Raw genomic sequence first — 72,089 nt, forward strand, 5'->3', positions numbered from 1 at the left:
ATAAATGGAATCCAAACAAGAATTCTATGCCATGCTATTACCAAAAAACACATGAAAAAATAATTAATAATAAATTGTAAAAAAATAATTTATTACTACATGTACCCTAGTTAAAGACAATTACTTTATTTGATACAAATTTTTGTTTTTGTTTTAATAATAGTATAAATATAAATATAAATATGTACACTTGTTTAACTTTTTGGAAGAAAAAGAATTATAACACAAAAAGGGAATTCCCCATTTATCCTTATTATTCAAAAAATTAAAATAATACTTTCCGGTGAAAAAAAAATAAAAATGAAATATTTAAGTATTTTCTTTCCACCACTGTTTAAAAAAATACTACTAATAAAAAGACTATCACATATCATTATTTTCTTTTAAGAATTAATAATTGTTTTAATTTATTTTCCCTCCTTCTATTCTCTCCATCCCTCCTCGCTCCAACGTTGTCACAGAACTCTTCTCAGCAAAACCCTAGTACTCTTTTTCCTTCTCTTTCCTCCACTCTTCCGTCTACTACTTCTTCTCCAACAGACCCCCCAAAACCCAAATTTCAAAGAACCATCCGTCAAAATGTCGATGTCGAAGAGCTCTAAGATGCTTCAGCACATCAACTACCGCATGCGAGTCACAATCCAGGACGATCGCCAACTCGTCGGCAAGTTCATGGCCTTCGATCGCCACATGAATCTCGTCCTAGGTGACTGCGAAGAGTTCCGCAAACTACCCCCAACCAAGGGGAGCAACAAGAGCAACGAAGATCGACTGGACCGCCGAACCCTAGGCCTCGTCCTCCTCAGGGGCGAAGAGGTCATTTCAATGACCGTCGAGGGCCCTCCCCCTCCCGACGACTCTCGTGCCAAGGCCGTTGCTGCCACCGGTGGTCCTGGCGTTGCCCGTCCCGCTGGCCGTGGAATCCCTACTGCGCCGCTTGTCCAGGCCCAGCCCGGTCTCTCGGGACCGGTTCGCGGTGTTGGTGGCCCTGCACCGGGCATGATGCAGCCCCAAATCTCGCGCCCGCCTATGCCCCAGCTCTCTGCTCCGCCAATGACGTACCAGAATGCCCCACCACCGGTGATTCGGCCACCTGGGCAGGTGCAGGCGTATCCGGGCCAGCCGGGGCCTCCACCGATGATGCGAGGTCCACCTCAGTTTGCTCCGAGACCGGGTACTGGTCCGCCTGGACAGTTCCAAATGCCACCTCAGTTTGGACAGCGGCCGATGGTTCCGCCTCCGCAGATGATGAGAGGACCGCCGCCTCCGCAGCGTCCAGGAATGCCTGGCCCACCACCTCGTCCGGGTATGCCACCTCCCCCTGGTGGTGGTGGTGTTCCTGTTTTTGGCCCGCCTCGTCCGGGTATGCAGCCTCCGCCAAACCATCAGCAACAGCAGCAGCAGTGATCAGGTGCGTGATTATTGATTTGCCTAAAATGTTTATTTTTTATTTTTTTTTCATGTATTATAGTTTTAGTAAGTCACTTCTGGCTACTTGCTGAATCTTATATTCTACAAATGTTGCATGAAAGTACTCACTGATGTTTGCAAAGAAACACTGATTGCACTAACACTCAATACTCTTGGAACCCTAACACAAATAATAAGTAGCATAGGCGAGGCATATCCTTGAAAAGGAAGACATGGGTAAGATATAAACATGCAACATTTTGTTAGAGAGATGGCTTGTAATGGAATAGAATGGAAAAAGAGAATTCGTGTGGCTGACCCCATTTATATGAGATTAAGGCAAGGAGGATGATAAATTTTCTATATCTTTTACGAAGCCTGGAAAATATTGCATTTTATGTAGTACTCTGGCTATATTTTTGTCTTTGCATTGTATTCCTGTCATATACTAAAAGAGTAAAAGGTGTTCATAATAGTTCATCACATAGTTCACTCTTGTTGGCCGATTCCCATGGTCATAACACACGTGTCCAAACTCCAAACTTCTTAGATTCCAAAAATCCGAACTCCTGCAACTGAAGTTTGAGAGAAATTATGGTCAAAATTCTCAATCTAAACTAAAGCAGTTTAGAAAATCAGCATCAACAATACTTAATCTGATCTTTCAACTATACATAAGGATGAGTCATAATTCTTCTTTCTTGGGCTTCTTCAATTAGGGTGACGGTACTCTCAATTTTTCCTTTCCATTAGCTGGTTAATGCTAGATTGAGCTAGGCTGAATGCCACTGCTGTGTCTCCATTTTTATCGAAACTATTGAAGGGGTTAGTTAGGAGGAAGCTTGTTTTCTTTATTTGGCATACTTCTGTCCCGTAAATTGACCAAACAGAAAGTTGTCAAATTTTCCTCAGACCCTTTGCTGTGATTTTTCTGCTTGACACGCAACCACATAAATGACTTTGCCATTATGCACTTGGTTCTGATCATATTCGTGTAGCAGAACTTCCAAGACTAGTTGTCATCGTTGCGGTCTGATTGGATTATAAAATTGAGTTATGGTAGCTAATTTTGTTAGTTAATTACACTTTGAGTGCATTTACTTATCAAAAAAAAAAAAATTACACTTCGAGTGCATTTGATGGATAAACTCTGACTAAGCATGTGAAAAGTACACTTCTAATTACTAATAATTTTTCTAATGACATATAAAAGCTAAGTTAAAAAGATAAAAGGCAATTCGATGACAAAGAAGACAGAGGGGAGGAAGAACGAGAAGAAGACGATCATGATGAATTTAGCTTTAGAAACTCTGCTTCATCTCCGACTCTCTCTTCAACAATTTTTGCAGGAATGCTAAAAACAGCATTCTTCCATCTTTATTGTTCATATTGTACATCCTCAGTTTCATGACACACTGTCGGTTCTCCGTTAATTTATACTTGACGAGTACATGTTGCCCAGGTATTGACCCAAAGAGTGGGGGTGAATTGGGTCTTTATGCAGAATTATCTAAGGATCCTAAAGTTAGAGTTCTATGGTTGATGGAACCTAAGTGAACATCTAAGACTGAACTTATAAGGTTGGAGTCTAGGTTGATCTTATGAACCTAATTGGCAGTCTAGAGGTGAACTCCTAAGGATGGTCCTGGCTAACTAGGATGGTTGGTTGTTTGGCTTGGTATGAAGGATGGATGTTAAGGCTCAAGTTGGTTCTAGATTATTTAACTTGGTTTGGTTTCTACCTCTTCCTTGAATTAGTTTTTTGTTTATAGTTTGTGGCTTGATTAGTGAGGTGTGATGGTTGTGATGAAATGCTGCCTATGATGCAAACACACCACACACATATATAATCTAAGGAATAGTACTAAACATACTTGCATATGTAATCTAAACACACACACACACATACACTAGATATACTAATATCAGCAAGCACTTGAGCTCAATTGAACAAACATGGTAATGCTAACTTGGTTTGGTTTCTACCTCTTCGTTGAATTAGTTTCTTGTTTATAGTTTGTGGCTTGATTAGTGAAGTGTGATGGTTGTGATGAAATGCTGCCTATGATGCAAACACACCACATACATATATAATGTAAGGCATAGTACTAAACATACTTGCATCTGTAATCCACACACACATATATATACTAGATATACTGATATCAGCAAGCACTTGAGCTCAATTGAACAAACATGGTAATGCTACTTTTATAGCCTAGCATATATTTATCCTAACATGCATGTAAATTAAATATATAAACTAAGCATGCGTCTAAGCTCATCTAACCTTAACTATCATACATTCATGCATTCAAAATAAATTAACATGAGTGGACATTAAGTAAAGGAGTTGAGGGATAGAAAAGTTGACATAGGGATTTTTAACGAGGTTTGGCAAACCTCCTACATTCTCACCTCAAGCAGGCCACTTGAGGATTTCATTCCAATTCTCATTGGTGCTCTTCATTGCAGGCGAAGAGTAAAACTGCATCACTTTTGCGAGATCATTGGGAACTCTCTCTTTTACGGACTCAAAAGTAACCCCCTCTTTGTTTCAGGTCAAGAGGAAACCACAACCCTCTCACATATAGGCCAAGAATAAGCCTCTATCCTCTCACTCGAAGGTTGAGAGTTTCTCTCACATGAAGGTCGAGAGCATACCTCTGCCCTCTCACCTAAAGGATGAGAGTGAATTGTGTGTACAAAGAAATATCTCTCTATAGATATATTTGTACAATTTCAGTCCATATACCTAGAATTAATACATAAAATATTCAAGTTGAAAGCTCATCTCTAGGATTTGAAAACCTATGATAGATAGGAGTGGTAAAGCTCATTAGTGGTGCTACTCATGAAAGATACTCAAGTTAAAAGCTCCACGGTAGCTTCTACAAATGGTAGATGAAGAAATGTGTGCTCCATAGTAGAATATGAACATAGATATACAAATATATTGTTCTTACACTCGTGTGATGTATATAAGTGTGTGAGAGTGATTCTTCACACTTTTCTCAATTTCAAGCCCTCTCTTGGTGTTGCTCACCTAAGAATATCATCTCAAGGTGCATTTATAGCCCCATTCAAAGATGTGGGATGAGTTTTCTAAACGTATCCGATTCAAGGTTCGGAGCGGGAGTCACGTCAGGTTTTGGGAGGACCGTTGGTGTGGGGATTTTGTGCTAGCTCGTAGATTCCCACGGCTCTTCAAGATCTCCTCACATTCTCATGCCCCGGTTTCCGATTGTTTTCGTCTCGATAACGAGAGGTTGACTTAGGACGTGCAGTTCTGTAGAGAGTTCCATGATTGGTAGCTTATGGAGGTTGCTGATTTTTTAGCCTTGCTCTACAGTCGGTGGAGGGTGTGGGGATGGATGAGATGGTGTGGGTGGGCGAGCCAAGAGGGGTCTTTGAGGTTAGGGATTTCTACCACAGCTTGACGGTGACCCCGGGTCCTTTCCCTTGGAAGGCGATTTGGAGTTCGAAAGCTCCTTTGAAGGTGGCTTTCTTTGCTTGGTGTGCTGCCCTCGGTAGCATCATCACCCTTGACAACCTTAGAAGAGAAGGCAAATTGTGGTCAACTGGTGTTGTACATGTAAGAAGTCGGAGGAAACAGTGGATCACCTTCTTCTTCATTGCCCTTTGGCGTTTTGTGTATTCTCCTGTGAGCGCTCCCCTCTTGAGCGCCTTTATGAAATCTTACTTGTCAAAAAAAAATTGAAAAAGATATAGCTGTTAGGCACAAATGGTATGCTTTGGGATTGTTGAACTAGCTGTTAGAATCTGAATTCTGTATCGAACTGTCAACTTTGCCCATAGAGTAGTTGACTTGTTTGGCTAGAACAATTTGTTGATTTAAGTAGATAAGTCGACTGTCGCAATTATCCTTTGTGTGTGTTTAAACTCACTAGACAGTTTCAGTCAACTAATCCAAGAGTTTTTTTTTTTTGATTAGTAACTAATCCAAGAGAATTAGTTAGCTGACTTCACGAGTTAGCCTTTGGCAAATCTCTACTTTGTATGGGTCACCAACATAATGTCAAATGTTGACTGATGTTTAAAACTCTAGCAAGAGATGCCACTAGAATGTATGAGTCAACTTAAATTCACATAAGCAGACTGATGTTTAAAGCTCTAGCAAGAGATGCCACTCAAATGTATGAGTTGATTTAAACTCACTTGAGCAGCTGATTGAATTGGCCGGATATAATATGATACTCTTCTTTGATAAATAATACAATATGATATACTCCATCTTGAGTTCAGTAAAGGCACAATTACATTCCAACTTTCTTTAGGACTTTTAAGGATTTATATGATAAGTTAGAGTCCTAATCCTTTCCAGTCTCGAGACCATTATCATGTTTATGAATCAATTTAATCCAAGATCCTTGACTCTACTACTTGTGAACATGAGTATTAAAGATATTCCAATTTGGAGATCGTCTCAGTATCACTTGAAGCTTTTCAAGATTGAAACACTTAAGTTCAAAGCCTCGTATTAAACTTAGAGACCAACCCAAATAATATGAATTAGGCACATGGTCCTGGTTCATGTTTCTCAATCGCTGGGTTGTTCCAAGGGTTATAAAGCTTGAACTAACTCAACCTCAGCAAAGGCCTCTTGATGATATGAATGAGGTTCAAGGCCAATTGCTTATGTTGTAGGGACATTCAAGTGATATGAATGATATGCAAGGTCCTATGGTCCTAAGGTCAAGAGTTAAGCTTTCAATTGAGTTACTTCAAGACTAACTTCCATTGGGGCTTTGAAATTTCATGTTATTAGTTCTCCTTTTAGTTGGGGGTTGGGGAGAAATTGTAAATCTTTTAGAGGAGATTGTTGATTTTTTGGGTTCCTTGAGTCCTTAGGACCTCTTTCTTTTGGCTTCGGCCTTTGTGTAGCTTTTGGGATGCGTTCCCTGTTGAACGCTTAATAATATATTCTTACTTATCAAAAAAAGAAAAAAAAGACTAACTTTACATTAAATTCTAGTTACTCACCCAAGCCGATCTACCCATATCTTGATCTTGAATGATGTGCATGGGTTGAGATGTTCATGACTTGCTTATCTTGATTTTAATACCTCTTGTTCTTGTGTAGAAGTCTTTATCTTGACTTCATGTCATTTGGCTTTAGAGGTCTTTTGTCTTATGTCTTTAATATCTTTGAGCTTTAAGCATATCTTGTTTAAGTGTTGGATCCTTCTTGGTCTTTGCCATCGTTCCATTAGTTCATCTTGAGTTTTCATATATGTGTTTATCCTTCTTAGCACAAACTCAAGTAGATAATAAATACAAAACTTAACAAAACACTTTCAATGATTTGTCATCATCAAAATGTTTTTGATTACCCTTAGGTATAAAACCTTTAGGTCAACAATACAATATATTCCAAATTCAATTCATCTTGTCTGTTTTGATTACCTTTACTCATGCCACAAGCCATTGGACCTACGTTGGCTACCTTTCCTCTTCTATCATTTTGTTTGAAGGAGGAATGGGAGGTCTTATCCACTACTAGTTTCAACAATATTAGAGGACTGACGCGCCAAAACGTCACTTGGCTGCCGAGCAAGTATTTGCCATTCAATGGTGCAACATCCCTCTTATGGTGCCTTTTAATTTGACCACCTGGGCAATCTTAGGATGGGCTTCATTTCCCTGGGAGAAACATAATGTTTTACTTCTTACCTTGACTCATCCTCCTTTTCCATGGCTTTTTATTGATGATTGATGCCCTCTATCTTCTTTCCCTGGAATGTGCTGCATGTAAAGCTACGAGTGGAGCCACTTTGTGCTGCCACTTCTTGTATCATAGATGGAGCCTTAGATCTACCATCCACTTTCCTTACTACCTTTTGGTTGCATATAGAATGATCATTCCTATCCCCTGGTTTAGTTAGACCAGTTTACCTATTGGAATGGAATGTACTTCAAAACTATATATTCCATGTTACCGCTGTTTATAAGAGGATTTTGGTGAATGAGAGTTGAATTGACCAATGGGAGGAATTGTGGATTGGAGATACAGGGGAGAGAGAAAGATGAAGAAGAGTTGTTAGGAAAAGGATATCAAGATAACTAGGGGAAAAAAAAGGATATCAAGATTAGTTTGTTTATAGAAGAGATGATGATAGAAATGATAGAAAGAAGAGATAATGATAGAAAGACAGTGGTGGGAGATAGGCAGATATATAGCTCATCTGGGTGGGGTGACAATATATATATATATATATATATATAATATTATATTTACAAGTAGGTAGGGTGACAATTTTTGACCCAACATCATTCCACCTGTAAAATTAATGTTTTGGCTTGAATATATAAACCATTCACTGAAGTAGGTCAGTTTTTTGGTTGCCTGCCTTCAATTGAAAAACTTGACAAGTTATTATTCTTATAACTAGATTAAATATTAATATTATGGTCTTTTATTTTTTTATCAGTTATTATTTTTACTTTATGCATTAATTTAACTAATTTTATGATGACAACAGAGCTTTAATAGCAAGTGAACGGAAAAGCGCAATTTGAGCATTTCGGACACAGAAGATAAGTTGGTTTTTTAATTCATAAAATTTGAGAATTACATTGCAAAAGAAGCCAACACATGATAGAAACATGTAATATATAGTAAGCATAAACTAAAGCAAAGTAGTTTTTTTTTTTTTTTGGATAAGTGAGAATGCATCGAAAGTAAAAATATAAGACATGTAAGCCAAAATTACATCAAAACACCTTAAAACTACTCTGCTGCTCCACCATCTTTATCATCTTCATCACCCTCATTGTGCTCTTCATTCTTCTAGTAGTCCGTTACTTGTTAGATGTCCCAATAAGTGTCAACATGAATGGATTCCAAAATGTCGATGCAATCTCAAAGCTTGGAGAGAGAGTTTTATACAACTCTTCACAATCATGGGAATTTTGGGATCCCTATGACTTTCTGGTCTACTGGAAGAAGGTTGAGATGGAGGTGAAGAGTTCAGAAGAAGGATTTTGACTCTAATTGACTTTCTCAACCTTGAGATCAATGATTTTCATTGGAGCATGCATCTTTGCATTTAGAGGGAGGTTGTCACCATGACGCTTCATCTTTGCATTAAGGTTGACATTTAGGGCCTTAATAATTTGTTTCAATATAGTTGCCAAAGGTTAATAGAGTCCATGGAAAGTGATAAAGCAACTCCATGTGGTGACGGGGTATGGTTTCTTTTGTAGGTATGCAACATCAAATTCTTTGCGCGGTGATGTTAGGACCACAAAGTGGATAATGGAATTTTTTGGTGAAAGCAGGATGACTACTAAGGATTTCGAACATGAGTTTGACTATCATCATCATCATCCTTGCCTTTATCCCATATGGATGGGGACAGTCACATGAATTCTCTTTTTCCATTCTTTCCTAATTCCTAATATGCACCACGTCTTCTCTTAAATTTAAGTTTTGTAAGTCGATAAGTTTGACTATCTACAAGAGTATTGTTGTGGGAAGTATGACTTCCTTTCGTGTTCTTAGGATTCTAAAGATACGTAGAGGACCAAATTGGAAGGTGATTATGTTGTCCGTACTTAATAGCTAACACTATGATGTCAACAGAAAGTTATTCAAGGCTAGACTCACAGATGTTGGTGTAGAAGAGTCGCATATAGTCTGCTGCCTCTTCTTTGATTAAAGAAACATTGGTTCATTTCCCCTCCTCTAAATTATTTTGGAATGAATACCCTCCCACATGGGATTGAGACAAATCTTTCTCTCTCACATATGATGGACGGTGGCGATTGGTTTCCATATACCTTCTGAGGCATGAAGCATTGACAACATAACACTGGACATTCAGGTGAAGCTATTGGAGTTGAAGATGAGGTAGCTCTGTGAGATGGTCTAGCTGAATTTAAACTTCAGGATTATTCATTGCATGTTTGTGAGTACCTCCGGCCATCAAGAATGCTATGATTACAAAGAAGATTGAGTCGTTAGTCTTAAAGGCACAAGGATTAGGTTTAGCAGATGATGATACAACTTTTGATTCAGCTCGAGTGTAATCTCTCCTATTTATAACAAAGATTGTTTCAAAAAATTATTTAAGGAGGATGAATATGTGTATACTAATCATGCTGAAGGTGTACCTGTACAGAACTCTTTGGAATTGTATATTACACTTACCACGTGACCTCTACCCATGCACTCTCAAGGCGTATCGGTGCACATTTTCCTGCTGAGCAATTTCACTTGCTTTAACCCCAATTTGAAAATCTAATGCACAATATGACTTAATAAGCTCAACTGAGTTTCATCTTCTGTTTTTTCTGGTTTCTTGTAAAGTAGTCTTTTAACTCTTTGTAATCTCTTGGAACACAAAAGAAAATATTTTTTGACGGAAACAAATATGAGAACTACATTTCAATATCTAACCACATCATAACATAACAATCAATTATTTTAAAATTTCAAAACATACTTCAAGATAATTAATCTTAAAAAACATAAATGAATCACGCATATGATTCTGAACTAGTGTACCAATTTTAAAACTAGTGTATAAAACCAGTGTACCGATGCATCAAGCTCACTGTCCTAATTGTTAGTGCCTTCTAAAATTATCTTTTAAACCAACTTGAGCTTTTCACTAATAAAAATGTAAGAACCCTTTTAAAATAACTTTTAGTTTTCTAACACATTCTGTGTCCTAGGGCCAGCAAAACAGTTACCAACTCGCTCGTGATTAATTGGATTTGGGTCATTAATTTTAAAATTCTGGTTGAAAATGGGTTCATTTAAACATAATCGGATAAATATCGGGTTGAATCTGGGTACCAATACTCAACCCATCTAATCCGTTCATTTTAAAGTAAACCCTAATCTCTCTATGCCTATCTTCTCTCTTCATCCTCTGCAGCGCCTCTCTAACCCTAACGGGCCTAACTACTATTCATTTTCTCTCTTCATCCTCTCCCTTCTTTAGCGCCTCTCTTTCTCTCTGTCTTCTCTCTATCCGCAAAAGGTACATCTCTCGACATCGATCAAGCCCGATTTGGCCAACCAACATGACATCGACTCATGCCGATGCTTGACTCAAAGCTATTGAGACTAGGAGTTAGAGTTAGGTTTCGGGGAGGACGGAGGAGGCGAGGATGATCTTGGTAGTGTAGCATGAGATCTTGAGAAGCTTGTCGATGCCGTCACGCTTTGCGAGGTAGGCTTTGAGGTGGTCCAGGAAATCTATTGTATTCATTGTTGTTGAACTTGGATTGGGTTTTACGAAGAAGAGGTTTGAACCTTTGGCTTCCATGGAGTTAGTTAGTTAGAGAGAGAGAGAGAGAGAGACACCATATTGTTGGATATAGCAAACATGATTTCATTTTGAATAGAGAGAATCGATTAAGACAAGGTAGATGAGATGACAACAACATATTTGAGTGAGCGACGCTGTATTATTGGCTGCAGCAAACGGTTAGGTCTGCAACAAACGGGTCAAATAGTGAGAAACGGGTCAATCGATGCCAAATTGGATTTGTAGTCTAATTTCAAAAAATAATATTGGTTCCGGAAGGATTCTTAGATCAAGGAGGTTTTGTTGTTTTAAACTACCTTGTATTCAACGCAGTTCAATATTAATTAATATAACTTTCAATTTTTTTTAGTAATTTAAGATGGAATTAGCCTAAAGAAATCTTAAAATTATTTTTTTTCCTCCTAAAAAAAAAAGTGGGTCATTACTGGTTGACCCAAACCATATTTAACCTGCTACAAACAGGTTGAATTTGGGTCACAACCACTATTTGACCTGCCCATTTACCACCTCTACTGTGTCCTAAGTTGTGTGGTTCTATTTTTGGTGAGCTTGGGTCAATTTGGTTGACTTCAATCCTTAACTTTGACTTGAAAGACAAAAATACAACGCCAAGCATTTTGGATAGAAATTGGCCAACATATATTGTACTAAAATACTCAATAGTTTGAACATGACAAACACAATCACACCTGTCTTGAGCAAATTTTCAGCCAACTGCACAGCTGCATCCGCTGCAATTAGATCAGCGATATTAGCTCTTGCTTTCATGGCAAAATTCAAAAGCTTTTTGAATGTCTGCTAATCCTAAATCAGATTCTGAACAGCTAGAAAACTCGCTCATCCTATATTCTGGCTGAGCTTCTAAACCAATCATCTGGTATGCCTTGACATTATCTGGTTTAGGAATACTCTTGCAAGCTTTCGGATCCATGGTTTCTATGAGAAACTTGACAATTTTCCAGAGAGAGAAACATAGCCTAAAAATAGAAGCTCCCAATTCCTTAGGTTTTGGCAGTGATTCTGTAAACTATATGGATCTGGTATGCTTTTGTTCTTGGTAATTAATTGACCATTTGTGGATTAATTTAAGAGAGTGAGTATTGTCAAATATGTAGACTTAATTGAGGGAAAATTGCTGTCGAGAATCTTATCCAAAAAGACAAGAGTTGGAATGTTAGAAGCAATTATAATGCTATTAGAAAATGCTATGAGAATCTTATCTGTGAAGTATTTTCATTTGTTTCCTTAGAACGGAAAAAGAATCTGTTAGTTCAATGACGAAGAACTTAGTATCCATTATTGCAGAACTAAGAATTTTAGTTTGGCCACATGGACGACTGATCCTTTCTCAGGTTTCATTATAAATTATAATGTGAAAAACTCATGGCTCGATACTGACCATTTACTGCAGTACCCATGTTCATCTTCTATTTGGGCCTGAGATTGGTTAAGTGAGGGAAGATGGTAAAACGAGACTCATAGATAGTGAATAAACACAATATATAGTGCCTGTTACTGTAGCTTTTAAAACCATAGTTACAGGTATCGTTTAGTTTAGTTTTAGGAATGATTGTCATTCCAGATGATGGGACCTAGGGGAGCCTAGAATCTTATAGGACCTTTGAATCTAGAAATATGGGAATAATAAATTTGCAAAATAGTACTGTGAAACTAGGGAAAAATATGCAAGAGAACCAATCAATTCTTATATAATGCCATGATTACTAACGTACCCATGTGGATTGTTGTATGTTTTTAGTGAAATAATTAGTGTTCGTGAATCAAGCTTTCGATTTTTATTGTTATTTTTTATTTTGTTCGGCAAGTAACAAGTATTTCATTTGAAAATATTTAGTGACTAATTGTATATTTTACAATGACTTACGTATGAATATAATTACTGTATTGACTTCCTGTAATATAGGATTCTTCATAGATTACTTTTATGATTGTACGATGCGCTCTGACACAATCTTGTACTGTGGCAGGGCTATTTTTCGAGTTTTGGTGGTGCTGGAAGCCTGGAAGATAAGATATTCAGCAGAAATACCGTCTTCTTCGGGTCAAAATTTGCCAATGGTTTGTATTAATGAGAAATTCTCCTTTATTAGGCATCAGATATATTTTGGCAGAGCAGGTTCCCAAGTGAATTTAAATGCAAGTCAAATAACCATGACATTTAAGTTCTTGATGAAAACTGAAGTGCCTTTACTTTGCCGGTGACCTTAGAGGTTGGTCCAATGGATGAATGGATTGCTTTCAATTATCATATATATATATATATATATATATATATATATATATTCTTGACTAAACTGCAGTTATTTGACTTATTTCTCTTTGGGTGTACATGTGTGTGTTCGATAAATTAGCTGCAACTTTCATAATGTGTTTGTTTTGGCAGCGTCAAATTGGGATTTTGAAATTGGAATGGGTGTAGTAGTGCATTGTAGCCATTGTACAGGCGCCCACAGGGACGGCTAAGATGTGCCTATGCACTGGACACATTGTATATTTTCTCCATGAGAGGACTCTTATGATACAAGTTGAAAACCGGTTGCACGACTATGTGTATCTATGCCTCCAAAGTTCAAAGGCCTAGAGAGACAAAATCAAATGTAAAATCAGTCTTTAAAAATGTGTTTTTGGTATTGAATGGATCGATTATCTTAGTTCACAGTCTCCCCTAATATAAAGTTTATGCAAACATGAAATCTGATCCAAATTATTGAAATTCATGTCAAATAAATTTATCTCCGTCCAATGCACTATTGTGATAAAAAGGGACGCATAAAATATCAGTGTCATGAGTGTACTAATGATTTTGCTATGAAGAAAGAAAAAGAGCCTACAAAAAGAGACGAGAGAATTTTAAAAAACATAAAAATAAGTAAACCCTAGGTAAAGAAATTTTGAAGCTAAATAAATTTAAAAGCTTTAATAATATGTCAACTCGAAGATGGAATAAATCTAATTCCTATGATATATTCAATAGCTCAATCTAGGGAGAAACAAAAATTTGTTGAAATCCAAAATTATCTACTTTTAAAATCAAGCCACCTTCAGGACGAGTATGTGCTATCAGGCCTTGGAGCCTTGCCTTTTTTTTGTTTTATTTCTTTTATTGTTCAATGTACATATGAGGGTATGTTTTTGTTTTTTTTTTTAAATAAAATTAAAAACCATTTTTCCTGGTAGATTCTATATATATACTATATTTTTTTTTACATGGCACAACAATTTTCCTCGTAGATCATATGGTAAATTTGGCACAGAAATTTATTATTATTATTTTTTTTTCAGAAAAAAAAAAATTTTGGCACAGAATTTAGCAACATGGGTTGCTTCTCACAGAATTGGATTTTACCAGAAGTCCCGAGCAACTAAACAAGAAATCATGATTCAAGCCAAAAAAAATAAAAAATACAAGAAATCATGATTTCTCCTAAACAAACATAAATTGCATAATTCTGTTTCCAGGAATGTTTTCACAATTTCTTTCCATTTGTGAAGGCATATTACAAAAACAACTTGAAAAAAACAAAAAAAACACTACTAGGTTGCCCAATTCTGTTTCCAGAAATGGTCTGTTATATACACATGCAGAAACTAGTAAATGATTTCTCCCTCTTCCTCCTCACATTCCTCAGTTTCGTTCCTAGTACTACCTTCTAAACTAGTAAAATGAGCCACTTCTTTAACATAAGAACCATGTTCATTAGTGGCATTGTCGTTGTTGTCGTCACCACCACCACCACCATTGTTGTCATCATCATCATTTACATCCTCATGTGCTTCAATCTTTGTGTAGTTACTTCCTTCAGAAACACCACTTCCCATATTCGGACATTTCTCGTCAACCACATCACTGTTACACCCAGTCTGTTTAACTACTACCAAGGGGGATCTCAGAGGCTCCTTAGGCCATTTATTGAAGAAAGAATTCATCACCGTAAACCTCAAAACCTGCAGCAAGCGGGTTTTCTCTCTCCTGATATCTGCACATAGAAGCCTCTGCAAAAGAGTTGGCTGCCTGGTGCTCAGAGTAGATGGTGTAGATGAATTGTTATCCGCTGACTTTTGCTTCTTGGGAAACCGGTTGTTTTGATCATGCACATTACATGAATCGTGGTCTGCTAACAGTTGCTTCTTGGCAAGCCGGTCATTTTGCCGGAATCTTCCTCTTTTGTTGAACTTGTTTTGGAACCTCTCCTTCTTAGTCATTGCCCTTTGATTTGCTTCCCTTCCATTCACTTGTTTCTCTGAATCTGAAAGATAGTATGACGGTATTTCTGCAACTTCGCAACCCAACTCGACCTGTTTTGCTAAAATTTCCTTCAGTTGCTACAGAATTGTTTAGTTTGTTACCATAATAGCAAATAAACAAATAACACAACTCAGCAGTGAAAATAGCAAAATTGTCAAAAAGAAAACATGGAAAACAGGAATTTTACGTTAGGCAGTTTACAATTTCCAGAGAAGTGTAAGTTCGGTCTACATGCCATTAGAAAAGCAAATTTCACTACGATGCACCACTATTGTCTTGGGCAGGAAAAATTATAAGAAAGAATCCAGTGACTGGCACATACAGTTCATATTGAACTCTGCCAAGACAGTGTCACTAGTTAGTTATCAAACCTAGAAAATTTGTTCCCTCTTCGTGAACGTTTCTTTGGTTGCAACATGTGAATGACGTCACTTGCGCGCGCACACAAAAAAAAAAAAAGAAAAAAAGAAAAAAAAAGGTGAGAATGATGACAAAAAACATATCCAGCAGGCACAGTTGATAACTCTTTAGTCTGTGTTTGGTTCTCAGAAACTGTGAAGAAAAGTGGGAAGGAAATGAAAAACAAAGAGAAACGAAAATTTTCCTTTCCGAACAGGTTTCCCGTGTTTATTTACTATTTCGTGAGGAAATGTGGGTTCTCCAAAGTAATAAAAATCCACTTCTATTTTTCCCTTCATATTTTATTTTCCTCACAGTTTCCCCACTACAACCAAATAAGAGAAAATGAAATTACCTATAATTTCTTTTCCTTTCCCTCATGGTTTCACCCTCCAAATGGCCTTCATCAACTCAAACCCATAAGAGCTTCACCTTTACTGAGGTCCACCCAATTCTCTCATGTCCAAATTTTCTCTCAACAACCCTTTCCACACACTATCCCGCTCACGTACGTACTTCCACAACCATTTGGTATCACTTTAGGGGTTTTAGTTTGTTTCTTATAAAGGCCCTTATTTAATAGAATTATGCAGACTTGATTTAAAGAATTTGTCTTTTAAAAGATCTGTGTCTTTTCCCACCCATATTCTTGCTCTCTCACCCATTTTCGTCTATTTTCTATTCCCCTCCTCTCTTCTCTTCTCATCTCATATTATTCTATCTTTTCATCCCATAAAACTTTCTTGTTCAACACTCTCCCTAATGACCATAGTAATCCTTGAGAACCCAAACACTTCCATATCTGACCGCATTAACGTCCTCTTGATACACCAACTCCTTCCCATCTAGTCCTCACCCTCGCCATATCCCCAAAAGTTAACCCCTCGTTGCATCTTTTATTGACCCTATACTACATCAAAGGATTCCTTCTGCAGCACCAACTGCCCCGATCAATAAATCTTCCACCCACAGACTCCTAGATCTTTGTGATCACTTCCATCTTCTTCTCCTACAAACACGCCACATTATCACATGACTCGAACAAAACTGACTTCAAGTAGACTCTCTTGTATGGATAACTAAATTTCCCAAAAATTCCATGATATTCCTTGTAGTTTCACAATGATTGGGAGAAGGAAATTAACAGCTCCCTTCCCTTCGCCCCCCACTCTTCTTCTACACCATTGTCTTGCCCCCTCCCATCAGAGTTAACTGAAGAGACAAAGCTTTTTAGCTTCCTAATCCTTCTTGAACTGGAACCCTCACATTTTCAGTCCCTTCAGATTGCAGTCTCCATCTCCTTTAAACAGCAGCAATGAGCTTTGGAGTCTCCCCTCAAAGCCTTCACAGGACAGATTTATGTACAATTTTTATAATATAGTAGACATAAAAGCAATCAATCTGTAAAGCACAAGTTGATCAATAATATATTTACTTTGAATGGGTCCATTGCTTCTCATTTTAGATTTTTTCTCCATAAATCTTAAAAAATTATGGGCAGGATTTCTTCTTCAACGTGCAAAAATTAGAGGAGATATGATATCAGGGTGATTATGCTACCTGCACATACCAACCTATACAAGGGGCTGCTTTCTTTCTTCCGAGTTGGTCAGCATACAGCCCCTTGTATAATTAAGCATTCCACACCACAACCTTAGTTACCCACCTGACAACCGAGCGAAGCGCTTTCTTGTCTTACTTAGCGACGCTGTCTGAGTTACAGGCATTTCCCGTTGACTTACTGGATTGGTGACTCTACATACTGACCAGAGTGAGTGTTCTCTCCTCTCTCTATACCAACCCTAGAACTCCTGACCTAAGGGTTGATCACACAAATCAACTCCTAAGCCAAAAAGACCAGAAGAGCACCAGAATCTACAGTTGTACATCATAGGCTAACCGTAGGAGAATTTCATGTGGGATGGGCGGCTACTACTTCTTTTGGCAATTTCAGGCCCCTACTTCTTCCTTAACAAGGTTAGGAGCCATGCAAGAATGAAGCTATGCGCCAATGAGCAATTAAGACACGCACAAGGTGCCATGCCCAGGGCATTCAAGATCAAAGTTTGCAGCTCTCCATGAAATCCCTATATTTCCAAAGCGAAGCGATCTTGTTCCAATAATGAAGAAGGTTTTGATTTGGCACATCTGTCTTTATAATTCCCCATGACTTCATTCCATTTTCTATTGGTAACGGTCAATTGACAAATGTAGGTTTCTGTCAATTCCAACCAAATTGATTGCTTGGTTTAATGACCTATGGGGAAGTTATGTTTCCTTGTGCAGGGGTTCTTGTGCTTCTCTTCATTTGCTCCCAATAATGACTACAAAGGCATACATAGAAGGCAGATGAGAGCGCTCGATGAACAATGATCGAAATTGAAGCATATTTTTTTATAAAGGCAGAATTAGACCAAAACATTTTTTGAAGCAGAATTCGCCAGCGCATCGGCGTTGTACAAGTGGTAGGGGGACCCAAAGCCCCTTCCTAAATAGGAAGACACATAGTATCAAAAGATATCCAGTGATGTTTTCTTTTGTCTTCATCACCACCCCACCAAAAGTTAGCTAACATTTTTTCAACTAGTCAAGAACTCCCTTTGGAGCTGGAATCCCTGCAAGAAGGTGTATAGGCATCGAGGAGAGAACATGTTTAAGCAAAATAAGCCACCCTCCACTGGACAACAATGCTTTTATCTTCTACTGCCTTTTTTTTATATTCTATCCAGAGATTTGATTTTCGATTGCCTTTAAATAGAGGTAGTCCCAGGGAAAAATCTTAGGAATCAACGCAAGGAAAGTAGCAATGATGGAAGGAGGGATCGTACCTTCACTGAAGAAATAAGTGATCTGCTAGAAGAGATCTTATTTTATGTAATCCCAACAAGATTTAAAAAGAACCGGAAAGCAATCAGGCTTTAAATGATAGGGGAGGCCTCTATTTTGGGTTAGTGTGCGCCGACATGCTAAAAATCACCTTTTGAACTTTTTCCATATTAGGAGGATTTGTAAGCATCTTATTATCTTACCTCCGATGGTATCAAGGATCTCATCTTCAAGCACCAAACCTTGAGAAGAAAGTAATGTCTGAATGAAACTTATAGTTTCCTGCCATATAATTAATCTGGCTTATCAAAAAGGTTGGTTCAGTCTATTGTTATTCCAGACTGGAAATAGAACAAAAAAATCTTCACCTTGACTAGTCTGTGGCTCTCTTGAGAGCCATAAGTATGAACCCCAATAGCAAGGCCTGTTGCACATTTATGAGAAATCCCACTCCAGTAACCTGGGCATGGAATTTTACCTCCTCCTTCCCAGTCCTCCTTCCCTTGGCTGCTTTTCTTTGGTGATAATGGTGGTTACTGCAGCTCTTAGGGCTTCTGTATTTGGCCTGCGCTACCCTCCTAGCTAGCAAGCAAAGCAAACAAAGCAAGAGATGGAAAGAAGGTTGCTAGAGCATTCTGCAATCACTCTTTGAAGATAATTGGACATTTTTACATTCATGCGGCTCAATTGGAAAATGGTGAGAGTTAGCAATCTACCTTGGTCCTGCTATGCTCACTCATCCCTACATGGGATTGAGCAAACTCGTGATGCATGGTTTTGATTAGAAAAAGAATGGCAAGAAATCATGACTTGAGAAAATAAGCCCTCTAAAGAACCTCGAGAGAACCTGAAACCAATAACACCCACAAATAATAAAATTCGACAAAAACCGTGTACTTCTTGCAAGGCTTGCCAGGCTTCTTCATGTGACAGACATCGAAAAAGTAGTCCATTGAAGATTGCCAATACAGGGATTTTTTTGACTCTGATGGGTTTCACAGCCAACCACTTAATAAACATGTTCCTGAATAGACGGAATAGAGCTTCAATGACCCCTAGATGTAAAGGGGTTCCTGAACCCTTCTAAGCAATTAGAAGAGCGCAGAATATGACATCCCTCAAATAAAGGATTCGGGATTGATTGTGGAACCGAGCAGAAAGAACCCAGGGGAGGGGGCAGGAAGATATGCTAGGAGTAGTCTATCTGGAGTAAGTTATTCGACTAGATCAATGTATGTATGAACCCTAAAATAAATCCAACATGTCTAGTCTAGAAAAAAGACAGATTTGATAGGTTGTCTTTTTAGTAGGAAAGGCGGTCACAGGCAGAAATGCCCTGCCAAAGAATAGTTCAAGCTAGGACAATCTGAAAGTGAGCATGCTATGGAAGTTTGGAACTATTTGGATTGCCTTTTCAATATCAAATCCTTCCAAACGGCTTCCATTTAGTCCCAACAATTTAACAGGTCTCACAGAAAATCCCAAGCTGGACACTTCACGTCTATGCTTCCTATTTTTGCAGTTAGGAAACTTTGGAAGGAAGGCAATCAGAAGTTCCATGTTCATTCTGATGCATCACTCTATGCTGGATGTATGTTGGCGCACGAAGGGCCACTTAAATCACTCCATCTACTTTGCAAGTAGATGACTTTCCGCTTGAGAACTATACAACCACTGAGCCTTCTTTATCATGATTCTACCCACACCTAAGACCCAAGATCAAGCACTAGAGTTGCTCATAGCAACGTACCAAAAAGAAGAATGCGAGTGTTTGTTGTTTCGTTTGGGTCAGTCCACTCAGATCGTGAGAGGTTCGGCTACCATAGCATGTTAGGTAGTTTTCTTGTTGCCTATTCCCTCAGGTTGTGAGAGATTGTTTCTCCCAATGTGCTCACTGTGCTGTGACTATAGTAACTCAACTCAACAAAGCCTTTGTCCCAACTACTTGGAGTCGGCCACATGAATCCTATTTTTCCATTCTGCACTATTTAAGATCATAACCTCAGTCAACCATATGTTAACATGTCTTCCTTACTAACTCTACCCGCGTTAACTTTGATCTTCCCCTTCTCCTAGTATTACCCTCTATGTGGACTATGTCACTCTTCCTAATTGGCACACTTTGTGTTCTTCTCTGTACACGTTGAAACCATCTTAATCGATTTTCTCTCATCTCCAATTCATGCTACTTCAACCATTTCATGAATGTGATCATTTCTAATTTTTTCTTGTCTTGCCAAACATCCATCACAATATTTGCATTTTTGCCACTCACTTTATGCATATGTTGTTTCTTAACTGTCCAACATTCTGTTCCATAAGGCATAGCTAGTCTAATAGCTGTTTTATAGAACTTCCCTTTTAATCTTAACAGAATACGCTGATCACACAATATATTGAATGTACTCCTCCATTTAACCTATTTTGCCTTAATTCTATGATTAACATCATCTCCAATTTCTCTTTCATTATGAATAATTGAGCCTAAATAACAGAAACATTCACTTCTTTTTACCTCTTGATCCTCAATCTTCACTACCTACCTATTTGTACATTTAGATTTACTAAAATTACACTCCATATATTTTGTGACAGTTTAATACTAAAAGTAGAATACAAACATGGCCAGTCCGCTACACGAGGCTCCCACCACTACAGAGTCTAGCGAGGGTTAAATGTATGCAGTCTTACCTCCGCATGCAGAGAAAGCCTTACCTCCGCATGCAGAGAGGCAGTTTCCTATTTTGAACCCGTGGCCTCCAAGTCACAATGGAGCAACCTTACCATTGCACCAAGGCCCGCCCTCAATGTAAGAGACCATTCATTAAATAAATAGTGATAAACCAGATGATTTTTCTATTCAATTCCCATCTCTAGACACCAAATTCATGTTTGCAAATATAAAGTAGATCAGTGTACCTGGCGTCGTAACTTCGCACATCTCTCAATGACTTCAGATTCCATCAGCTTCTGCAGGAAGTAAAAAATGTTAGACTGATGCTAACTCCAAATAAGAATTGAAGACAGCACGCATCGCATATGATCAAACCTTCTCCTTGTTGACGCTTGATGGGTAATTCTTCCTGCGTTCTTCACGCCACTGTTGGATTTCTTGTTCGTTGTAGTTCAAAGGGAGAGATCTTCAAGTGAAGAAGGAAGGAGACAAAGAAGAGCACATAGAAACAAAATAGTAAAGATATTATATGTATGTGTAGGTATATATATATACTCAAAAATAAAAGAAGAAAAAAATAAAAAATGGAGCAAATATATTTGACTCATATTTGCCAATCAAATCAACATTAACTGAAATACAGTACTGTAGTAAATGAAAGAGTGGGTGCTATGAGGTTGTCATGCAACCATTAGCACTGTAAGACAACTTTTGTGCTTTTGATCTTTTTTTTTTGCAGATAGTATGTGGTTTGAATCTTGTAGAAACTAGTGCTTTTGCAGTAGTGAAGCCTGCTTAATGTTGAGGATATTGTTTATTTAAGCATCATGTTTTGATTAACTGTTCTTAGTGCACATACATTGATCGTGAAAGAGTTGACTAATTTTAGAAAATTGGATTTCATGAAGGCTTATCAGCCTGACAAAAGATGCTCAAAGGTCATCTCAATTCACTTCTAAACAACCAAATAAATTTTTTTTTTTGATAAGTAATTATAAATTAAAAAAGGCGTTCAATAGGGGAACGCGTCCCGTAGACATAAAAAAAAACCGGGGTTTAAGGCCCCAAAGAATCCAAAAAAGAAATTAAATCAACAAAAGAGGAACACAAACTTCTGTTCACATAACAAAAAAGAGAACGAATAATAAAAAGTTTCAGTGTCGCTATAAACGACTCCTTCCCTTCAAACATTCTACTATTTTGCTCCTTCCAGATGCACCACCAATTACAATGTGGTACAGATCTCCAAAGAAAGTAAACAAACAAATAATTTATATATATATAAAGTAAAAGATAGAAAGAAAGTAAAGAAAAAAGCTGTCCCAGTAGTCAATAGAAGTTACAAAAGTCCCGTTTTCCTGTAGACACGTGCAAATCTTATTACTTAAAATTTTAACATAAATGGTTACAAACTTCATTTCTTAATCTGTACAATTATTCTTTATCCTTTATATATATATATACATACATAAATATATATATGTGTATATATTATGGCAAGATGCTTCCAATGCATTTTTTAATTGAGACCAATCACTACAGATGGGCTCAATTTTTCTTTATCCTTGTCTTTTTCCCTGATTGAATATATGGAGGAACTTTATTTCCAGTTACTTTTTCCAAAGTTGTCTAACATTGAGCAAACAATGGGAATTACTTTTTACATGGAAAGGAAAATAAGTTATTGAGCCCAACAGAAATTACCTTCTCTGTTCCACCCGAGTTTGGTTGGAAGAATTAGCAACGCCAGATTTTCTTGCTCTGTCATTGTTATAACCTGTTATTTGGAAAAGCGAAAAAGAAGAAAAGTTTGAACACAATCAAACACCCTAAGTGTACTAGGAATAGAAAAGTTGAATAACATAATGGCTAAAGATACTGCAAGATATTGGTAGACCATTTGATAGACTTGTACTTAACTAACAGCAGACAAAATCCAAACATAAAAAAAATTGGACTTCAAAGCAAAAAATCAAGCCTTTTACATGATTTATCCAAGTCTCACAAAGCTCATTATGCATGAGTAGGCATAGTACACAACTGGTAAACCATGCATAAGCAACCAAAATATATACTCTAGAGTCTAGCCAAACAAATACATTCAGAATAGTCAATATTAGTTTTTAAGAAGATAGAAAATATTTTCACTCAGACAAGTAATAAACAAACTACTGAATTAGTTCACTGTATATTAGTGGACATGCCAAAAAATATGCAAGTCAAACACCACCTTAGGTGCCAACACCTATCTGCAGATCAATATAGGCCATCATGTATTACCTACTATTCCAAACTAAAGAGCCACTAAAGTTGAATTGAACATATCAGACTACATCTCTGGTTCCAGAACAGACTCAAAAAGCACCACCCTGATTTCTGATTGTTGATGATGAAGTTAACATCAAAAACAAATACCCTATCCTTAAAGACCAAAGCAGAACAAATTTCGTAGAATCACTAGTTTAATTATGAACACAAAAGTTCTGTTAGGAAAACGAGTCATTTCCATTTGGAAGAGTAAGTGTGCATTGGCAATTTCCATTAACAAATTATGGTTGTAATGTTTGGGTCATTTTATGTATTTGAGCAGTCAGTTGATTTATTGGTCAAGATGATTCTCGATGATGTGTTGAAAAACAATTTAGTTAGTTTGACGAAACTCCCATAATATCGCATGGAGATTGCCTGGTAACTACATTCAACTGTCTTTAATCAACTTGATCACATATTAGGGAAGGAAAGATGCACTTGAGTGCACCACTTGAAAAGATTTGGTTAAATAAGTTCAAACAACTCATGAATGACACAAGATAGACTTGTATAGAGTACTAAAGTGATTTTTATGTGTCCTAACAGGCTCCTGATGTATGAGAACACCTTATAACCCAGAAAATACGAAAAGAGACCCAATCTAAACCTCATCAGCAGCTGATAATTGACCTCTCCAGGTAAGGGTAGGTCCCCCTTGATGGAAGATCAATCCCTCCTAGAGAGGACTGAACTTCAAGGTCAGGGATCAGCCCTCTGAAGAGAAGCAATCCTTGAACGAGTTTTTGAAAATTGCTTTTTAGTTTTGATAGTGTTTGGGACTCCTAAACTCAATACAAGGCTTTGGCTCTTCAATTTGATATGAGGCTAATATACAGGAGAAATATAGTAGATTATCTTTTGAGATTCAGTCATCTTTGAGATTCAGCTGACTAGTTATTTTAGGGAGTATGGTCTGGAGGGGGGGCAATTCCTGTTAACGGGTCGTATTTGTGCCTTGTCAAAATAAAAGTATTCTGCTATATGCCTAAACTCGAAAAAGACCCATTTATTAACGGGTTAGACACGCTAGACATGGGCATGACCCGTTTATTAAGCAGGTAACATGACCTTACCCGTTTAACCTGTTTAATAAATGGGTCGTACAACCTGTGACACAAGACGACCCATTTAACAATCTATTTACCATTTTTTCTTAAATATAAAATGCAGGTATAAACTAAAAATAAGAGCATTGAATTAAAAAATATAGAACGACGAATTTTTTCATTTTATTTCAATAAATCAGGCAATTAACCAAGTACCATACTAATTTAAATATGAAAAAAGTCACGGTCAATTCAGATTAACCTGACATGATTAACTAAACAGATTGAGCTCTCAAACTCGAACATGACACGATTAATTAAACGGATTAATCGAGTTGACACGATAATAACATGAACATGACAAGGTCATCCATAACCCACTAATTTCATTTTTGGGTTCGAATCGTGTTATTGTCAAATTTTACAATGCCTAACGGTCTGGATTGGCAAGGTAATGTTGTAATCCTTCTTTAGTTAGTGCATTGGTTTGTAGTACACTCAGTCCTTTGGTTTTTCACTGCTGGGGTATTCCACGTAAAAGTTGGTGGTGTCCACAAGTCTTTACTGCTTTACTTTTACTATTAGTTTGATTGATTGATTGCTTGGTTGTATGTGTATATTGGTTAGATAAATCATAAAATCAATCAACTGGCAAAAGATTTCTGTACGAATTCACCCTCCCACTTTAGGTCTATCTAATCTATGATTGCATAATCTCCCAAACAAGTTTTACTTGGTGCTGTGCAACTTTCAAGTTACTTTATTTCAGCTTTAGCAATCTACTGAAAAGCTTTTAAGCGGAGTTGCAAGAAATTGATGAACAAAATTCTAAGTAAAGTTATAAGAAATTTAATGAACGATTTTCACACATTTCCAAGCATTTTTTTTTTTTTTTTGATAAGTACACATTTCCAAGCATTTACAATACCCTAACCTGTTTTTCTTTATAAACACTAATTTTGTGTTGGGATCGAGCTGTGTTGACTGGTCGTGTCAAATTTTACAACCCCTAATGGTTTAGATTGATCGCGTAATGTTGTACTCTTTCTTCAATGAGTGCATTGGATGCATTGGTTGGTAATGGACTAAGTCCTATGGTTTTTCCGTGCTGGAGTATTCCATTTCAAGCTGGTGTCTACAAGTCTTTACTGCTTTATTTTTGCTATTAGTTTGATTGATTGATTAGTTGTATGTTTATATTAGTTAATAGAAAGAAAATCAACTGGCAAAAGATTTCAGTACCTAGTCACCCTCCCCCACTTTAAGTCTATCTAATCTATGATTGCACAATCTTCCAAACTTTTACTTGGTGCCGTGCAACTTTCAAGTTCCTTTATTTCAGCTTTACCAATCTACTGAAAATATTCTAAGCAAAGTTACAGGAAATTACTTAAGGACAAAAAAACGAAAGAAAAAGTTACAAGAAATCAATGAACAAGATTCTAAGCAAAATTATAAGAGATTGATAAACATTTTTCACACAATTTTCAGCATTTACAACACCCGAACCTGTTCTTATTTATAAACACTCTACTAATGCAATCCTTTAACATGAGTGACAAATAAAATTACTCTTTTAATTTGACATTAAATGACAAGTAGAAGGTATTTTCACGACATGAAATTTGCTCTATATGCTGCAAATCCTGAACCTCAAAAAATACTGATACTTCAATATTTATATACAAATCAGGACCAAAATTCTCATCTCGAACAAAAACCCATTCTTCTTGAAGTTCATGAAATCAAAACTACAACCTGATTTGACAAGGAACGAATCACGATGTCATTGTTCTTCGTTGAAATCAGAAAGATTAGTTTTAATAGTTCATTCAAGTTTGATCCCCAGTAGATTAAATATCACACATATTCTAAAATTCCAACTTATCCCATATACAAAAGAAGCATTTGATGGGGAGAAAACTCCTATTCTGGTCTTGAGATATTCTATTTTGAGTTCTTTATTTTTTAGGTCAAAGGGTAAAATTGTAAATCCTTGGGGAAGTTGATTGATTTTGTTAATAGCTTGAGAGTCTATAATTACATGGTTGGACTTATCAAAAAAAATTATTACATGGTTGGTCAGTATAGTGCCTTTTGTATACCTTTGGGCGTGCTCCCCTTTTGAGTGCTTTTAATGAAACCTTGCAGATCAAGAAAAAAAAAAGGAAAAAGAAAAAAAAAAAGTTCTTGATCTGTATGGTAGGAAACAAATAAAAAAATGGATGGAAGGGAGACGTGAAAGGAAGGAAGAGGCATCCCTAGAGAAAGAAAGGTGACCACCCCCCTCTTATTTTTGGTTGAGTAGAAGGGAATGAAAGGGGTGATCTTATCACTTTACAAATTACCACTATACCTATAAAATATATAAATTAATACTTTACATGGGGATAATAATGTTTTCTCAATCTATTTCAACAGATCCCTTATTTTTCTCTCCCCTATTCCTTGGAAAGAAGCAAAATGGTGGCCCCAAATGGCTGCCTCATCCATCCTCCCATGCTTCACCTCTTCCCTTCTCCCCTCTACCAAATAATGGAAGCTTGCTCCATCCCTCCTCTCTTCGCTCTCTCCTCCTCCTTCCTTCCTACCAAACGTAGGCTTAGCCTCAAGTACTAAACCAAAATATATAAACTATCCCATTAAGGAGGATTTCAAAAAAAATTGCCACGACAAATGGCGCACTTGTATGCAGAAGTTTGCTTGGCCTCACCCAGCTTCTTATAAACTGATTTTGACATTTAAAAAGGTGAAACAATAATAAACTACCACCGAGATATGCATCAACCTCCCCCACAGAGTCAACAACCCAAGCTCGCTTTCGCTATTCCTCCAAAATTTCATAGCCAAAGAGTATTATTTTTTAAGAAGAGATTGATGGAATAGTTTTTCACATACTTTGAGTTGGTTTAACCAAGGTTATCTAGGTGTATTCAGCAATAATACTCAAAACGTTTCTATAGCCTTCCTTGAGGAAATTTGACCTATGAGTTATGTTAGTGTTAGCATTTATGATACCACGATTTATGGTATAACTTACCGTAATAGCCGAGATATGATAGGCCCAAATCATGGGATGTGATTTACCATATTATCTGTGAGATATGATAGCCACTAATCATGTATTTGACTTTATTTACGCATATGTCTAGGCATAGAATATGCAATGATTTGATTTTGTTTCCTTTCTTGTAATATGAGCATGTGCTCATTTATCTATAAATACTAAAACTGTGAATGGGTAATTCATCTCATTCAAGCCTTTACGCAATTCTCTCTTTTCTCTTCTTTTTATATTTCTACTTGGTATCAGAGCCAACACCTTTCCACACCTTTCAGCAGCCTTGCTACTTGTGCGACAGCTACCTTAGGCTGTTTGTGACATCGTGTGACGTTGCCTTACATGTTTTTCTGTGTTGCTGTTTTGTGATCGAAAACAGGTATTTTAAAGTTTTACAATTTCTTTTTCACTCTTCTAGGGTTGGGTAAATTGGGATAGTTGGTTTCCAATACCTAGAAGAGCTTGGGTAAAAGAAAAATTAGTTTACAAAGAGGTTCCGAATATTAAGGAGGAGGTTGTCTGGCTATATGTAAGCGGGCAGCGCTCCTTAAAAAAGGTATGTATTTGGATTTTTTGGGAATGGTCTAAGGAGACATTGTTTATGGTCTAAGGAGACCCTTTGATTTATTAACAGAATTTGTGGTGTTTTTGGAGTTCTTTTTATTGTCTAGTGACAGATTATGGCAGATTCAGGGTCCTCGACTGTTAATTCTCTTGGCTCACGTTCTGTGGGTGGTGGTGCCATTTTTCCCACCAACTCATCAGAAAATCCAGGACTTCAAATCACCACAGTGAAGTTGGATGATTCCAACTATTTGATTTGGGCACAGTCTGCCAAGATGTTCATTGGTGGCAAAGGCAAGATTGGCTATATTACTGGTTCTGAGAAAGAACCAGCTGAGTCAGAGAAGGCATATCCACATTGGTTTGCAGATAACGCTATGGTTATGTCTTGGCTAGTCAATTCGATGCAACCAAACATAGTTGTTGGCTATATGTTTATGAAGACTGCTAAGCAGATTTGGGATTCAGTTCAACGCACTTATTCTCAGAGGCAAAATAATGCACGAATTTTCCAGCTGGGGCGAGATATCACCAAGATTTCTCAGGGTGACTTAACAGTTTCAGGTTACATCGCCAAGCTTCGTGCTATTTGGGAGGAGATGTCATATTATGATTCCTTCCACTCTTGGAAGGATCCAGATGATGCAGTTTTATATGCAGGAATTGTGGAGAAGAATCGAGTGTTTCAGTTTCTTGCCGGGTTGAACGACGAGTTTGAGTATGCTCGTGTTCATTTATTGGGCTTATCTTCATTCCCTACTCTTGAGGATGCATATTCCTATGTGTTGTCAGATGAGAGCCGCCGGACTCATCCATTAGGTGTTGCTTCTGTTGATCGTTCTGCTATGGCAGTTCGGATTCCCAACCTTTCAGAAACTTCACCATCCCAGTCAGTTTAGAGCACTACCACCGGTCCTCCTCTGGGACGACAACGTGGACGGTGTGACCATTGCGGAAAAATTGGTCACATCAAATCTCGTTGTTATGCTCTACATGGACGTCCACCGCAATAAAAACAACAGCCTCGATCCTCTGCACATTCTGTTACACAACCCGTCTCGTTGTCAACTCCTAACAACCCTGCCTCTACATCTTCTGCCACAGTTACCTTGACTCAAGCTGATTTGGACAAGTTCAAGCAATTCTTCAACCAAATGGAGGCATCATCTCAACCAACCTCCACTTATGCCCACTCAGGTACTATTGCATCTGCACATAGCGTATTTACATCTTCAACACCATGGATCATTGATTCTAGTGTTTCAAACAATATGACTGGTATGTCCTCACTCTTCCAATCTTATAGTATCTGCTCTGGCCAACGCAAGGTCCACCTTGCGGATGGCTCTCCATCTTCCATTGCTGGGAAGGGTCACATATCAGTTACTCCTTCATTAACTTTGTCAAATACACTTCATGTTCCAAAGTTGACTACAAATCTTATTTTTGTTAGTAACGTTACCAAACAATTAAATTGTAGTGTAACGTTCTTTCCCTCTCATTGTATTTTTCAGGATCTGGTGTCGAAACGGACGATTGGCAGTGGGCGTGAAGTGGACGGTTTATACCTGTTGGATGCTCCTTTGTCACCGCAAGCACATTAAGCTTCATTTTCTAATATTGTTTCATCTAATAAAGCCCAGCTTATGCGTTGGCACATGCGTTTAGGACATATTTCTTTTGGTTATTTGAAACATTTATTTCCTTCCTTATTTTGTAACGTGGCAGTGTCAGATTTATCCTATGAAACATGTCATATAGCTAAACATGTTCGTTCCAATTATCCTGCTAGTAGTAATAAATCTGCTTTAACACCCTTTGATCTTGTTCATTCAGATGTGTGGGGTCCTTGCCCAGTTACTTCTAGTCTTGGATTTCGATATTTCGTGTTGTTCATTGATGATCATAGTCGTGTTACTTGGGTTTATCTTATGAAAACCAAAAATGAGGTATACACCATTTTTAAAAATTTTATGACAATGGTTCAGACTCAATTTGGTCGTACCATTAAAAAATTCCGATTTGACCAGGGTACAGAGTACACTTATGGGGAGGTACAACGGTTATGTACAGAATTTGGGATTGCGCATCAGCTGGCTAATGTTAAAACTCCTCAACAGAATGGTCGTTCTGAGAGAAAGAATCGCCACATCCTTGACTTAGCCAGAGCAATCTGCATTGGCATGAATGTTCCCCAGTCATTTTGGGGAGATGCAGTTCTTACCACTATTTACATCATTAATAGGACTCCTTCTAGGATTCTTAACTTTGCAGCCCCACTCTCAATCTTACATCCCAATTCATCTCTATTTTTGATTCCTCCACGAGTCTTCGGGTGTGTGTGCTTTGTTCAGCAGTTAGGGCAAACTCGTACAAAGCTTGACCCCAAGGCTTTGAAATGTGTGTGTTTTTGGGCTATTCTCACTCTCAAAAAGGTTATAGGTGTTACCATCCTCCCAGTCGTCGGCGGTTTCTATCCATGGATGTTTCTTTCTTTGAGCATACACCATACTATAGTGGTTCAATTGGTTCTCAGAGTGAATGGTTCCCATTGAATATAATGGATGATCACCTTCTTCCGTCTTCAACTCCTCTACCATTACCTGTTTCTTCTTCTATAATTCCTCCTCGTGATACCCCTCCAGCAGGGGGAATTGTTCCTTTTTCACAGGTTTATAATCGGAGACAACAGGTACAAGCTTCTACTCCCACGATCGACTGCCCTGTTCCTTCGGCACCAACTCCACCTTCTCAAGCTATTGTTTCGCTTGATGATCGGCCCATTGCTCTTCGAAAGGATAAACGTTCTTGTACTTACCCTATTTCTAATTTTGTTTCTGATTATGCTCTCTCACCCTCCTATCAGAGTTTTCTTGTTTTTGTTGCCTCGGTTCCTGTTCCTTCCAGTGTTGAAGATGCGCTAGCACAACCTCAATGGCGTGATGTTATGACAGAAGAACTACAAGCACTTGAGAAAAATCAGACTTGGAACATGGTTCCGCTTCCTATTGGACGAAAGGCTGTGGGTTGTCGTTGGGTGTTTACAGTTAAGCATAATCCAGATGGGTCAGTTGCTCGTTACAAGGCCCGATTGGTTGCCAAGGGTTATGCTCAGACTTATGGCATAGATTATCAAGAGACTTTTGCCCCTGTTGCCAAGATGAATACCATCCGTGTATTATTTTCCGTTGCTGCAATTCGATCTTGGCCTCTATTTCAGTTAGATGTCAAGAATGCCTTTCTTAATGGTGATTTGCAGGAGGAGGTGTACATGGTTCCTCCTCCGGACTTTCGTTCTTCTGCTCATTCTGGTATGGTATGTCGTCTTCGTCGTTCTCTATATGGCCTCAAGCAGTCTCCTCAAGCTTGGTCTGATCGCTCTGGCACTGCTATGCTCAAGTTTGGTTTCCATCAAAGTGCAGCTGATCATACCTTGTTTTTACGTCATTCAGGCGGTAAGACAGTTGCTCTCATTGTGTATGTCGATGATATTATTATTACCGGTGATGATACTATCAGAATTAATGAGGTTAAAAGCTATCTTGGCCGTCAGTTTGAGATTAAGGATCTTGGTCCCCTACGATACTTCTTGGGCATTGAGGTGGCTCGCTCCAAGACTGGCATTTTCATCTCTCAACGCAAGTATGTTCTTGACTTGCTTTCTGCTTCTGGTCAGCTTGGCGCTTGTCCTGCTGATACTCCAATTGAGCAGAATCATCGGTTGGCTAATTCTGAGGGGGAGTTGTTGTCAGATATTGGTCAGTATCAACGACTTGTGGGGAAGCTCATCTATTTATCCATGACTCGACCTGACATTGCTTATGCCGTGAGTGTCGTGAGTCAATTCATGCACTCTCCTCGTGCCCCACACCTTGATGCAGCTATTCGGATTCTTCGCTACTTAAAAGGGTGTCCAGGCCGTGGTATTTTGTTTGCTAATCATGGTCACTTACGTGTTGAGGCTTGGACAGGTGCTGATTATGCAGGATCAATTTTAGATAGGAGGTCTACTTCAGGTTATTGTACCACTATTGGTGGTAACTTGGTTACTTGGCGCAGTAAGAAGCAGGATGTTGTCTCTCGATCTAGTGCAGAGGCAGAGTATAGGGCTATGGCTCTTGGGGTAGGTGAGTTGCTTTGGCTGAAAACCTTGATGACAGACTTGTGCCTTCCAGTGTCGCTTTCATTCTCACTCTACTGCGACAACAAGTCTACTATTAGCATAGCAGCAAATCCCGTTCAGCATGACAGGACTAAGCATATAGAGGTGGACCATCACTTCATTCGAGAGAAGATCATCTCTGGTCAAATTTGCACTCTATTTGTCACAAGCTCTCAGCAGCTTGCAGACATTCTTACAAAGGGCGTCAGCAAGATTGTGTTTGAGAATGCATTGTCCAAGTTGGGCATTTCAGATATCCACGCACCAACTTGAGGGGGAGTGTTAGCATTTATGATACCACGATTTATGGCATAACTTACCATAATAGCCGAGATATGATAGGCCCAAATCATGGGATGTGATTTACCATATTATCTGTGAGATATGATAGCCACTAATCATGTATTTGACTTTATTTACGCATATGTCTAGGCATAGAATATGCAATGATTTGATTTTGTTTCCTTTCTTGTAATATGAGCATGTGCTCATTTTTCTATAAATACTAGAGCTGTGAATGGGCAATTCATCTCATTCAAGCCTTTAGACAATTCTCTCTTTTCTCTTCTTTTTATATTTCTACTGTTAGGGATGTCTCAAATTCTTTTTTTTTTGATAAGTAAGAATTTATTAAAAGTGCTCAAAAGGGGAGCGAAGCCCAAAGAAAACAAAAAGGGCCAAAAGGCGCCTTAGACCTTCAGAGAGGCCAAGAAAACAATGATTTCCTCCATGGATCTATAATCTCTCCCTGAAACCCAACAAAAAAGAGTAGAAATAACAGAGAACTTAAGCATAGAAATAGGCTTCTTTTTCCCGTCAAAATATCTCCTATTTCTCTCGAGCCAAATACACCACCAGATACAAAGCAGCGTAGCCCTCCAAGCATCCTTAACACCAACCCCAACAGAGACGCCTCTCCAAGCTTCAATCAACCCTCTAGAGGAATAGGGCATGTCTTAAATTCTTATTGGGTTGGGTTTTGAATTATAATGGTTTGAGAGTGTTTTGTTAAGACTTGGGCACAAAGTAATTGTACTTGAGCCCCAAGTAAACTGTATTCCTTACCCAACAAGGATTTGTATTACTTGTTCACCAAACTAAGGCTATAAAACTCCCTATAAATAAAGAGGGAGTTGCATGGAGAAGGTAGAGAAGAAAAGAGAATGAAGGAGTGAGTGACAAGAGGAGAGTGGGTGTGTGCAAAAAGGCACCAAGGGTAGAGAGATGCAGCTTCATAGAAATTGGTGAGTGTGTGGGGGTAGAGATGATGAGAGAGTGGGTAGAACACGGATGGTGAGGAGTGGTAGACCGTTAAAGGCTTGAGTATCCAACACCATACCTTGTGTAGAGAATGTGTGTACATGATTAGGTGTTCAAAGTCTCTACTGGTGTAATTTTTCACGAGGCGGTAAGGGAGTGGGCATACTTTACAGTTGTATATTCTCTTCTTGATTCATTATAGTGAAATTTTCTTCTCTCTGTGGACGTAGGCCGAGTTTGGCCGAACCACGTAAAATATTGTGTTTTTATGTGCGATTGTTTGTATCTTGCTTCTGCTGTGACAAATGAAGGTGTTTAATTCCCAACAAGTTATTTCCTTTTCCACAAGAACATGTAAAGCATATTTTACGTTTCGCTAGTTCACTCACATACTTTTGACTGGAAGTTGGCAAAGGATAGTTGTTGTTCCACATATATATATACATACATTTTTTGTTATAAGTAATATTTCATTAAAAGCACTCAAAAGGGGAGCATGCCTAAGGAAACTCATACAAGACACAATAAACTGCAATCACCAAAGAAACCCCTATACGCTCAAGCTATCCACAAAGACTACAAGATCCTCCAAAGATTTACAATCTCTCCCATTAACTCAACAAAAACGAGAACAAAGAATGGATAATTTTAACACCCAAATAGAAGATTCCTCCCTATCACATGCATATATACACACAACAAATTACCACTGCTATTCTATTACCTTATCTCTTTGCTTTGTACAACTTATCTAAAATACTAAACTAGCTTAAATATTTCATCACGTATTTAATTATATCTTTTATTGTACATTATCTATTACTTCTTTAAAAAAAGAATAATAATCTTAATTATACAATAAACCAGCTTTTACTGTTTATTACATTTCTAAAAAAAGTTGACCAAACACAACATATAACATGTTTCTAAACTTGGAAACCAACAAACATGCACAAGCATGGACAAAAATTAACACATTGTTACTGATAAATCATTTAGGAAAACCATAAACTCTAAAGTCAGTAAAGCTATACAAAACACGCTATAAGAACACCTGACCTTTTGCCCCATGTTCTTTTTGAAACCCGAACTTCCCCTTTGCATTTTGCCTATGATGAAACTGGGTCTTTGAAATTCTTCAGAAATTTGAATTCGGTGCAAATTACAATTTATTGGTCCAAACTTTTGCACAATATAAAAAGAGAATAATAAGAACCAAAATAGGTATACCTGCTGTGCGTTACATCTCTTTCCGGATTCCTTTTCCAATTCTGCTTTTGAGAATCATTCCGGTTCGAATTTAAATTAATAATACCACCATCTTTGCCCAAATTGCCCTGATAACGTTGATGATAGTCAAATTAACCAAGTACTCAAACACATCCAAATAAAGACGACACAATTATGACATTGGTTTTTGGCATAAATACTTGAAAAGAGATACAAAAATGAGCAAAAAAATTTTTTTTGACAGAATTCCCATAAATTAGGTACATATATAATATATTATTGTTTTTGATCAATTAGCAGATCTCAGCGATCTCTAAAAGAAAAAAGAAAAAAAGACATGTGAATTTGGAATAATCATAGGTCATGGATGTTTCTAACTCGGTTTGACTCTAGTTTGGCTTGTCCACCAAGCCTGCTTCTGTATCAAATCATAGTAAAAAAATATATACTATAAAATATATATAATAACAAAAGGAGGGGTTGACAAACTAGGAAATTTGACCTGATAAAGTAATTGTGCTTGAAGAGTCAACTACAAATTTTAACTCGTAAACAATAAACCAGTATTTACAAGAATGTTTGACTCCAATACTTCTAAAACGAAGAACATAGAAAATCATCTCTCTTTCGGGCCCAAGATAAGGCACTTGTCTTTTCTTCACTCTTTGGCCCACTTTCTTAGTGGATGCCAAAGAATCTTATACTACATGGACTTGGATATATGTATCGAGTGCTAGTGTGTATCTAAATCTCAAACCTCCCAGATTCCAAAACTTAGAATACATGACCTCAATTGAAATATGTCCAAAACTTGGATATGGGTACGTGGACACATTTTGCACATTTCATACAAAATATGTTATATAGTAGTGTAATACTTTATGCTATTATTGTTTAAAAATATACTCAATTATAGTTTAAATTAAATGGAATATGACGAAAAAGTGCGACATATTATACTATTATTCTTTCGAAGAACCGTCCAACTTTTAAGAAATTCGCCTCAGATTGCCAGTTCAATCAGCTACCCAACTATCACATAATTGGTTGTGTCCCTCAGAACAGGTTCCCTACTCAATATAAGAGGACAAACTTATAAGGAAAACTTCAGAAGGGTTGACTCCTCTACCTGCGGCATGATAAATCTTCTCTCTTTACCTCTCTCTCTCTCTCTCTCTCTGTGTATATGTATATCAAGTATATATCTGTCTTCCATAGCTTCTACCAAAGCACTACTATAAAAGAACAGACTTAGGGCCTTAATCTAATTTGGGAACACTTTGAAAGGGATGTCTCCTCTGCCTACCAGATGACCACCCTCAAATCCTCTCTTTCTCTACACACACACACACACACACGCATATCCTCTCAAATCCCCTCTTATATAGCTTCTTTCATTCTGATGGGTTCAAAATTTCATAATACATGCCTGTGAGATAAAAGCAAAATGTTCATGCGGGCACCAAGGGATGCCATATAACCACAAACTGCATAAAAGAAAGCACTACACACTATTCAAAAACTCAACAAAGTCCTCTACAAATGTACATAAGCACCCTTTCACCCAAAAAAATAAGGAATTAAAAACAGAATACTTTAGCACCCAAATTGGTGCTTCCACACCCTCAAAGGATCACCAGTTCTCGTCCTCCATAAACCCCACCAAAAACAGAATGGACTTACCCTCCAAAATTCTCGAGCTTGTCTTCCCACTATACATCCCCTCCAAGACTCAAGGGCTTCCGTAGAATTAGTCAGTAACACTAATGCATACCGAAAATAATCAAGAACATAGACCAAACGTCACTCGTTATTGGCCAATGCAATAAGAAATTTTTTGCTGTCTCCTCATCTCTCTTGCACATACAGCACCAAATAACCAATATGCCGCCTCGTCTTCAAATTGTCCATGTTCAGAATCCTTTTCAATGCTGCTGTCCACCCCTCCACACCGCTTCCCATGGAAATACAGCCTCAGGATCTCCCTGAAGTATTTAACCACAAATCCTACATTCCTAGCTCCCATCCAGCACCACATCATTACCCTCCATATCCATAGGCTGCTGATAAATCAAACCAAAGAACGCTACTTATCAAAAAAAATCAAACCAAAGAATGCTATAATCTCTTCCAGTTCCCAGTCCCAAATCCATCTGGCAAACTGAACGTCCCATCTCACCGCACTGTTATCAAGTTTATAACAATCCGCCACCGTATGCTATGTTTGTCTACAGCAAGCCTGAATAGTCTAGCGAAAAAATGAGCATGAGGTCAACCATCACACCAGGCATCCAACCAAAATATAATGAATCTCCCACTATGTACCTTGAACCAAATGTGTTTAGAGAATTAATCCCAGCGTTTAATGATTTTTCAGAGACCCACTCTGGCCGAGCCATGAACCTCCTTAGGACACCAACCACCCTGCTCCTCTCCAACTTTATACTCAATAATCCTCCTCCACAGTTTATCTTTCTCCAAACCATAATTCCACAGCCACTTCTCCAACGAGGCTTGATTAAACAACTTGAGTCTCTGGACTCCCAAGCCTCCTATTCACTTAAGCTTACACACCTTGTGCCAAAATATGAAATTTTCTGCAACTTCTCGATTCTTTTCACCACAGAATCTGAAACAAAGATAGATAACATGTAGGGAGATTCGATAGAGTTCTCTTCATAAGGGTAAGCCGGCTACCCCTTGAAAGATATTGCTTCTTCCACCCGAGAAGCCTTGTCTCAAATTTCTCAACCACTTAATCAGTACACACCTCAAGAATCTCAACAGATACACAGGCGCGTTACAGAATATAATAGTACTGGCTGCAAATATAAAATGAGTCACTTCAAATAGAGTCCTACAACTCTCCCCCACCTCAAACCCCTGGATGTGACCAAGAGTTGCAGCCCTCCTCATCATTCTACTAAATGCCTCCATCAACATGATAATCAACTAGGGAAACAACGGATCTCCAAGTCAGCCCTCGAGCGCTACTGAAGAACCCTGTCGGAGATCCATTCACCAAGACTGAATACTTCACCATTGAAATACAGAAATAGGTCCATCATCTCCAGTCTCCACCTCTCTCCAAAGCCCATCCTCACGATAATGTAGATCAAGAAGTCCCAGTTAACATTGGTCATAAGCCCTCTCAATATCCAACTTGACACTATTCCCGGGACTCTGCTGCGCAATCTGGAATCAATGCATTTACTGGCAATCAACACTGCATGTAATATCTTACGCACACAAAAGGCATTTTGTAATTCTGAGATCATGCCATCAATGACCCTCCTAAGCCTCAAGGCAAGAACTTTGGCAATGATCTTGTAGACACCACCCACAAACTGATAGACCTAAAGTCCTTGGCTCCATCTTGGTTTTTCGTGATCAGGACTATGAAAGAAGCATTCATACTTTTCTCAAACTGGCAATGCTGAAGGAAATAGCATAACGTCTCCATCACCTCCTTTCTAACCGCCTCCCAATTTTGTTGGAAAAAGGTTGTAGTAAATTTGTCTAATCCTGGCACTTTATCACCATTGCAGCTCCGAAACACCATTTCCAATTCTCCAACTATAAACGGTCTTTCCATCCACTCCCTATCCTCGCCCAGAATGACAGCGAACTCCAGGCAATCCAGCTGAGGTCTTAAGGGACATATCTCTATATAAAGTTGCTAGCGGAAAGAAACCAAGCTCCTCTGAATATCCTTTTCCTTTGTCAAGTCTTCGCCATCAATACGAATCCTCCCAATACGGTTGGTTGCCCCTTCTATGCATATATGCTAATCAGTGGAAGAATTGTGTATTTCGATCCCCATCCTTAAGCCACAAGGTTCAAGATTCCCAAACAAGTCACCCTAAACGACTACACGTCTAGCTTAAAAGTTGCATCCCCTCATCTTCTATTTCCATCCAACAAAAACAAATAGCTTCTGTATAGGATGGCAATCAAAACTACAACAGCAAATTGAGCAAGAATGAAACTATTAAACTGCTGCCTACCTTCCAAGCCTTAGGTGCCTAATCTTTGATTTGTACAAGATTCCCCATTTCATGATCAAATTTCCCCACCAAGCAGCATTACAAAGCATCTCTTCCTTGCCAAATATGATGCTCATCCACCGCGAAATCAAACCCCTTTTTGAGTTTCTCACCTCACTACTACACTTCGAGAAATGCTAGAGACTTTTACAACCTCAGCATATGAGCGATGATCGAAACCTAGCTGTCTCTCTCCCAAGAATTACCCTAAACCAATTCAAGCCTAAATTTATCCCTAACCCCTAATATTACCTTCTCAATCATTTTTTTTTTTATAAGTAAAAATATATTAGAAAGACGTTCAAAAGGGGAACGCGTCCCTAATACACAAAAACAAAAGAGCAAAAGCCAAACCTATGGACTAACAGAGTCCAATAGAACAAAAAAGTCATCGATCAAGGAGCAAGTGCTGCCTCTGACATAGCAGAAAAGAGAGCGTAGGATAAAAGACTTAAGGTTTGCAAAAGACGATTCCTTCCCTTCAAAATTTCTGCTATTTCTCTCTCTCCAAATACACCACCAAACACAATGTGGGGCGACCCTCCAAAAATCACGAGCATGACCAGAAATAGGGCATCTTCTCCAAGCATTAATGAATTGGAAAGAGTGCTTAAGCATTACCCACTGAACGCCAAAAATACTAAATATGAGATTCCAGCAATCAGATGCAACAGGACAATGCATAAGAAGATGGTCCACGGACTCATCATCAGTTTTACAAAGACAGCACCAATTAACAATGGTATTACCTCTCTTACACAGATTATCCAATGTTAAAATTTTTCCCCAAGTAACAGTCCAAACAAAGAAGGCAACTCTAAGAGGAGCTTTAGAGCGCCAAATACACTTCCAAGGGAAATCATATCCAATAAAATTAGACAAACACAAGAACATGGATCGAACTTCAAATCTACCATGAAGAGAGGGAGTCCACAAAATATCATCACAACCTCTGCCAACATCTTTCTGTCTATACAACAGGTCCAAGAAGACGCAAACTTCAGCTATCTCCTAATCCTGAAAGGAACGCCTAAAACGCACATCCCACGTAACTCCACTGTTATCAAGATGATAACAATCAATTACATAAGCATGCTTATTCTCGGCAATGCTAAAGAGACGAGGAAAAGAAAGAGACAACAACTGATCACCACACCATAAGTCTTCCCAAAATCTAACATACATACCATTTATAACCTTGAACCGAATATGGGTGGAAAACACATCCCAACCTTTCCGAATGAACTTCCAAACGCCAACGCCCCCGGTAATAGAAACAGGACGAGAGGACCAACCTCCACTCTCTTCCCCAAAACGACACAAGATAACTTTTCTCCATTGTCGACGACGTTCTTTACCGAATCTCCATAACCACTTCCCCAATAAAGCTCTATTGAAAGGGACTAACTTCCGGATACCTAAACTGCCAAACTTCAATGGTTTACAAACCTGCTCTCAACTAACAAGATGATACTTAAACTCCTCTCCTTTTCCACCCCAAAGAAAATCTCTCTGAATTTTTTCAATTCTTACAAAAAATTCCTATGCTTCTAGAATTATTTATACACTCTTTTCTCCACAAAAGTATCTTGGAATTGAAAAACTTTTGTACTTCAAGTAAAAAAAAATTCATCAACATGGTGAGTTTGCATGACAAGTCTTTTTTTTATAAGAGTTGTCATAACATGCTTGTTCATCCCTCTATTTGATAGAATAAAGATTTTGTATTCAGTAATAGTCATCTATAATTGGCTTCAGCAGTTTCCAATATTGCTAATTTATTACATCGCTTTTAATTTAATTTTGTGTTTTGATTAGTTTGTTCAATGAATAATATATGGATATTTTGTTGAACTTTTGGTTACAAAGTTCTGGTAATTAATTGGTTTGGTAATTTTGTGGTAGGAACATGATAAAAATATAATCTAAAATATTATTGGAATTTTTCCAAATTTTGAATTTATTAAATTAATATAGGTACTGATAATATATAAATTATGCAACATTACAGTTTGTGTAAAGTTGACCCAACCGTTTAAACTTGACTCTTGTCCTCGTCTTTTTTCCGGCTGATGGGTATTTCAGGTTTAAGAACATTGATATCAAGGAACTAAGTCGCATCTTTTAAGCAGTTAATATATGGTTTCATATGAAGATGGTGGGCATGCCCACTACTTTAGTGAGTTGATAAATCAGTTCAAATGCTTTCGGCTAGTATTGAGAATAACCACCAAGCATTAGCTAGAGCATTATCTGTTCCACCTTCACTAAAAGAAGGTTTAGAATTCAAGTCCCAGTTGGGACAAAGTGTGTGGATGTGTCTTACTTACCTTAATTAAAATAAACAAAAGATAGTGAGACAAGAAGAAGGCAACACCAAGTACCTGTGAATTCATGAAAACATTAGGACGGAAGTTCTGCTGGACTTGTTGCGATTGAGCAGACCCAAAAGCAATTGGCAAAGATGAGTTCCCTCTTAATTGCTGAGTAGTAGTAGGTGTATGTTTCAATCCATTAACATCCATTGTTGGTAAAACAAAATTATGCTGATTTTGGTCACCGGCCTGCATAGCTCCATTCGTATGCACCATACCGAACTGGGGATTAGCCATAAAGTTAGGATTTTGAGGACCCATAGCATGAGAAACATTGTTTGGGGGCAGAGGATTACAAGGAACAACTTGAGCATAGTGTGACATCTGCGGTTGGACAAACTGGTAAACATTTTGCATTGGATTCTGCATGTAAATTTGACCACTTTGCAGACTGGCATTTTGGTTAAAATATTGAGGCATGTTCATAGGATTAATACCAAATATTTGGCCAGGTGGTTGAGAGGGATTAATTCCATTCATACTCTGTACAGAATTCATACCCTGTACTGATGTAGTGATGCAATTCAACTTTTGATGACTGAAACCACCCGAGCACTGAGCCGGGTGACCCGGGTGAGAAATAACGCCACCGGGAGAACCCAAAAGGGACAAACCATTTTGCAGAGGAAAAGGATGATTGGGGGCATTGATAAAAGAAGATGAAGGTGCCAAATTCGACCTATTGGGCATTGGTATAGTGCCATTGCTCAAATGGGTATTAGAATTATTGAAAAGAATTGCAGTTTGAGGATTGATTGTACCCGTTTGAGACTGAATTTGCATGGGATTGGGCCAACTTGGATTCGGCATAACCTGCTAATTTTAACATATCAAATAAGATGATAATTAGAGAAATGCGAAATAACTTTAGAAAGAACAATACATATAGAGAGAGAGAATGGAAAGAAAACGCCGGAGAGAGAGAGTGTGTGTGTTACCTGTTGGGCGACTGAAGCACTGGTTCTATCAATTTGGACTTGGTTGGTATTGTAAGGGAGCGAACTGAAGGCAGGAAGCATACTTTGATACGTAGTAATATATAATCTAAAGGAATAGAACCAAAGACTTCAATGTGTGTGTGACTATGGATGTTGAGAGGAACATTGTTAGCAAGTCTGAGTAGTTTTTTTTTTTTTTAACGAGTGAGTAAGGTTTTAAGGGAGTTGTCTGTTAACGTAAAGAAAGGAAGGTAGGGTTGTAGAATTGGCAAGTACTTCACCTTCTTTTGTTTAACGCGGATTATTATTATTTATTGGGTTGTGCAAAAAAAACACCCTCCTTTACACAAAATGTGCAATTACCTCCGGTGCTCAAAAATTTCCTTCTATTTTTCAATGTGTGCAAATAAGGACAAAACAACAATTTGGGAGTAATTGAACATTAAAATGACTAAAATACCTTTATAGTATAATATTTATATATATAATAGCTTTATCCCTTATTTTATAATAACTTTTTAATCCTGAAATTACCAAAAGACCCATTTTTCTCCCTTCCTACACGCGCACGCCATTTCTCTCCACCCACCATAGCCACCTCCTCTCTCTCCATCCGTCGGTCCCCACCAAAAGACCCATTTATCAGGTTAGATTAGGGTTCGTAAGCTTCAAATCAAAAATGGGAAATTGGAATTAGGTCGTTGTTGAGATGGATCTTGGTGCTCTACTCAACGATGTTGCCTTTAAATTCATTGTAATAGCTTTAACTAACAAAAAAATGAGAAATTGGATGAGTTAGGTTACATGTGTATAGTTTTATACATATATATATATATATATATATATATATATATATATATACACTTGAATATTGGGTTAAATTTTATGTTGGGTTAATCATTTATATATGTGATTATGCAGGATTCCGCGACAACCCGAAACGATGTTGTACCTGAAAAAGGAAGAGAAAGGTAATCGAGGGGTATCGGTGTGGTACCGGCTTAAAAGCTAACATATGGTAAGTGTCATCTTCAGGCATGTGAGAGACTTCCACTTGGTAACATGGCGACGCCGCTGGAAGCTAATATGTTGCGATGCCACTGGAAGCTGGTTTGTGGTGGCACGCTGGAAGCTGACATGTGGCGATGTCGGAAGCTGACACATGGCAACGTCAGAAGCTGACACTTGGCATGTGAGAGACTTCCACTTGGCAACATGGCGACGCCGCTGGAAGCTGATATGTTGCGACGCCGCTAGAAGCAGATTTGTGGATATGTGGCGACGCTGGAAGCTGACACATGGCAATGCTGGAAGCTGACATTTGGCATGTGAGAGACTTCCACTTGGCAACATGGCACGCCATTGGAAGCTTATATATGGTGACACTGGAAGCTGACACATGGCAACGCTCGAAGTTGACACTTGGCATGTAAGAGACTTTCACTCGGCAACATAGTGACACCGCTGGAAGCTGATTTGTGGCAGCGACACTGGAAACTAACATGTGGCAATGCTGGAAGCTGACACATGGCAACGCCGGAAGTTGACACTTCGCATGTAAGAGACTTCCACTTGGTAGCATGGTGACGCTGCTGGAAATTGATTTGTGGCGATACGCTGGAAGTTGATTTATGGCGACACGCTGGAAGCTGATATGTGGCGACGCTGGAGGCTAACACATGGCAATGCACTTGGCATATGAGAGACTTCCACTTGGCAACATGGCGACGCCACTGGAAGTTGATTTGTGGCGGTGATGCTGGAAGCTGACATGTGGCGATGCTGGAAATTGACTCATGGCAACGCCGGAAGCTGGCACTTGGCATGTGTGAGACTTCCACTTGGCAACATGGCGACGCCACTGGAAGCTGATATGTTGCGACGTCGCTGGAAGCTGATTTGTGGCGACACACTGGAAGTTGACATATGGCAACGCCGGAAGCTGACACTTAGTATGTGAGAGACTTCCATTTGGTAACATGACGACGCCGCTGGAAGCTGATATGTTGCGACGCCACTAAAAGTTGATATGTGGCGATGCCACTGGAAACTAATTTGTGGTAGTGACGCTAGAAGCTGACATTTGGCATGTGAGAGACTTTCACTTGGCAATATGGCACGCCGCTGGAAAGCTAATATGTGGCGACGCTGGAAGCTGACACATGGCAATGCTGGAAGCTGACACTTGGCATATGAGAACATGGCACGCCGCTGGAAGTTGATATGTTGCGACGTCACTAGAAGCTGATATGTGGCAACGCCAGAAGCTGACATATGGCATGTGGGAGACTGCCATTGGTGAGTTGAAAGGTAGAAGTTGTCGTCCTTGTTTTTTTCAAGCTGTCACACTCAACCCGCCTTATATAGTTGGGGTATCCTATTATCAATCTTTTATACTGTAGGGATACCTATTTGGCCTTTTTAATACGAGTTATCTATGGAAATCCCTTTTAATACGGGGATGAGAATTACGGGATTCATTCAGCCAGGGCTCTTATAATACAGGATATTTTAATGTTAATACCTTATAATACGGAGATGAGAATTGCAGGATTCATTAAGGTCGGACCCTTATAATACGGGACACTTTAATGTTAATCCTTTATAATACAGGGATGAGAATTGCGGGATTCATTCAGCTCGGACCCTTATAATATGGGGCACTTTAATGTTAATCCCTTATAATACGGGGATGAGAATTACGAGGTTTATTCGGTCCTAACCCTTATAGTATGAAGCACTTTAAAACAATAAAACAAATTTAAATTAAAGATAGACCTTATCAAAAGTCGGTGCAACTAAAATGAACATGATTAAGAATCAAACTATCATCCAGCTGTAAAGCCAATTAAATATGAAAAATAGAGCTAAAAATCGATACAAAACTGGCACTATGCGACACAAAATTAAAGCTAATGCTAATGTTGAATTACAACTTTACTAGTAGTACTTTCTAAGGTATTCCACATTCTAAGGGTGATCCAGTAGAGTTTCTAACCAGTAGGTTCCCAATTAGGAGAAAGCTCCCCTTGTTGGGTTTTCCCAAAATCACTCTTATTTCACCCAACGATCGGCCATTAGGGTGATCATCTATGTCGTCCTAGGCAGGTTAAGTCACGCTCTTCTCACGATCAGTCGTGTATCCATGCAACTGTCCTTGATGAATTAGGCTTTTTACCTGGTTCCTCAGGTCAAAGCTGTAATGACCCGATCATTTCCTTCCTTTCTTTTTTTTTTTCCTCAGAATTTCACGGATGAATTTTTTTTCGTTGAAATTTCTTTTTTGAGTTCAGTTTCTCGTCACTTAGTGTCGTCTCGAGTGCTCAGAAATGGTTTCTGAGACTCTTTTCTTTGGATTGACAATTTTTTTTAAGGGCCGAGTCATTTCCACATTTTTTATTTTTTGACACTATTCACTTTTCGTCTTTTTCCCGTTTATCACTTTGTTGGCACAACCTCACTTTTCGTGTTCGAATTTGATTCCGGTTTTTGCATGCATCCACGATATTTAAATTCCATGCCATGCGTATTTTTACTTTCTTAGAAAGACATACTAAGTGTTTACTTTTCTTGTAAAGGGTATGGATGCATAACTTTTATGTAATATTCTTAATTTGTGGGGTTTTAGTGTAATTACATAAAGTAATTATTTTTCGTCTTAGGGACCATTTTGTAATTTAATTTAGAAAATATTTTGGAAAATGACCTTTTTGCAATTTTTGAAAAATATGACAAGTGTCACATTCTCATGGTGCTACTTGTTGACATTGGGGTGGAGTGACTTGGATGCATCATCTTGTGACATTTGGAGGGTGGAGATTCACCCACTTGTTGGCCTAGGATTGGTGCACTTGTTGGCTTAAATGGTTGACAAGTGTAGGCTTGAGATTAAGCCTAGGAAGGAACCTTGGATTTGTAACAAGTGTAGGTTCACAAATAAGTCTTGCAATTATTTTTGGGCCACTTTGGAATTATGGTTTTAAAGGAGGGTTTCTTGTATAATTGACCAAACTTGTGTGTGTTGACCATGGTGTAAGATCACATAGTGAGTGGAGGATTTCTATTTCCTCTACTCACACTTTATTTCATTGTTTCATTATCTTCCTCACAAAAAACCCTAGCCTCCATGGAAGAAGCTTGAAGCCTTAAGCTTTGACTTTGATTTTTGAGAGCCTTCCATTGATTTCCAAGCTTAACCTTGGGAATACTTTTTGTTCCCCTCGTCCTCCTTTACATAACCCTTGAAATGTTGGCCATTTTGTGTTGATTTGCCTTGGATTCAAGAGGAACAATCCTCTTGTGAGGTAAGGGGTGTTATAGTTTATTTTCTAAGTCATTTTGATTGCTTTTGTAATGGAATACAAGTGATATGCATGTTTTAATATTAATTTGAGAAATTAATGATTGTTGTAACTTGCATATAATTCACTTTTGACTTGGTATGTGGCATGGCCTTCACTTGATCCTTGTTATATAATTAATTGGAGTCATTTGAATGAGTTTTCAAATCTAGAGATTTAAATGAATTTAATTTGATTTAAATTCTATTTAATTATACCTTACTTGTTTTCCATTTTTGACTTGATATATGGCATGACCATGACTTAGTTCTTGTTATATATTTATTTGGGATCATTTGAACATCTTTTGAAAAATTAGAGATTTAATTAATTTAAATTAATTGAGATCTACATGATGATGTCTTGCTCATTTTGCTCTCTTGACTTGATATATGTAATGAGCATGCTATGTTGTTTAACATATATTAATTTGAGGTTATTTAGAATTGATTTGAAATCTAGAGACTTTTCATGTTGGGTTGAAAATCCCTTGAAATGTAGTGAAATCAATTACCTTGTGAGCATATTACTAATTGGATGTAGAATTAGTTCTTGTGGCCTCTTAAAATGGTAATTGGACTTAACTTGATATAGAATACCATTGACTTGCAAAGCTTGTTTAAATATATCTTGTGTAGGTATATAGCTTGTTTAGAATATTACAATTGTTTACCTTGAGAGCTTGTTACTAAATTAAAGCTTATTTAGTACTTGTGGCTTAGGATGGTAATGTGGCTCAATTGTTATAAAATATTCTTGATTTATGTATAAATTGCATATTGAGGACATGACATGTCATATGCTATTTAGACTTGAATTCTAGGACATGGTTTGTGTGGAATCAACCTTACTTGTGCATGGGATGTGGTAACTTGCATTTGATTTTATATAAGTTTTGAACTTATTGATTTTGGAAAGCTTGTAAGGACATATTTCACGTGATGGCTAGGGTTTGGCTCTAGTACGGATACGAGAGTCTTCTAAGTCATAAGTGCGCACTAGGTAGTACCTTGTAGGTCGTAATTGCCCAGAATAACTTATGCATGTGCGCACTAGGTAGTGCCTTGTGGGTCGTAATTACCCAGAAACACTTGCTTGGTCTAGTGACCGCATGTCCTAGTCTTTCTACTTTGATTTCGTATTCAATTTCAAGTTGTTAATCATGGATTACTTGTAGCTTGAGAATTAGTGCTTATTTATGTATTTGGATCTCATTTAGTATACTTGAGACTGTATACTTGCTTCGTGTATTTTGATCTCATTTAGTATACTTGAAACTGTATACTTGAACTTGTATCCTTGTTGGTGTATCTAAACTCTATCTAGTGTACTTACGCTTAGTATGCTTGTTTTGTGTATACGGATTTCATTTAAGTATACTTGTGCCATGTATTCTTGTCTTATGCGTAGCTTGTCTAGCCTAGTATACTTATGTTTGTATACTTGATTTATGAGTACTCTATATATATCGAATACTTGTGTATGTATGTTTGATATTGTTTATCTCGTTTAACATGATTTAGTATACTTGGAAATGTATGCTTATATATTGTATATCATGTTTTAGCATCATTTTGTATATCTGAGTATGTATACTTGTATGCCATTGTTCGTTTCAATTGCATGAAGGATGTGATTTATGCTAGAAATGTTCTAAAGTAGCTTAGGATGCTCCCTGAGTCTAACCTTTGACATAGACGTTAAGTGACATGACCCTTTTGAATTATTTCAAGTCAATGTAAAAATCTCTAAAGAAATCGAGTTGATGCATGCTCATTCTCTACGAGTAAACTTGTTTACTCACCCCGAAGTTACTGGGGGGCTGTTTCAGATACGAAGACTTGGTTCGTAATGTTCATCATTGCTTGGATGATTGTAGATTTGAAGGTTTTAGTTCTTGTAAAGGTTGGCTTGAAATGCCACTTATAGCCTTATTTGTCAATATGTGTATATTTAATTCCATTAATGTAATGTGTACATAAGTACACTCTATGCAATGTATTTGACTTGTATGAGATGAGGTCGGAGGCCAATGACATGTAATTTGTATCCTATATAGTTTTTTACTTCATGGAATATTATGAAATTGTTGAAAAATATTGAGTTATTGTTTCACCATGTTTGCATCGGGTGTGAGAATTCCATTTTGATTCTTCCATAGGGTCTCACTAATCATGTATGAAGTGTGGCCAAGGGTCAAATGGTATTTTGAAACCATTTCATAATTTTGGATTCCAAGTTTTCATTCCAAGTTCCATTTTTGTCATTTTGGCCGTTGGGGGCTCGGGTTTTGCATCGGCGATATTTTTAAGCCGTGGATCAGTGTAGCACATCCTATTGGGTAAGTTATGTTTGCGTGCATGATCGTTTTCAAGAAAAACTACTTCCTTGGTGAAATGAACCTCTTATGGACTCACTTTGCATCTTTATTGCACAATCTGATCTAGAGGCATTCTTGACTTTCATTGTAGTTTTATTTTCTTCTTTCAACATGGTTAAATAGAAAACATAATTTTAGGAGGGGTTTCTTCTTCGTGTTTTTCCAGAAAATGTTGTCTTGGTACCGGAAATCGTTCACGAAGTTTAGCTTTCAGTTTTGCATTTAGCAACTTTTTGGACCCTCAGGACCTGATTTCATGGAGGGACATTTTGGGCATCTTAAAGTGAGTTTTTTTTTTATTCCTTTCATGATTTCGCGTAGAAAACTCAATTTTACGGGGGGTTTCTTCTTTGTGTTTTTCCAAAAAATGTCATCTTGGCCCTCAAAAATCCAATTTTTGACGAAAAACCCCTGCTGCCAGGTTTCCTTATTGACCCTTCTGTTTTTTGCTTCATAACCGGTTAGAAGGGGTCTCCTAAATGGTTAGATGTGCTTGGGCAGTGTTGTGGTCGTGATTGTTGGCTTTGTAACCGGTTAGAAAGGTCTCCTAACCGGTTAGATGTTCTAGGGTTTGCTCTTTTTGACCTTCTTTTTTCCGTTAGCCATATCTTCTTCATTCGGACTCCAAATCAAGTGAACGTTTTTTTGAACTTGATTAATTTTTTGTTGTCTTTCCAATGGTATGCTCAGTGGCACCCACTTTTATGTTTTAAATAACCATTTTGCTCCTAGGTTCATTCTTGTCCGTTTTTGAAACGCCGCTTCCGCATTTGTTTCCTTTAGGTTCTGTGACCTCATCGAGCGTCACATTGGTGTCTTAGAGACGTGTTGTATCTCTAGAGACTGTTGTTTCATCTTTTTCTTCCACATTCTGGATCCATATCGGGTCATCACAGGACACACTGGGTTGAAAAATCCAGGGTCGTCACAGAAGCACTCGTCTATAGTGTGCCCATGGTCTCTGTGAAACCTACAGTACTTATCCCTCGCCCTTATTGCTGGATCTGATTTCAACTTGGAGGGCCACCTTAAGGTGGGATCATCCTGGATCTGTAGGAGGATTTGACTTATTGGAGTGTTCAAGAGAGTAAAGTTGGTGTTGCTATATCTTTGGAGCTGGCAACGAGCCTCTTCTTGTATCCTTTCTTATTGTCAGTTTCTTTGTTCTTCCGGGAATTGATGGCATCTTTAGCATTCATATGTTTCTGGGCCTTAATAAATAATTCTGCTATACTACTTGATGGATCCTTAGATAAAGAGAAAAGGAATCTAGAGGATTGTAGTCCTCCTATAAAGGCTGTAAGTGTAACATTATCATCCACCTCGTCGACTTGTAACATCTCCGTATTAAATCGGCTAATATAATCACGCAACGCCTCCCCCTTGTCTTGTTTAACATTCAGCAAATAGGTAACTAGTTTTTGATGTCGCCTCCTTGCAATAAAATGCCCTATGAACTGCCTACTAAGTTCATCAAAGTTACTAATAGACCCTCACTTTAATTTATTAAACAACACGGGCTAATCCTTTGAGGGTGGTAGGGAACGTCTTGCACATGATCTCATCTAGGACAGCTTGTAAGTTTATCAATGATTTGAAAGTTTTCAAGTGGTCGAAGGGGTCGCGAGTTCCATCTAAACTCTCAAGATGGGGCATCTTGAACTTTTTGGCAATGGGAGAGCCATAACTTAAGGATTAAAAGGTAGATCCGTCTTTTGAACAAGGTTATCGACCGTGGCATGACCTTTTTCTTACAGGGCTTGGGCTATCCCTTCCACTTTCAATTTGAGATCATGGATCTACTGATCAATGTATGTAGCTTTGACGTGTTCTCCGGTATCAGATACATCCCATCGTCGAGAACGAGGGGTGCATCCTCTGGCATCGGATACATCCCATCGTCGAGAATGAGGCGTGCATTTTTTGGCATCAGATATATCCCATCGCCGTGAAACAAGTCGTGCGTTCTCTGGCATCAGATATATCCCGTCATCGAGAATGAGGCGTGGAAGTGCACAAGTTTCTTCATCGAACTCTCGCTTGGCTGTGCTCTACTATGTCATTATCATCATTACCTTCCATGGGTGCTGCAGGGATAGCTAAGTGTCGCATGATTGTCACATTTTGTTGGACCAACTGGTTCATACCTTGACTAAGGTTCAAAACATGTTGTTCCAATGCTGCGACACGTTCTTTCTCTTTTGGAGCACACCTTGGTGCACTCTTATGGTAAGATGCTATCTTTTTATGTGAGACTGAGTTGCACTAGGCTAGTCATCTCCGAGACAAGGTTGGTCGTCGTCATGGTATAATTGATGATCACTATTATGACGCGACTGGTTCCCACCATCATACTGATGATGGTTGTTATCATTACCATGCTGCAACTGATTTCTGCCTTCAGGTTGATGGTGGCTACCATCATCATGTTGTGACTGACTTTGGTGGCCTCTACCATTAAGACACGAGAGGTGGTTGACTTCCTTCTCCAAGATGGACTCCGGATCGCAACATCATTATTCTTCTAGAAAACTAGTATCGTTTCCCACAGATGGCGCCAATTGATGATGCAAGATTCCACAGCGATGTCGTACCTGAAAAAGGAAGAGAAAGGTGATCAAGGGGTATCGGTGTGGTACCGGCCTAAGAGCCTCCGACGATCAAGTCAGTGCCAGATTAGGAGGATGGAAAGAAGGCAAAAGGACTTAGGGATTTATGTCGTACCTTTTGCGTTGACCCGAACGCCCTTTTTAGAGAGGTGTTAAGTTGCATTAAAATAGGAATATTATACCTCTTACTTCTCCAATATGGAAGGGGAGCTTATTTTTATCTTTATCCAACACATTGGAGTTTATCTTGATTTATAGACTTGTATGACAGTCAAACTTCTGGTGAAGACTCCTTATATATATATATATAAACTATAGATCAAGTAGTGATTAGAGGCATTGAATATTGGGTTAATCATTTACATATAATGAACTCAATCAACTGTACCAGCAACTTATATGTTGTTCAATAGGAAGACCCAAAACTGAAGTGTGCGTTTCATAAGTTTGAATTCCCTAAAGTTCTCTGGATCTAAGCTAGCTATTAAGCACAGCGCCATGGAGCATTGTTTGTTCTCTTTGATCAATGATTCCAGCGATAAAGGTGGTGACAACTACTTTGGTTGGCTGAGGGCATGTTCAAGTCATCATGATGGCAATCCTATATTGTTTGATAAGGATTAGGCCAAGGATATGAGAAATCAGTTATTTCATGGGTCACTGTATATCTCAGTTTACATCTCACTAAAAGTAACAAATTAGCAAAATAAATAAATAAATAAATATACACACTCGCATAGATACCGACCCTAAAGAATATTTGGGGACCAATTTTGATACCATAGCCATCAATCACCTTCTTGTTTTTATATGATTGGTTGGTGGTAGTGGTGATGGTGTGACTGTACAGCCACGAAGATGGCAAGGTTGGTGGGTTGCATAATGGTGATGGCGGTGAATATATACTATATATATACATATATTTTTATATATAATCCTTTATATTATATTTGTTTACATAATATGATATATTTAATTCTGTTTATTTTTTCTTATTTGCATCAGTAGTGAGGTAAGAATATAATTATATAAAAGTAAGGGCAATTTTGTATTTTTATAGTGAGAGTTAAATTGGTGTCAAAGAAAGTTTAATATTAAGGGTATTTTTGGATTTTTATAAAAAATAGTCAAAATTAACTATTAGGGAGCAATTTGCTCAAACCTTTAAAAATGCAGGGATTTATATGCACTTATTATTTAAATGAGGCGTTTCTTGCACATTTTGTATATAGCGAGGGGGTGTTTTGCACTTAACCCTTATTTATTTATTAACTCCAGGACAATGTTGGGTCATCCCCTTCCACGATTCTCTTTTATTCTGGTTTCATCACTATAAAAAAATGTTGGAACATCACTAATCAAAAGAAATATGATTATTGTTCCACTTAGAGAGGATCCGGATTCCTCCCTTAGAAGAACGAGAATGTATAGTAGCAATATATATATATATATATATATATATATATATATATATATATATAATACAATGTGATATTTCAATTATATATACGTATGGGCTTAAAAACAAATTAGATTTACTTTGTTGTGGAGAGGGAGAAGAGAGAAGTGAGAGAGGCCATATTGATTTAGAAAAATAATAATAATAATAAAATCGTTTTAACCCTTAAAGACATGGGTAAGGCCCAATTTTTTATTTTTTCTGTTATCAAAATTGTATCGAGTTATGTCACTTGGGGATGAACTTCATCCTTTTAAGGAAGCACCAAGCATTGCCCTTGGGAAAACTACATAGGTAGGTCCATTTCAAAATGTGTGTTACATTTGGTTCATATCTTTTTAACATAGATACATAGACAACATTATGAATACCTGAGAGTTGAGGTGGCAAAGCCAATCAATAGGCCATTTCTATCATACAATGCGTTATACACTACCATTCCAATGCTCAACTAATAGCTATTATTATATGAAAATTCATCTAAAGGAAGGTGGTCCTCCCATCTACCACGAAAATCTATTACACAAGCTCTTAACATATCTTCAAGAATTTGAATGGTTCTTTCTGATTAACCATCTGTTTGTGGGTGATAGGCTATATTGAAGTTCAATTGCGTACCCATTTCTCGGTAAAGACTCTGTCAAAATTGAGAAGTGAATCTGGGATCTTTATCTGACACAATCGACATAGGCACGCCATGCAATTTTATTATCTCTTTAATATAAAGTTTATTAAGAGTATCTACTGAATCTATGACCTATATTGCTAAGAAATGTGTAGACTTAGTCAATCAATCTATTATGACCCAAATAACATCGTGTCCTTTTGGAGGCTTGGGTAAGCCTGTCATAAAGTCCATTGCAATGAATTCCCACTTCTATTATGTAACTAATAACGGCTGAAGTAAACCTGCTAGCTTCTAATGTTCCCGCTTTCAATTGTTGACACGTGAGACACCATAACACAAATTGAGCCATGTCTTTCTTCATACTATTCCACCAAAATTGACGGCGCAAATCATGATACATCTTCGTGCTATCGAGATGGATAAAAATTTTAGAATGATAAGCCTCTAATAGAATTGCTTCCCTTAATTCCTCAATTTTAATTTGGTATGAATAGTCTACCCAAATACCTTAGGCCTCCATCTTTTTCAGTGAACCTGTTAGGTTTTTTGAATAAAACATAAAAGTTTTTAAAACTTCTTATTTTTGAAGAGGTGTGACCCTTATGACTAGTTGTGTCTATTGGCTAAGGCTGTGAAAATAGCCTATAAATATATGGTTATTATAATAAATTATATACGTTTTTTTACTTCCATCTTTCATATTTCTTTCTATTTAAAACCTCTATTCATTCAACCAAAATATTACATATATATATATATATATATCTGAGTTTATGGGCAACATGACAATAGACTTGGTGATATTTACTCTGTGAACGTGTGCATGAAAGACATTGGAGTTGTATATTGAAACTTTTCATAATTGTCACAACCTGCACGTAGGGAGGCTATAAGGCTTTAGGACAATGCAGTATTGCGCGCCTCTTTATTAAACAGGCAAGAAGTTTCTTACTCTCTACTACTTTACTATGTGTTTGTTATTATTTTGCTGGCCTATTACTTTAATATATTGTTTTATTTATACTATATATTGTGTTATGATTATATTGTGATATAAATATATAAGTGTTTTAGTCAAAGTGCATTTTAATACGATTACGTGAAGAAACTTAAAAATAAGATGTATAAAATTATCCAAAATCCCCAACACAACCATCCTTCGAATCTTTCTTCATTGTGCAAGCTGGCTTGGATTGTGCTTCAATTATTTTTTGCATGAGAATGTGTTTTTACAACTATACTATATAAAGAAAAGTTGCTTACCTTGATCTGCAATATGCAAATTATATTCGCCAATAGACTAGCACCTTTTATTCTCGAACAACGACGTTGGCGAGTGTTTCACGTGACTTTCTACTTAAAGCATTTTCCATAATGTTATTTTTCCTAGACGATAATGGAAAGTGATGCGACTTTTGTGTTTCCAATAAAAATGTGTAATATTTGTTATGTCAAATGGGCACCAACTTTTACATTTATAAAAGTCACTTAACACATATACATTAAGTATAGTGAGAAGGGATCGTTCTCAGGGATTAAACACGGAATTAGAATCTAACTTGAGTTAGTGAATCACAAGATTGAAATTAAGTTTGGTTTGTTGATAAAACTAATGTTCAATTTAAAACATGCAATGAAAATTTAGCTAAAATGAGTAGAGTTTAAGAGATAGGAGAGGAGTCTTAGAGTATATGAATCACCACTAAACTCATGCATTAAACCACTTGCTTTCAACTAATGGGGAAAATATTATATTGTAATCAAAATGTGGCTACAAGCACACATCAATCAAGAAAATAATGCAATTTGTAATAATAAGCATGAACTATCAAAATCAAGCATGAATTGCCTACCTAACAACAAGTAAATTAAGGTGTAGTGCAATTCATCAAGTCTAAGCATAATCCATCAAATTAATTAACAATTACATCTAATAAAAGTATGCATAGCCATCACTAAACACTATTACAAAGAGTATTTAGTGTAGTGATTAATTCCCAATTAATTATACATAAGACAACATGCAACCAATATAGAGAATCAATAGGAAGAATTATCCATAAAATCATTGGTACAACCAAATTTTGATTACACAAGACTATAACACAAATTTGATAAGCGCACAAAACTTGTTATTTTACATTTAATAATAAATGTTTAATTAATATTTTCTATTAAATAAATATGTTTATCCCTACTTTTCATGTTTTATAGGGGCTGATTTCAGAATGAGAAGAAAAGAGACAAAAATAGCAAAAATGTAGGATTACATGATCAGTCAAAGTCAAATTCAAAATTGGCTTTTCCATCAAATTAACAAAGATCAAGTCAAATTGGAAAAGATATCAAGCCAAATTAGAAAACACGTCAAGTCAAAGATATCAAGCCAAATTGGAAAGCATATAATTCCAAAATGGAAAGCAACAAGATTTTTGGAAGATTTTATTTTATTTTCACTTCTGTAATTAGAATTTTCTCCTCCCAATTGCTCCAATATAAATTCTATAAATAGGGACATATATAGAAGAGGTTTGATGTACATTTTTAGTGAGAGAAAATAATAAAAGTTGAGAATTTTTGTCTTAAATTTCTTTCGTGCATTTTTAATTTTATGTTTTATTTTCTTGTAAGTATGCTAGCTTAATCACCCCTTCTCAATGGAGTGATAAAGCCACCATGGTTGAAATATAAATAGTTGTATCCTTAATGTTGTGTAAGTTTTTATCTTTAGAATATTATTTTACTCTTCTATTTTGTGTTCTTATTTTGATAAAACAAATTAGAAGGAGGATTCGGTAATTCGAAGAATGCCTACTTCTATTTACCAAAGATGTGATGGCCCTGGTTTTTCAAGCTAGTGCGTCCTGTGATGAACTGAAGTTTGACCCGATAACGAATCCGAAATACGAAACCGAAAGTAAAAACATAAATAAGGTCTCTAGGGATATACAACATCCCTAGGATGCCAAAGTGACCTTCCATGAGGCCACGGAACTCCACGAGAACCGACGCGGGATAAAAGATCAGGAAAAAGACTGTAAGAAGCCCCCAAGAGCGAAATAGTCATTTTACATGGAAGCAACATCACTAGGAATGTACATCATTCCCAAGACACGTCCATGACCTCATGGGAAGTCATGGAACTCGAAAGAAAGTATAGCGAAAGCAAAAAAGAAGAAAAATCGGACAAGTTTAGCCCCAAGGGCAAATTGGTAATTTTTTAAAAAGATCCAAGTGTAACAAAGTACACCAATGGATCAACAATGAAGAATTAATCGAGTTGACTCAAAAATCGCTTATTCGAAATCCGGATGAAGAAGATATGGCCTAACGACAAAAAATGGACAGTTAAAGCCCTAGGGGAAAACTAGTAATTTTTAGAAAGATCCAAGTGTAACCAACCAAGTACATCGTTGGATAGATGATGAAAAATTAAGCAAGTTAGGCTCAAAAATCACTAAAAACGGAGTCCGAATGATGGAGAAACAATCATTTGAAAATTTGATATCGAGGAGGCAAAGGGGGCACAAGGTAGCCCCCCTCATGTGCGCGCGCGCAAGGCATCACCGCACGCACTGGGCGCACGTATGGCTAACAGCAGCCTAAAGAGCTACTGTGCATTTTTTTCTAAAATTTCCAGAACTGAGAGCTGATTCGGAGGCTAAAACGAATTTTTTACACAAAAAAGAAACCCTCCTTAAAATCAAGTTTTCTATCTGACCATATCAAAAGAAAATTTTAAAATGCGCTGTGAAATGCCCAGAATGCCCCTAAATCAGTTTAGGTAAAAAATAACAAAAATACAACTTTGCACCAAGTGTTCATTTGACCCTAAATGCATTTCTAGGCTAAAACGATTATGCACGCAAATGTATTTAGTGATTTTAAGTGCACGGGAATGACTCGTAGGCCCCATAAATGCCCGATGCAAAATTTGACCTATCAAAGCTCAAAAATGCCTAAAATATACTTTTAAAATAAATTTGAAACTTAAAATTATAAAAAAGATTCAAATGACCGTTTAGCCCTTGGCCACATTTCATGCATGATTGAAGAGACCTTATGGAAGTGTTAAAACTCACTTCACACCACCCATGCAAATGTAATGGAGTTAAAGCATTGCATTTTTTTATTTTTCAATAAAATTGCCTAAAGGTAAAAGTGTTTAGAATACAAAATAAATGTCATTGACTCATGGCCTCATCTCATACATGTCCCCACTACGTGGGGTGAGTAACATAAAGTTATTCGTAGGAGATGAGCATGCATAGACTTAACATTTTACTGTTCATTAAATTGATATAAATCAATATATACGGTCCATGCCACCTAGCGTCTATGTCAAATGTGAGACTCAAGGAGCATTCTAAACTACCTTAAAGTATTTCTAGCATAAACCACGTCATTTATGCAAGTAAACAACATAGGAGCTTATAGTGTAACGCAATTTAAAGTTATCAACTTGGAACCTAAAATGCGAAAACAACTGAAATGGTTCATGCCACTTAACGTTTATGTTCCAAATGAGTCTAAAGAATCATCATAGGCTACATTGAACAATTAAAACACAAATTACAATTTCAATGCAATTTAACTAACATTGGAACTTCCAATAGAACGCAACAAGATATAGATTATCAAAGCTATCCATTTGAAACCTAAAGTGCGTAAACAACTAAATATTATGATTTAGTAAAATTAGAACTTCTAGTACAATGCATCAAGACATAAATTATCAAATTAAACCATTTGAAATCTAAAATGTAAAAAACAACTAAATATAACAATTTAGTATCATTAGAACATCTAATACAATGCATCAAGACATAGATTATCAAAGTTATCAACTTGAAATCTAAAATGCGGAAACAACAAGTTAAAACAATTTAGTGCTATTAACTTGTAATGAAAAGCGAAATCAACAAAGGTGGAATACTCGGATATTGATCGGATCAGACCGACACGGGGCTACTAACCCATGGGTAGCCTACCCTACGTGCGCACTAGACTCATTGGAGGAACTTTCATCCCCCGTACTAGAACCATGCCCTAGCCATAGTCAAACAAATGATATCCCAAGTTTTCAAAATCAAGAAGTTGTGCAACCACGTATATATCATCATGTATATACAAGATAAAAGCTATTTATCATGCACAATTCAATTTTGGTAACATACAACACATGCTCTAAGTCCATAACTACTATGACATGAAAAATATCGAATCTTTAGTGTGCGATTCGTTACACACTATAACAATGTTATTCAATATTGAAAAAAAAATCTCATGCTTATAACACAAGCTCGGAATCATAATTTAAACATATAATCAATGCCAAATACATGATTAAATCATTGTAGCAATAGAATCAGAAATTAATTAAATACACTAATTAATTTTTCTAGATTTCAAATCTCATCCAAATAATCCCTAATTAACATATGTTAAACAACATAGCATGGTCATTACATATACCAACTCTAAACTTAATTAGGTCATTGGAACAACAAAAATAAAATTTAATTAAAATACGATAATTAAATCTCTAGATTCTAAAGTAACTCCAAATGGCTCCAATAATATATATACTAGTGAACAAGTCCTAGTCATTGCAAATATCAAGTTAAAAACTTAATCAAATCTATGGAACCATTAAATAGATTTTAATTAATTCATGGAACCATTAAATAGATTTAATTAAAATCTCTAGATTTTTAAACTCATCCAAATGCTCTTAAATTAAAGTATGTTAAAGAACATACCAATGCTTAATTTAATAGCATAACACAAGTTAATTCCATGCTAGATACGACTAGGTGAATTAAACTTTCATAAAAGAAAATAATTAAATAAAGTTTTCAATACTTATTTAAATATTCTCAACTTGAAATATATTAATGAACATATCAAGGCCTAATTTAATATCACATTACAAGTTCATTACATGATAGGCACATCCATGCGAATTAAATTTCATCCAAAGAAAATATTTAAATTAAAGTCTCAAAACTTATTCAAATATTCCCAAATTAATATATGTTAATGAACATATCAAGGCCTAATTTAATTACATGTCACAAGTTAATTTCACACTATATACAATCATGCGAATTAAACTTTCTACATAGAAAATAATTAAATTAAATTCTAGATAAAATACTTAGGCATGCATACAATTTGTATAAGCTTAGAAAACCATCAATACAACAATTATATAATCCTAAAGCATTCCCTACCTCCACTTGAGATGAAATCTCAAATCCCGCCGAAAGGAAACCGCTTCGAATCCGACGATACTTCTAGGTTATGTCAAGGACAACGAGGGAAGCAATAATCACCCTTCAGGCACCACCAAAATCCAATCCTGAACTCAAAAATGGTCGAGAAGGGATTCTAATATGGGGGAAAGAACCGCTTCGCCAAGGCCTACAATAAACGTTAAAACACTACTGCAAAATTCAAGAGGGAAAAAGATGTAAAAGAAAAAGAAAAGTGGCAACCCCTTCGGCTGCCATGGCTACCGGCCAAGAGGGGAAGTATAATGACCCTGTCATTTTACGTCCTTTCTTTTTTCAGAAATTATCTTTTTTCATCTTTTCCTTATTTCGTCCTCTTCTCATTTTTCACTTTTACTTGCATAACCTCATTTTTTTGTGCTCGGATTTGATTATGGTTTTGCATACGTCCATGATATTTAAATTCCATGACATTTACATTTTTACTTTTGAAGAAATGCATATTAAATGCTTACTTTCTTTGTAAAAGTCATGAAAATAAGACTTTTTGTAATTATCTATAACTTGAGGGGTTTTTGGGTAATTAAGTAAAGTAATTATTTTTCGTCTTAGGGACCATTTTGTCAATTAATTTGGAAGATATTTTAAAAAATGATCTTTTTGCAATTTCTGAAAAATGTGACAAGTGTCACATTCCTATGGTGCCACTTGTTGATTTTGTGGTGAAACCACTTGGAGGCTTAATCTCATGACACATGGAGGGTGGAGATTCACCCACTTGTTGTCCTAGGATTGGTGCACTTGTTGGCATGGATGGTTGACAAATGTAAGGTTAATATTTAATCTTAGAAGCTTACTTAGATTCATGACAAGTGTATGACTCACCTTTAGTCTTGCATTAGTGTGTGTGTGAGAGGTAGTGCAAGAGCACCTAGTGAGTGGAGAAGCCCACCAAATTAGCTTAGGGTTTACAGATTTTAATTCATTCATCACTTTCCTCTCAAGAACCCTAAGGAAGCCACCATTGGAGAAAAACTTGACTAGTAGCTTTGACTTCATTTTTGGTGCCCTTTCACTCACCTTAGAACTTTGAACTTGGAATACTTTAGGTTCCTCCCACTCCCCTCTACAAAACCCTTGTTTGGTTTTTCATTTTTAAGCTTGGTTGCCTTGCATTCAAGAGGACCAATCTTCTTGTGAGGTAGGCGGTGTTATCATTTATCTTCCAAGTGATTTTATTTGTTCCTATAGTGATATGTAAGTTATATGTTTGTCTTGTATTAAAATGAGAAATAAATGATTAATTGTAACTTGAATGTAATTCACTTTAGACTTGATAAATAACATGACCATGGCTTGATTCATAACATATGTTAATTTGAGGTCATTTAAAGTCGTTTTAAAAATCTAGAGGGATTAATGAATTAATTTAATTAATTTTTATTTATATGCTCCTATGACTTAAATCAAGTTTTGAAGTGATTTATATAATAATCATGACATGTACTACAATATATATTAAATTGAGCATGTTTAGATGAGAAGTGAAATCTAGGGAATTTAGTTGTTTTATTTAATTGTTCAAATTATGATTTTAAACTTATATCATACTTGTGAGGCTATGCTCTTGTTGTTGAAAGATAATGTTGTAATTAGTGGCAAATTGCATAATGATTATTCAATATTCTTCATGCCATTTTAGTTGAGAACTTAGGGCATGTATTGTGTTTCCAAAATTGATTTGTGCATGTTAATGGCTTTACATTGTATATATATATGTTATGTTGATACATATATGTAATGTGCACAAAATGTTGATTTTGGAAACTTGAGGATGTCGTTGTTATGACTATGGCTAGGGCATGGTTCTAGTATGGGGGAAAGTCCCTCTACAAGTCTAGTGCGCACATAGGGAGGTTACCCATAGGCTAGTAACCCTAAAGTAATCACATTGTCGGTTTGATCCGGCGTGACGTCCAAGTATCCACTTTGGTTTGATTTCGCATTTAAATTCCATGTTGTTAACCTTGTGAAATTACATCTCATTATGTTATGTTGAAAGTTCTATTGTCACTTGATAGCATGAGTTAAATGGTATTGGATTGTAACTTGGTACAAAGATAAACCCATGCATTCCCTACGAGTAAACTTGTTTACTCACCCCTAAGTTAATGGGTGTTTTGCAGGTAAAGAAGCCTTAGTGTAGGATGCATAGCATTCTTAGACTTACTAGAGTTCTTGAAGTATTTTTGATGACATAGAATATGCATATGTTAGCATATCTTGTCCTACTTCGCTTACTTTGATAAAACTTGTACTTATTGTCTAAGTTACGTAATGTGCACTTAAGTGCACCTTTTGACACTCTTAGAATATGTATGTAATGAGGCCAATGGCCAAGGACACATATATGCCATGTATGCTACTTTATCTTTATAGTTTGTATGTGGAACTTAAGGGATTTCATCCATTGAAGGGTCATATTTTGCATATGACGTCCCATGAGGCCGTAGGCCATTGTAGCACGTCTATTTCATCATAATACATTTGCGTGCATGCTCACTTGGGCAAAATTTACACCATTTCATGAAATGAACTTCCTTTGGACACTTTTTGACATTTTAAATTGCAAATCTGATGTAAGGGCATTTAGGGAATTTACCTTGACAAATTAATTCTGTTCTTCACATGGTCACATAGAAAATGTGATTTTAGGGGGGGGGGGGTTTATTCTTTGTGTTTTTCCAGAAAATGTCATCTTGGCATCGAAAAATCGCATCCGAAATTCAGCTCTCAGTTTTTAAATTTAGCAGCTTTTTAGACCCTCTGGACCAGTTTTCTTGGGAGGGCATTTTGGGTATTTCACATTGTGGATTTTTCGATTTTTCTTGGGAGTCATGTAGAAAACTAGATTTTGAGGGGGGTTTCTTCTTTGAGTTTTTCCAGAAAATGTCATCTTGACCCTCAAATTTCCATTTTTCCATTTTAGGTATTTCACATTATTTTTTTGTTGTCTTTCCAATGGTGTGCTCGGTGGCACCCACTTTTAAGCTGGAAATGACGATTTTGCCCCTAGGTTCATTCTTGTTCGTTTTTGAAACGTTGCTTCCACATTTGATTCCTTTGGGTTCCGTGACCTCGTTGAGGGTCATAGTGGTGTCTTAGAGCCATGTAGTATCTCTAGAGACCGTTGTTTTGTCTTTTGCTTCCGCATTTTGGATCCGTTATCAGGTCATCTTTCTGTTCATCACTGACGCACCGGGTTGAAAAACTTGGGCCGTCACAGGAGGAAGATGATAAAGTTTGAATTTTCATTTTAAGTCCCCCTATTTATAGAAAAATTCTAAAAGTGCCCCGAACGGGCTACGTCGGGTCCGGAAAAGTGGAATCTATGCAAATGCGCTCAAACGGTAAAACACCGTGAACAGAAAAGAACCAAAATGATAAAAAATGAACAATAGAAGAAACAACGTTGTCCCGTGCAGAAAGATATGCCCTGAACAAGTTCGGCGGCAACCGGGGCTGAAAACCCTAAAATTGGGAAAAACGACCGGGAGGAAATTCGAAGAGTTTACGACTTGAAGAAATGTGAAAATGAATCCCGTACGAGAATTCAGGCTCAAAATGAGGCACTTTGTAATAACTTTCGTTAATTGCATAATGGCCCCTTCAAGAAAGGATAACTGCAAAACTGGCCCAGAATGAAAATATCTTCCAAAAGATATTTTCTTAAAAACCCCTTAAATAAATATCTTCAAAAGATATTTATGAAAAATACCCCAAGAAATATCAATGTTTCTGAAGAATCCTTTCATCCACACTCTTGCGGGAAAAAGGAATAACTGGCGAGCTTTTCTCTAAAAAAAAAAAAAATGTGTTTCGAGGAAATCAACTGGAATGAAAACCCGTGAAGTCAAAATTCAACTCCGAACACGGAAAGTAAGGTTGTGCTAACAAAGTGACAAATGGGAAAAAGACGAAAAGTGAATAATGTCTAAAAAAATTGAAAATGTGGAAATGACTCGGTCCTTAAAGGAAGTTGTCAATCCAGAGGAAAGAGTCTCAGAAACTATTCCCGAGCACACGAGACGACACTAAGCGACGAGAAACCAAACTCGGAAAGAAAGATCAACGGAAAAAAAATATCCGTAAAATTTGAGAAAAAGTAAAGGAATGAAAATAATAGGGTCATTACAAAAGATATATCAGATTAAGTAAAAATATATTCTCTCATATATAAGAAAGTGTTATTTAACGCTATAATTTTCCTTCATCTTTCCAAGTAGTAATTAGACTGATGATGTGATTTACTTACAGGATGAAAATTTACATAAAAAGAAATTTACAAATTTATTTATATTAAGCCATGGTGGTGGATTCTTTCCTTTGAGGTTTTTCCTATTATTTGATCAGAAATTATTTAGTCTTATTTATTTATTTTCTTTTTAGTTCATTATTCAAAAGTCATCAAATTGTTTTAAAAGTTATTCTCCTATCCTTAAATTTTAGTTTTGATTTTGAGTTCACACGTTCAAATCTTGAATGTGTGGTTCGACCTTGCTTATTCTATACCATTTTTACTTTAGTTTTTGTAGGTTTTTCTTTATTTTTTGCACGAAGTGTAAAGAAGCAACGACAATATCCACAAATCTACACTTGTCAGAATTACAATATATAAATCCCCAAAAATTGAAGAACAAGGGTTTAGATTACATAAGCTTAGGGCTCATCCAAGCCCTAAGTAGAAGACTAGCCACTCATGGAGAAGGTAGATTTCATTAAGTAGTGCTCAAAATCCATCCCCAAACATGGCTTCATCTTCTTTTTCTTTTTTTTTGCTTGAAACACTAGAGAGAGAGCGTGTAGATCTAGAGATATTTCTTGCCTCCTCTCCTCTCAAAACTCACAAACCCTAATTCTAAAGCTAACTTTTTAAAACTATCTAACTTGCTACCACTTTTCTCTACAAATTATCTACCCTTGTAAAGATGGTTCAATTCCCCCTTTTTATAGATGTCCATTGGAGCTCAAAATGGGTCAGAAATATCCCCTCAAATGATGCAATCCCGTAGCCCCTTGGCCTTGAAGTTTGAGCCAAAACCGAGTCTTAAAAACTGATTCTGCATAAGTTGTGCTCGATCGCAACACTATTGCACAGTGTTGCGATCGATCACAACTCAGGTAGGAACGATCGTGATTTACTGTTGAATTTTGATCTTATCTATTGACAGGGTTATGATTGATCGTAGAAGTTAGGATCGATCGCAAGTTGGGTATGATCGATCGTGATGAGCTATAGCATGCTGACTGGGCTTATCCATTTAGGATATATCGCAAAAAGTAGGATCGATCATGGCTCCAGGTGCAATCAATCGTAGCACTATTCTTGGGCAGTTTCTGGGACTTTTCTCGATGCATTTGTGTGATACCCCCGGATTTCCAGATGCGGGTTGGCCAGGCCCATGCCCGAACACCCGAGGATATAAAAAACAAATGGCACTAATCGAACACAGAATACAATTATGATAAATAGGAATAAATAAAATTGCTGAAAGAAAACTAAAATGATAATTCAATAATGAAAATTTCAGAATAAATTTTATATATAAGAACTATTCTGGTACATCCAAACCTCCAATACAAATATAACTCGGGAATCCATCTAGTGGACCCCTAATCAAAACCCAACTGATGATAAACTACTAACAAGGAAATCTAAAACTAAATATAAATTGCAGTCCTACGCAGTCGAAAGAATGAGTGACCGTCTTTGCTCAGCATGAACACGCTCTAAGACTGGACCCGTCTGATACCTGAAAAATAATAGTGGGTCAGGCTCACGAACAAGTTCTATTCTAACTATAATCCAAACAGAGACCCGATACGCAGATACATCCTAGATATCTCAACAATATCTATCTAGTCCATACATACATATATATCCACATTAAAGGACTCTCACTGGACTACAAAGGGGGTCTTAACCTGAATAAAAGACAATATGCAAAACGCACCAGATATGGGCATGATCACCTAGACCTAATAGGGTACACCTCAACCATCATAGCCAGCTATGCATCCTAATGCATATACGCTCCCTAACCAACGATCATGAGACTCAAGCTCATACCATGGTACCATAGTTATATATCTAAAGTCTGTCCAAAATCAGGGTATGTCATTCAATTGTTCATTGATCTGACATAAGATTTATAATCCGGTTAGTCACTCAACTTATTCAGTTGATTTGATTTAACCACAAATAACAATTAATTCAAGTAGTCACTCAACTTACTCAGTTGATCTGACTTAAATATAAGTAGGATTCAATATTTTACAATCCATTCCCTTATTCCAAGAAGGTAGGTCTTAGCGTTTTGAGCTAAACCATCTCTAGTATGCCACCGTCCCATACCGGTGCATACAATCCATAACATCCATATAATTGACAAAATTTAATATAATAATTCAGCAATTAAAATCCAACACATAAATCCATGTAATTGACCAAACATAGTTTAATAGTTCAACAATTAATAACCAAAACAATAATCCATGTAATTGCAGAACAACATTTATTATTTCAGCAACTAAAATCCTAAGTAAGCATAGATCAAGTCTTAAAAATAAATGACCCTATTGCGCATCCAAAGCAAGATTTATAATCATGCTAAAGTCCGTTAAATTGTTAAAACGGAATTAAACAATTAAATCCTTTCTATCCGCTAACAGCATGCAAAGTTGCTTAACTTCATATTGTTCATTCCATTAGTATAATGGTGTAAATTATGCAATATGAAGTTTTAGAATTTCATGAAATTACATTTAGAACACTCAGTACAGTCCCCAAAATAATCCAAAATACCAAACTCGTCCAAACTGTGCCCAAAAAAGTCCAGATTGCAAGTATATAAGAAAGCCTGCTCTCAAAACTTGAGAGCAGGCTCTAACTAAGCATGGAGTCGGCTCTAGAGGGGCGGGAGCCGGCTCTAAACCCCCCAGAGCCGGCTTTACACTTGAGGAAGCCAGCTCCCTCTTCCATGGAGCCGGCTCTCTCCCTCTCTGAGAGCCCATAACCTTTTCCCTTCGTCTGCTTCGTCTCCAGCTGCTCCAACCCTTCTGTTCTTCATAAGTATTGATCTTAACAGTCTAAATTTCATCCAGTGTCATCCCCATCATTTATTTAAAACAGTTTACATTAAAAATAATAATGAAAACAGTTACCGATTCATTAGTTTATCAGATCAAACGGTGAAACCCAAACTTGCAAGAACAATTCCAGAGTAAATTAAACACATACAGACGAGCAATTTAACATGTGCTAAGCATGCAAGATTCAGTTAATATCCAATTAAAGTCTTAGATCGTCTAGGTATGCACAGAACACAGGTTAAGGGGAGAGAGACAGAATAAAACTTGCCTGAGATTTTGAATCAGAACCTCGTCGCCGTCTTCCTAAGTTTTCTGACAACGTCTGTTCATTATCAACCTCCTACTGCTCAACCTTCCTTCCTCCTAGGTCCGTCTTTTAATCCACAGCCGAATCCCTAACGGAAATCTCTCTATTTTTCTCACAATCTTTCTCTGGTTCTCTCTACATCTCTGGTACGTGAATAGGGTTTTTCCAACCCTTATGTAGACTTATAACAGTATATTTATAGGCACAAATAAAAACTTAGGTCCAATGTTAATCAAAAACGTAAAGCCTAATAAACTCTTAGTCGGCCAACACATGAGTCATAAAAAAAATAAAACCCTAAGTTCACATTATAATTAATAACTCTAATTTAATCCAATTAATTTATTTAAATAAACTAATAAACCATTTAAACAATTAAAACTAATTTAATCTAATTAAAGAAAATAAAAGTACAATTAAATTAACAATGAAACAAACAAATCAATTAAAACAAACAATTAATCAATTAATTAAAATAAACAGGCAACCAAACACATAAACAAATAAAAAAATGCAATAAAAAAAAAACTTAAAATGTCGAGACTATCCTTTTAAAATTAGGGGTATTACATTCTTTCCCTCTAACAAAAGGAATTCCGTCCTCGGAATTCACGAAACTCTGAATTATTTATTTTTAAAATTCATTTCCGTTCTCGTGTGGACTCAGCCTCTGTGTATAGGCTCCACCGAATTCCAATGCATCCAACAATAAATAAGGATCCTATATTTAAGAAACCCCACAACTGTACAACTCCTAGGTTGTATCTAACAATGACTCAATCGTACCTAATATAGAGTTAAGGTAACGATCCCTATTCCTCCAAGTTCCATAGGATACTCGCATAAAATTCCTATACATCCAGTGCTAACAAATTTGGTAATGCTAATCTATACACAATACCAAAAGCCCATAATGAATTTAACGTAGCAATTTTAATTATGCTTTAGCAACTCAACATTGTCAGTATGAATAAATTTATTCATATATTTGCAACTCAACCATGCGTCCTTAAGTATATTTATTTATACTTTGGCAAATCAACGATGCCTCCTTAAGTATATTTAGTTATACTTTGACAAATCAACCATGCCTTCTCAAGTATATTTATTTATACTTTGGCAAATCAACTATGCCTATAATTCAACCATGTACCGATTTTAAACTTAACGATGAACTAAATCACACATAGTCATAGCATGCATATCATACGCATAACATTAATTTAAAACCAACCTATCCAGATATACTAATTAAATATGTTCCTACATCATCTGGTTCACTTGACTAGACATTCGATGTCTTGATGTACCTTATTATCATCTGAGTGCATTGAGAAGAAGTGACGAATTTTACATCGCATTCACTCCGACAACATTAACAGAAACTACTAATCCTCCGCCAGTTCCTTAAGCTCTATCTGAGTAAGGTAACACCTTCACTAGGATCAGCCCCAATATTTAAAGTTGACTTTCTTAATTTCCTTGGTAACAACCAGTGTCATTATTATACAAGCTAAAACTTCAATTGCGAACTCAACAACTAATCAAAAGATATGAATATCCTATCGGTTGTTGAGAGCGTCCACTTCCATATTCCCTTCCACCAGACAGAATTTAATACAAAGTATGAATCACCACTTTAATGCATCTAAGTCGTCTCGTAATCCACTCTATTCATATGAACTGATGTCCTACCAGTTTGAAATAAACAAGAATTGAGCTGATTTAATTTAGAAACTAACCAATATCCCAACCAGAATCCCGGCCCTTTTTGGAAAGTCAGCAATCCCTCAACTAAATCCGTGAAAATGCTCTATCATTTCCACTTTGGTATAGAAAATGTCTACATAGATCTAGTGATCTTTAATGGTTCATCTTGATTATTTAATAAATATTAGAATTAGAGAAAATCACTTTGCCCTCCTCCTGCCTATCCTCTAAAAAAATTTGCTCCATATCGTGAGTGCATCATATTTCCACCCGGATGAAGAAAGAACTAAGTGTTGTGAACCTCAGTCCTTGCATCTTCCTTCTAATTTGTCTACCGAAAGTACCATTAGTCTGGTACCATTAGCTTCCATCTGCACCTATTGTTTAATTTGGACCATCGTCAAAAGCTAATTCTACAACTTAAGTCCATGCACCACTGATTCGTGATAGACTTATCGATTAGAAAGTCAACCGGTAATTCCATTCATCGAAAGGTAACTAGTTATGACTTTTGCACACACACCGTGCACCTCTTCTTTATATAGGTGTTCGGTTTCACCTTCCTGTCCTTGACATACCCTACTTCTTTAATATAAGTAAGTGTTAATTTGACTCCTTGTCTCGCTTCAAATGAATATAGAACTTTTCCATCTTCCATATAGTCATCACTTCCCTAGCAACAGCTAATTGTTGCAAAATATGACTTATATATAAAAAAAAAAATCCATATTTTACAGTGTAGAGACTTTTGTTCCTTCCCCTATTGTAACACCGGCAACCCCTCCGAATGACACACTCATGAATAGTGTCCTGGTTAAGAATAGACTGATGAAGATTTAGTCAGTCTAATATCCTCTCTTGGCGTCATTCCAATAAGTACCTAACCCGCACGAAATCCTCCTTCCGTCTTGGTGGCCACTTCCGAAATTTTCAAGAAGATGTTCTGCACCTCCGACACCCTTGATAAACCATAGTGGCATTAGAGTGGTCTTTATCTACCACAACCTCACGAATACCGTTATATTAACATCCACCATTATTAGGGCGTTGAAAAAAAACGAATCCATATCTAGCATAGAGCATGTCAAACTAATCGTTTTAGATTATTTGACTCGTATTGATAGTTTAACTATCTCATCCCAAGTAGCATACCATATTGATGCATGTCTAGGTCCAATAGATTGGCTAGAATTATATGTATCTCCCAAATCCTACGACCTCATGCTCCCAATCCTAGCGTAAATAGCGTTATTACTCCATGTTATTAAAACAATAGTTGGCTGATCACATACTTGTGTCCCCAACTAAACCATATCCCCAATCTGGACTAATTAACGAAAAATGAAACACTTATGATACACACATTAAAACAAAATATAATTATACTTAAGACATCGTCCATTCTTGAAAAAAAAACCTCCTTTGAACTCAACTTGCCAAATTATTTCACAAAAGTTCCTTTTATAGTTTCGTAGGTAATCATCCAACCACGAAACATATCCTTTAAACATAACTTAAAAGTAACATTCATTTGCCTAAGCAAATACTAAAGGCCTTAACCCTCATCCTCCTTATATGCGGAATGCAAACCGTCTAACGTGGCTTTATTAAGCAACTTAGAACGTTATAACCTGATCCCCATACTCTTCGGAATGTGATATAAAATCATTTCTTCGTTCTGATAAGAACTCCATCAAATCCCCAAACCCCAGAAGAGTACTTCTTATATAACTCTCTTAGAGATGATACGAAAATTTAACTATATGTAGATTGATTCACACCAACTCTACTAGTATCATTCACTATACTACTAGCAAATAAGATCACCCTCGTGCGATCCTTCATCTTCAAGATTTAGTATCCTCTTTCTTGGATACGCTGAAATCTACTCTCTTAGGATCCTCTTTGGACTTCTACTCTTCGCTTGTATTTTTTTTTTTTTAGAACAGCTGAAGTTGTGTTGGCCTCGATATGCGGTGACCTAACACCTACACTTTAATCCTTTCTTGGCTTATACTTTCTAAGTAATGCCAACCACAGAACTAAAACTTCAATCCCAAGTTCTGCTTCTAGCAAAGAACTTTGGGTTTGTATTGCTTTCGCCTTGGACTCCATCCTACTCCTAGTGTCAACCATTCCATAACTATGAAATATAATTGACATCAGCTCCTCCTAACGAACCGTAAATAGAGTACAACGAATCCTAACATGGCTCTAAGTTTTTAAACGACGCAACGCGGAAGTCCTATAACGAAAGACACTCCTAAGGACACTTGAACCTGGAGTGCTCTGATACCAACTGTGATACCCCCAAATTTCCAGATACGGGTTGGCCAGGCCCATGCCAGAACACCCGAGGATATAAAAAACAAATGGCAATAATCGAACACAAAATACAATTATGATAAATAGGAATAAATAAAATTGCTGAAAGAAAACTAAAACGATAATCCAATAATGAAAACCTCAGAATATAAGAATTATTCTGGTGAATCCAAACCTCCAATACAAATACAACTCGGGAATCCATCTAGTGGACCCTTAATCAAAACCCAACTAAAGATAAACTACTAACAAGGAAATCCAAAACTAAATATAAATTGCAGTTCTATGCAGTCGAAAGAATAAGTGACCGTCTCTGCTTAGCATGAACAAACTCTTAGATTAGACCCGTCCGATACCTAAAAAATAATAGTGGGTCAGGCTTATGAACAAGTTCTATTCTAACTACAATCCAAACAGAGACCCGATACGGAGATACATCCTAAATACCTCAACAATATCTATCTAGTCCATGCATATATATATCCATACTAAAGGATTCTCACTGGACTACAAAGGGGGTCTCAACTTGAATAGAAGGCAACATGCAAAACGCATCAGAGGTGGGCATGATTACCTAGACCTAACAGGGTATACCTCAACCATCATAGCCAGTTATGCATCCCAATGCATATACGCTCCCTAACCAACGATCATGAGACTCAAGCTCATATCGTGGTACCATAGTTATATATCTAAAGTCCGTCCAAAACCAGAATATGTCATTCAATTGTTCATTGATCTGACATAAGATTTATAATTCGGTTAGTCACTTAACTTATTCAGTTGATCTGACTTAACCACAAATAACAATTAATCTAGGTAGTCACTCAACTTACTCAGTTGATCTGACTTAAATATAAGTAGGATTCAATATTTTACAATCCATTCCTTTATTCCAATAAGGTAAGTTTTAGCGTTTTGAGCTAAACCATCCCTAGTATGCCACCATTCCATACTGGTGCATACAATCCATAACATTCATATAATTGACAGAATTTAATATAATAATTCAACAATTAAAATCCAACACATAAATCCATGTAATTGATAGAACATAGTTTAATAGTTCAGCA

General features: G+C 37.1%; 2 protein-coding genes across 5 annotated transcripts; one reads left to right on the forward strand and one right to left on the reverse strand.

Annotated features, from left to right (window-relative positions):
- The first annotated feature begins 382 nt into the window (after positions 1-382).
- Positions 383-13,045, forward strand: LOC132295185 (uncharacterized). Its single transcript, XM_059793346.1, has 2 exons — positions 383-1,411; positions 12,701-13,045. Exon 1 carries the CDS (start codon positions 580-582, stop codon positions 1,405-1,407), a length of 828 nt encoding a protein of 275 aa, XP_059649329.1. The 5' UTR covers positions 383-579; the 3' UTR covers positions 1,408-1,411; positions 12,701-13,045.
- Positions 13,046-14,136: 1,091 nt separating this feature from the next.
- Positions 14,137-42,189, reverse strand: LOC132295184 (uncharacterized). Of its 4 annotated transcripts, none has more exons than XM_059793344.1 (8): positions 41,871-42,189; positions 40,942-41,748; positions 34,512-34,618; positions 34,341-34,417; positions 22,583-22,655; positions 21,254-21,344; positions 21,124-21,174; positions 14,137-15,047 (listed from the first exon to the last, which is right to left on the reverse strand). In XM_059793344.1, exons 1-8 carry the CDS (start codon positions 41,949-41,951, stop codon positions 14,322-14,324), a joined length of 2,013 nt encoding a protein of 670 aa, XP_059649327.1. In that variant the 5' UTR covers positions 41,952-42,189; the 3' UTR covers positions 14,137-14,321. The 4 variants fall into 4 exon arrangements, with proteins under 4 accessions (XP_059649327.1, XP_059649325.1, XP_059649326.1 ...); XM_059793342.1 differs by having other exon boundaries at positions 14,137-15,056; XM_059793343.1 differs by having other exon boundaries at positions 14,137-15,056; positions 40,942-41,745; positions 41,871-42,187.
- Positions 42,190-72,089: the final 29,900 nt, after the last annotated feature.

Source organism: Cornus florida, unplaced genomic scaffold (assembly GCF_030987335.1).
Source record: "Cornus florida cultivar Cherokee Brave unplaced genomic scaffold, ASM3098733v1 CherokeeBrave_3.0.0_Hap2_Chr02, whole genome shotgun sequence".
Taxonomy (NCBI): domain Eukaryota; kingdom Viridiplantae; phylum Streptophyta; class Magnoliopsida; order Cornales; family Cornaceae; genus Cornus; species Cornus florida.

What these genes read in the sequence shown, in the direction of transcription:
- LOC132295185 (XM_059793346.1), top strand. Translation starts at nt 580, where the DNA reads ATGTCGATGTCGAAGAGCTCTAAGATGCTTCAGCACATCAACTACCGC.
- LOC132295184 (XM_059793342.1), bottom strand. Translation starts at nt 41,951, where the DNA reads ATGCTTCCTGCCTTCAGTTCGCTCCCTTACAATACCAACCAAGTCCAA. An exon ending in AAAAGAACATGGGGCAAAAG is followed by an intron (nt 22,656 to 34,340) that starts GTCAGGTGTTCT and finishes TCCAAATAACAG; the next exon opens with GTTATAACAATGACAGAGCA. An exon ending in ACTCGGGTGGAACAGAGAAG is followed by an intron (nt 21,345 to 22,582) that starts GTAATTTCTGTT and finishes CTTCACTTGAAG; the next exon opens with ATCTCTCCCTTTGAACTACA.